At 39.0% G+C, this 53,118-nt stretch overlaps 4 protein-coding genes across 6 annotated transcripts; 3 read left to right on the top strand and 1 right to left on the bottom strand.

Annotated features, from left to right (window-relative positions):
- The first annotated feature begins 5,539 nt into the window (after nucleotides 1–5,539).
- e2f8 (E2F transcription factor 8) lies at nucleotides 5,540–13,138 on the top strand. The gene is made up of 14 exons (XM_088934739.1): nucleotides 5,540–5,560; nucleotides 6,879–6,969; nucleotides 7,215–7,481; nucleotides 7,719–7,872; nucleotides 8,284–8,604; nucleotides 8,992–9,153; nucleotides 9,274–9,411; nucleotides 9,513–9,722; nucleotides 10,274–10,355; nucleotides 10,864–11,377; nucleotides 11,664–11,948; nucleotides 12,040–12,175; nucleotides 12,288–12,670; nucleotides 12,971–13,138. The coding sequence occupies exons 2-14, from the start codon at nucleotides 6,886–6,888 to the stop codon at nucleotides 13,136–13,138; spliced, it is 2,904 nt and encodes a 967-aa protein (XP_088790865.1). The 5' UTR covers nucleotides 5,540–5,560; nucleotides 6,879–6,885.
- Nucleotides 13,139–14,386: 1,248 nt separating this feature from the next.
- On the top strand, nucleotides 14,387–20,696 carry csrp3 (cysteine and glycine rich protein 3). 2 transcript variants are annotated; one of them, XM_088934740.1, is made up of 6 exons: nucleotides 14,387–14,612; nucleotides 15,693–15,828; nucleotides 16,789–16,957; nucleotides 17,787–17,916; nucleotides 18,683–18,776; nucleotides 19,526–20,696. In XM_088934740.1, exons 2-6 carry the CDS (start codon nucleotides 15,717–15,719, stop codon nucleotides 19,597–19,599), a joined length of 579 nt encoding a protein of 192 aa, XP_088790866.1. In that variant the 5' UTR covers nucleotides 14,387–14,612; nucleotides 15,693–15,716; the 3' UTR covers nucleotides 19,600–20,696. The 2 variants fall into 2 exon arrangements, with proteins under 2 accessions (XP_088790866.1, XP_088790867.1); XM_088934741.1 differs by having other exon boundaries at nucleotides 14,511–14,612; nucleotides 15,690–15,828.
- A 2,424-nt stretch (nucleotides 20,697–23,120) lies between these two features.
- On the bottom strand, nucleotides 23,121–37,374 carry zdhhc13 (zDHHC palmitoyltransferase 13). Its single transcript, XM_088934738.1, has 17 exons — nucleotides 37,285–37,374; nucleotides 36,274–36,485; nucleotides 34,211–34,333; nucleotides 33,535–33,612; nucleotides 32,869–33,013; nucleotides 32,342–32,406; nucleotides 31,863–32,025; nucleotides 31,254–31,379; nucleotides 30,021–30,154; nucleotides 29,086–29,186; nucleotides 27,564–27,688; nucleotides 27,176–27,238; nucleotides 26,469–26,562; nucleotides 25,896–25,979; nucleotides 25,094–25,251; nucleotides 24,910–25,007; nucleotides 23,121–24,208 (listed from the first exon to the last, which is right to left on the bottom strand). Exons 1-17 carry the CDS (start codon nucleotides 37,306–37,308, stop codon nucleotides 24,070–24,072), a joined length of 1,932 nt encoding a protein of 643 aa, XP_088790864.1. The 5' UTR covers nucleotides 37,309–37,374; the 3' UTR covers nucleotides 23,121–24,069.
- Nucleotides 37,375–39,752: 2,378 nt separating this feature from the next.
- LOC148819546 (L-lactate dehydrogenase B chain-like) lies at nucleotides 39,753–46,992 on the top strand. Of its 2 annotated transcripts, none has more exons than XM_088935075.1 (8): nucleotides 39,753–39,810; nucleotides 40,795–40,964; nucleotides 41,456–41,573; nucleotides 42,387–42,560; nucleotides 43,050–43,223; nucleotides 44,702–44,819; nucleotides 45,646–45,769; nucleotides 46,368–46,992. In XM_088935075.1, exons 2-8 carry the CDS (start codon nucleotides 40,836–40,838, stop codon nucleotides 46,530–46,532), a joined length of 1,002 nt encoding a protein of 333 aa, XP_088791201.1. In that variant the 5' UTR covers nucleotides 39,753–39,810; nucleotides 40,795–40,835; the 3' UTR covers nucleotides 46,533–46,992. The 2 variants fall into 2 exon arrangements, with proteins under 2 accessions (XP_088791201.1, XP_088791202.1); XM_088935076.1 differs by having other exon boundaries at nucleotides 39,777–40,033.
- Nucleotides 46,993–53,118: the final 6,126 nt, after the last annotated feature.

The following is a 53,118-nucleotide window of genomic DNA, read 5'->3' as shown; positions in this document are numbered from 1 at the left end:
CAATACATCCAAATATTCTGCAGTCTGGGGAAACTGAGAATTTCCAATGAAGTGGAAAAAAATGTATCAATTTTCAAATTAAGTCCCCTTTTACCAAAAGAAAAGAACAAGGGTAGTCAAGAGTTACAGGCAATCAGTTCAGCTCATTAAAAAGAAAACCTGAAGGAAGTGCAATTCGACTCCACATTAAGATTTATTTTGCCAACACAAAAGCGAGCAGAGCAGCCCGTGCATGACAGTCATTAAAATGAATCTTACATATATCATTATAAATGTACTAATCTCCATGACGGCTGGAGTTCAAGTTAAAATGAGCATCATCAAACCGTGACCAATTGATGTTATCCCAGCTGCCACCAATGGGGTGGCATTAGACTTTCAGATGCTACGACCGTACCAGCATGCACCATGGTCAAAAGCTAGAACAGATGGGAAATGTGCATTTCCATAGCCATCAAACACCACATGCAGCCATCCCTGCCTACCAACCCCCCCACCCCACTCTATCCAACACATATGTATGCGATTGTTACCCATGCAATACGCTTACTCCTGCCCTGCACACAAACATAACCAGCGGTCTGACGTGTAGTTTAACCAGCACTTCAGTGCGACACAAGAATAGAAACTTGAATAAAAGAAGTTATTCCGCACAGCTTAAATGGCCCCTTACACCGCCCCCAAAGTGTGTTTTTAGCACACTCTTTTTAAACCCACCCCCCTCCTCTCCAAGAGGTTCTCGTGCTGTACGGTGCAGCTCAATTGAGCACGAAGGCTCTGTTCTCCAAAAACTAAAGAGAACTTTCTCAGCAAACTTCGCACCTTCGTACAAATACAAAACATCAAAAACTCAATGCCTGAAGGCTTTTACTAAAGAAACTTTTCAAATGACTGTGCGCACAAGGGAGACTACCTAGGCAAAAGATGACAAAGCCCACATGCACCTTCTTTTATAACAAAGCTGCAATACAGCCGAGACAAAACCTATGAAACATCTGAACGTCTTGAAGTGCTAATCTCATTAAAGTGATTCATACACAGCGGTGGGCTGCATTCAGGTACTCTGCTCCCAATGCGCAAGTATCAGTGCAGTACGAACTGCCCTCATCACCAGTTGGCAAAAGGTCCTCAGACTTTTAGAATAATACAGAAAGTGACAGAACGCACATGTTCTCCATCTAAACCCAGCAGACAAAGACACAACAGGGTCATCCGGCTTGTGTTGTGTACTAATCGAGGCCTCCATGCTTTTTTGCTCGCAAGATCTTCTTGTCTGAGCAAAAGATGCAGAGGAAGGATAAACCTCAAGAATGCTACCGATGAAAGTTATTTTTTTAAAACACATATGGATAAGGAAAGCCGTGGGTCTAAACTGCTGTTCACAAAATGCTGAAATCCTGAACTTACTCTTTTTTGATCATCCAGCCCGTGAGTCACTGGCTTTCTCCTCTGATGTTGATGCTGGGCAGACTCGGCTCCAGATTCCATTTCCTTCAGTGCCAATCCTCTCTCCTTTATCTTCCAGTCACTTTCCCAGAATATCCAACAAATCCCAAGGCAGAGGAAACAAAGTCCTTTCACGCCCACCTCTCTTCCTTCAAAAGCAACCCCCGAGACTTCCACTTGAGCACTTTCCAGAAAATCATCACCTTGTGGTCCTGGACGTTTTGCTTTTCTTCCTCCTACTTCTCAGTCATTTTCCAAACCATGGTTCTTTTATTTCAGCTTTATTCCAGAAGGGCCGGCCTGCGTGTGAACGCACAAGAGCAGAAGGTCCCCCAGTATTTGCGGCTTGTGTTTCATCATCGCTGCAGTTATGCGCACTCCGCCACACTCATCCCAAAGACGCATTTAATCCACCGCTCGATAGGATCAGCGCAACATACTGGACAAGTCACCCTTCCATTATCAATCAGCAATCCTGACAATGGCTATTTGTAAATCCCACTAGAGCACAACCCAAAGTCTTCATGCAATGGTGCCATCTGAGTAGAGAGAGGCGATCTGAGAAAGAAAACAAGAGGGATGTCAGTGAATCGCATGGAATAATGTGAAGTGAATGAAAGGACAGGTTTTAACAGTTAAACGCGAGAGTGCAACACGTTTTTAAAATGCAACATGCTCTGGTCTTGCAGCCGTTTACTTTTTAGAGTTGCCTTATAGAAAAAGCAAACCGTGAATGTTTACAAACATTTGCAACACATCAGATAACAGTTTGATATGACAACAAAAATTATATTTTTTAATTTGTTTCCACAGTTAAATGTCAGCCCGAGTCCCTAGACATTGTATTACAGTACAGTAAATAAACCAAATTTCCATAGTGAAAGGAGAAAAGAATAATATTTTATTTCAGGCAAATACACAATAGCCAGATATCCAGGCCTGTTTTCCGAGTTAAACCCAATGAACTGCATTATAGGGGGAAAAAACAATGAGTACTAGAAATTATATTTTACTTGTTTTTTTGTTCTCGTTAGTCGCTTCTTAATTAGTGCCGTTGAAGTAGCTTTATTTTAGACTTTTAGTTTAAGTACTAAAATGTACTTTTAAGTTGTCTCCAAACTCGACTTGCTGGACCAGCCGAAATCAGGCTTGTTGGGGGTTAATAAAAAATAATTGTAGACGTGAATAGGCTGTACAAGCAGAAAGTAGCGAGAGAAATCGCTTTATTTTTTTATAATAACTGTGCTTTAACAATTCCCGGAGAAATTTCGAAGACTTCGAAACATTTCCGTTTATATATACCTTAAATACATGACAATCCAACGACTGCAACTCGTTTTACGATACGGCTGCAACTTGCAATGTGCTGTTCAATCGTTTTGTTAATTCAAACAATGTTCGCGAGACGCGAAAACTACCCCAGAAATTTGTGTTCCGTGAGCCTTTTGTTTCCATGTAATCGTCCAGCTTACTGCGTACATGGCTACATTAGAGATGTCGGTTTCCTAATAAGTATTAGAAAAGCACCGTGCGACCAGTATGTTTGGGTAGTTGGGAAGAAAGACACTTCTGAGTTTCCGCGTAAAAAATTGTAACATTGTCACCTTCTGGTACAATTTATGACGAATTTCCCAGACAAGCACCTTATCTGCAGTTCCTGTGAGGACAGGCAGACTGTATTGCGCAATATATAATATAGATAATATTAGTGCATTTATTAAAAGGCGTGTTTTCCGGCGTCTGTACAGATAGTGATGGTCTGTAGTTCACTAATAATAAATTATGATACGGATCACATTTGACCAGATATAGTGCATTTAAATCGAACCGAAATCAATTTTAAGACGCCTAAATAATCAATTGTATTGCCTTGAAGCGGCTATGTCGCAGGTTTTAATTCTAATATTCCGGCAAATTGTCAATTGTGAAACGGATCTAGATTCCGCATTGCATAAAAACCCAACAAATCACATTTTTAACTAGGTCTTCAAATGTAGATACCATCTGCCACGCAAGAATGTTATAAATGTATGAGACGGAGGTAATGGGTACACCTCGAATGATGCTTTCTAGACTCTAGAGTTAACTTAAAGCACATACAGCCAATACATAGACAAAAGCTGATGGGAACCTACTTTAGTTTGATAACATTGCAATTATAGCACTTGGCAACCTCCTGCGGGAAGCTCATAAAACACAATCCCATTACAAAACTTAGTATTTAATTACATCTCCCGAGTCTCCCTGCTGTCCCTAAAGATCAGACAGTTATACTTCTCTCTGCTTAAGCACAGTCAGACGAGTACGTCTTCGATTCGCTACCCGTCTGCAGGAATAATACTGCAAGCATTTTTTATCAATCTGGATAGCAGCGCACGTGCCCTGCTACAATTAACGTGCATCTTTAAGCAGGAGGGAAAGAGACTAGTCCTACTCACCCAAAACAAAACCCCTCAGTGCCCCACTGCAAACAGGCTCCTCTCCATACACATGCTAGCTACTCTCTCCCCGTCTTACAGCCAGTGCATTATTGCACTGAAGAACCCCCTCTTTCTAATCGATCACATTACGTCATTGCTAAGCGCGCCAGTCTTCTTCCCGGTTTTTCAGCGCTATCCGTCTCCATGGAAACTTCTCTGGGAAAAAGGAATCTGTTGCCATCTAGCGTCGACGAGAGATTTAGCACAAGAGGAGCAACTTTGCAATTAACAGGGAATATTTCATTCTCTTAGATCGCGAGGAAATAGCAAAAGCCATCATGTGTAGTGCATGCGCAAAAAGCCTTAAGGCTTAAGGCTTTGAAAGACAATCCGGCTCAATATCTTAAGATTTTTTTTAAATAATGTCAGTCCTCTTCTTCCGTTTTTCTCCGAAGTGTGCTGTCAGGTCTTTCATGACAGCGTGGTTGGAGCCTACGGTCACTCTATGGGACCTTGGTTTGGAAATTCGCGTCCCGGAGGAACAGCACCTCCTACTGGTCCACCAAATCACTCACAGCAGCAACACGAATTTCCTTGAAAGTTCCCCTTTCCAGCACTGAAACAACCCAGCTCTGCTTAGCTTACAAAATGTACAACGGGATCAAGCCCCAACGATTTCTGCAATCCTCCTAAGTCAGTATCTGTTTCATGAAACCAGGCTTGGGAATCAGATATTTTCATGCACTTTAATCTTCTTCCAGTCCTCAGATACCTTTCAGAAATCACTGGGATTTATACTTTGTTCCCTACAAATTTGATTCTGTGATTATTTATACTTGAAGTTACACTCAAACAGTCACATTAAACGTTAAACGGAGACACACGTCTCAAACTAAACAATACCCCCCTGAGATTTACTGTACAGCACACTTTTTTCTCGTTTTATTCCTGTTCTAAAAGCGCCAGCACTACAAAGCTCAACTAGATTTACAGCCCTTGCATAGTAGCACGGCGCTGCATAGCCTAGTCATTGCTAACAACAGGGAAACCAAGGCGTATATTTGCATCAAGGTGGACAGTGGCGCTCCCTTGCTCGTAGGCCATACGTGACGAAGTCCTTGGCGCTGAAGCGCTCAGATAACATTAAAAAAAACGTCGCTCCGGGTTCTCACGGCTCTGATTGGCTGGAAGGAAATGTAAAGCAGGGCGGGAGGGTGAGCGCGCTGTATGAATGACGTCAGGCGGGAGTGGGGCAGGGAATTTGCGAAATGCCTCCTTTTTTACTCACTGAAATGTAAGCTAAGCGACTGATCGCTGGTTTAACTCAGGGCATGCCTTAAGTTATAAAGTTCCTCGATATTCGATGAGTTGGTATAGTGTGTTTTTTTTAAATTACATAGGATTGTTGTACAATTTTAGAAGTGCTATAGGTTTTACAGATAATTTATTACCAGTACAGTATATGTGTTTGTACTTGCCTTACCGTTTGTATTTACTACATGTTTACGAATATGAGAGCTGCTACACTTTGCCGGTTAAGTTTTTAAGACGGATCTTCAAAACGAAGAATGCAGTGAATATTTAGCCATCGATTGTATTAACTACAGACCTTTTTATGGTCAAACTCTGAGGATCTGAGTGTGTGTACATTAAGCGGGGAGCAATACAAGAGGATCTTTTTAACTTGCATCTGGGTAAGTTATTTTTATTAATTTATGCGTTTGTGTAACATGATTCATATTGAGAAATATCGTGTTAGCTGAGAATTATCAGAAAACGATCTGGAGTGTAATTTTAGCACGGGTCTGTTCACAGTTTAGAGTTTATCCCTGGTCTACTGTATCTACAGTACGTTACAAGGATTTATGCATAAGGTGAATAATATGGATTATCCCGCTCCTGTTGAATTAGCTGTTTTCGGGCTACATAAAGGATTCACTTTTCGTTTTTAGCGAACTGTTTTTACAAAAAAAAGCCCGGTTTGAAAGTTCCCTAAACTTGAGGAAGTTGGGGGAGGCAAGCCTAGTTCGCTAAATGCCGGGTTCCTAAGGGATTTCGATGTCCCTTTAACGAATATCTGGAAAACACATCAGATTTGTCTTTTTAGGCATTAAATTACTTATCTGATGCCGTGAATGTCTGATATTGAACTAGAAACCTAGAAACAAGGGCGGCAGTCGAGACCCAGGGCTGCCTACCCTAGCAGACAGTCATTGTATGAGCGGGGAAAATTTAAATAACCCGCGCGTTTCTTACAATCCAGCATTTACATAGTATAGTCGCTCCAAAACACGCTGCCTCTTGTATTTTCAAGAAATGTCCACCGTCCCATCACGATTATTAGTATTCATGACTATTTTTTTTAAATTTAGGGTTTTATACCGTGTGCCTCTAATTAGCACATTCCTTTCCTGGGGTGATCATAAACGCTTCAAGCAAAACAATCTGCGTGCCAAACGAGTTTTAGACGTCGACGTATTGCTTGTCGTTTTCTTCTGCGCTACATATATGGCCATAGACAAAGTGTAATTCGTTTGCCTTCGTGCGTGAGTTGAAACACTGTGTTTAATAAGCAAGCAGTAAAGATTTCTGGGGACGAAGGTCCCGGAGTTCCGCGCCAATAATTTAAAAATATCTGTACCTGCGCGGGACACTCTAACTTCACAGCGAGGCGGACTCCCGCTTCATTTTTATTGGTCGATGAGCAAAAGAGGCGGGCATTTGCGTTGAGGGCTGTTTCTGATACGGCAGCGCAAGTGTCAGTTAACGACGGGCTTCCTCAGAGGGTACTACGAGTTTGATGTTAACTCTTGAGTTTCTGGACTTTTGTAAGTCGGAGATTTTGCTTGGTCGGTTCTTTTTTTAAATAAGAAAATTTAAATCTTGAAATCAGCGTTGCAGCTTTTCTTGAGCTGCAGATGCATCCCTTTTAAACGCGTGTTGGTTTGGTATGTGATTTAACTGACACACATAACAGTGATTTGATTTTTTTCCCCAATTATTTTTTTAAAGGTGGAAGATGACAAGTGCTTTGCTGGAATTAAAGAACTTAAATCAGAAACCAAACCGTTTCTCTAACACACCGCATAAAGAGGATGGAAAGGTTAGTAATACGATGTACAATCCTTCACTGTAACCTGCTGATCGTCTTCATCAGGCACAAAAAATTTCCTCCAATCTGAATAAAAAGTTTGATACAGTAATTGATAATCAGTACAGATTATCTTTATATATTTGTATGTTTCTGTTTTTTAGGGAAACGTTTTAGTTTAAGCAGGATATTTGTATGTGAAACACTAAGTAATGCATATTCATTCAGTTAAACATTTAATTTTCTTTTTTTTGCAGTACGGTGTATTTGTAGAGCCTCCTGCACTGGGAATCAAAACGCCACTTAAGGCTTCTACCTCACATTCAGTATTAGCAGAGAGTCAGCAAGACATGGGGTCTCTGACGACGCCAACCAAGGGGAAAGACACTCCTGCCTGTGAGCCTTGGACCCCAACAGCAAACCTTAAAATCCTGATCAGCGCTGTTAGTCCGGAGATCAGGAACAGGGAAAAGGAGCTATGCATTGATGACACTGAAGGGGCAGGGGCTATTGATAGTTCTCAGGTAAATGTCAATTCTCCATACCTGCAGGTTTAAATCTGGTATTAGATTGCTGAAAATAACCTTGCATTACATGTATAATTCATTCATCCTGGTCCAAACAGCATTTGTATATTTTTTCCCATCCTACAAAGAATCTGGAGTTGAACAATTATTATGGTGTAACTATTAGACCTTGATTTAAGGTACTACGCAATCCTGAACTCAATTTAATTACTCATTTGTGTCTCCGTCCCCCAGGAACACTTTGGCGATGATTCTGACAAACTTCAAACAAGCCGGAAAGAGAAGAGTTTGGGGTTACTCTGCCACAAATTCCTAGCAAGATATCCCGATTATCCCAACTCTGCCCTCAACAACGATATCTGTCTTGATGAAGTAGCTGGAGAGCTTCGTAAGTTGCGATTTATGTTTCAGTAGTCCATTTTCAACCATTTTCTGTCTGGAGGTTCCATGTTTAGGAAGTGATTCTCAAAAACAACCACAAAAGATAAAGACAGAGCCAACAAGAGTTACATGACAAGTTACTGTTACTTTTAAAATATCAAAAACAATTGCAAATCAACAGATGCACCACAAGCAGAGCCAGAGCAGATCTGTTGTGTAATTTTACGAACAATTAGATGGGAAAACCTAGGAAGTCTCTGAACAGCCCCAGGCTGCTAGTTAACAACTCCTGGTTTGCACTGTGCTTGTACGTCACAGGATTCCCACAATAAGATATTTCATTCACCTTTGTGGTGCTCATCTTCAACCCGCGTCTCGCTTATACATTTTTAAAAGAACCCGCGTTGTGATCACACAGATGTGGAGCGCCGGCGCATCTACGACATCGTCAACGTGCTGGAGAGCTTGCACATGGTCAGCCGGCTGGCCAAGAACCGCTACACCTGGCACGGGCGGGGCAAGCTGGCGCAGACCCTGGGCATGCTGAAGCAGGTGGGCGAGGAGCACGGGTACTCCGCGCAGATGCAGCAGCTGAAGCAGAGGAGTCACGAGAGGGAGTTCGACTCGGACGCAGAGGAAAAGGAGAACGAGGACGCGCGGCCAGCCGGGGGGCTGGATGGCGACGTCGGGCAGAGGGAGATGTTCTTCGTGGAGCTCCCGGGGATGGAGTTCAGAGCAGGTGAGGCTCCGCGCTTCAGACACGCTCCCTTTTGTCTGGGTGCGGAAATGTGCACAGAAGGAAGAGGCTTCCAACAGCGACATCATGCAGAAATGAAGCTCACATTTAACTCTATTAAATCTTTCCCCTCAAAGCATCTGCTTATGTCTATCTGGGTGAAATGCTTTCACAAACATTTGAAAAGCTAAACGGAAAACTGAAGCCGTCAAGGTGTTAAATGCAGATTTACAACCTATGACCACGACCAAAATATTAGATGAAGAAACTGGTTTTTGCCTCAGAGTGAAGTGTCATACATATACATGGAGGAAAGTTGCAGCTCTATAAAAAAAGAGAACTACTCTAAACAACAGAAACCTCACCGCCATTTCCTTTCTGCTTTCACAGCTTCGGTCAACAGCAGGAAGGACAAGTCGCTGAGAGTTATGAGTCAGAAGTTCGTGATGCTGTTCTTGGTTTCCAAGCCCCGAGTGGTCAGTCTGGACATCGCAGCTAAAATTCTCATCGGAGAGGATCAAGTGATTGATTTGGATAAGAGCAAGTTTAAAAGTGAGCAGTATTTTATTTATCTGGACCATTTCCGTTTTATGACGCGTGCTCGGTTGCTCTACAATACTTCAATAATTCGGGGACAGCATGTGCTTATGGTTTCCAATGCATCTATTCCAGCAAAAATCCGGAGGCTGTATGACATCGCTAACGTGCTGAGTAGTCTGGAGCTGATAAAAAAGGTGCATGTTACAGAGGAGAGAGGCCGGAAGCCAGCATTCAAGTGGACAGGACCTGAGGATTTCTTAAGTGTTAAAGGTATGTTTTTAATGCTATAATTTTTGCAGTTGTTTAATATGATCATACTACTTATAGTCCTTAAGCTTCATTTTGCTTGTTTTTTTTTCCTTTTTTCACAGATGAAAAGACATCATCAGCTGCCACTTCAGCTACGTCCAGGACATTAGAATCCAGATCCTCCATCGAAAATTGCGCCAAAAATCTCTTCCCTTCGTCCAAGACAAAGCACAGTTTCACACGGCACCCATCTCTTGTCAAGCTAGCCAAGAGTATCCAGGATGACCGAAGGAAAATAAACTCTGCACCCAGCAGTCCTGTCAAGATGAAAAGTAAGTGTTAGGCAGCAACAGTTCTGTACAGCAGTACAGTGGCGCGGCACATCTTTAACACAAGTAGGGAGCTGCGTCAGCATGCGTAGGCTGCAAAGGAACAAGTAAAGGTTTATTCCATGCGGAAAAGAAACAATGTTTCAGCTGTAGAGTCAGATGGCACTTGAAGAAGTCTCCACAGCCAAAATGTTTCTTTTCTTCTCTTTTTCACCATGAAATTAACCTTTACATCTTTAACACCTACAAGTCTGAAAATAAATATTCCCCCAGATAAAGTGAACTACTGGACAGTGATACATTTCACAATGAAGCAAGATGTTATGCTACACAGTGCCTTACAGATCATCACTGGCATCTTTTCTTAAACAAGAAACAACCTCTTCCAGCAAACGGACTAGAATACTGAGCAATACATTTATAAGATGTTAGTTTTTAAATATTATGTAAGTTGTGATGGATTATGAGCAAGTATATGGAATTTAATGTCCTTTTTGCACTTTATTGTTTTTTTCATTCTTTACACTCATCTCTGTATCCTTGTTTCCCCCAAGACTCGACCGATCCTGAATGTTACCCGAGCAGAATGGCTCAGCTGGCAGCCATCTGCAAAATTCAGCTTGATGAGCAATCAAGGTAAGTTCTAACTAATGTCATTTAGTACAATATTTCTTTTCTGTAATGCGGAAATGTTTCTTATTTCCTTATTTTTTATTCCTTATTTAACTTGGTTCGGAAGAAGCATCAAGCTTTGGTTTTTAATAGCCTTAATGCATCTAATGAAAAAGTAATAGGTTTATTCCATGCTGAAAAAAAGAAGAAAGAAAACGCAACTTTTCGGCCGTGGAGCCTTCTTCAGGTGTGAGAAAGACAAGACACCTGAAGAAGGTTCCATGACCGAAACGTTGTGTTTTCTTTCTTCTTTTTTCAGCATGGAATAAACCTATTACTTGTTCCTTTGCAGCCTACGCATGCTGACGCAGCTCCCCACCGGAACTACTTAATGCATCTAGAATGCTAATACAGTGATAACGCACATACACACAAAAAAATCTTGTCACCATGGGGGAATCAAAACTTCATTTGTTCAATGCAACTCATTTTTCTACCTCATGAAATAAACTGCTATTTACTTTTGTTTTAGGAAAAGCAAGAAGAAACCCAAACAGACTGTGACACAAGCTCAAAAACAAAAAGGAAAAGCCACCAAAACATCAGGAGCTGTTGAGCTACTAGTAAATACAGAACAGCAGGATACCAACTCTCAGGCTAAGACCCTTGCGCCATCTAACAGAGCAGTACCGTATCTTCACTGTCAGTATTCTCCCCTCATCCCCGTGATACTACCTCAGAACCAGACTGCTGGACCGTGTGCTATATATGTGCACTCTTGTGCGCGGCCAGTAGCTAATCGCTCCAGCCTGGCTGTACGATCCATGAGATTTGAAGATAAAGTTGGAGAAAGTCCACCTGACGCTGGCTTGGAAATCCACTGCGACAGGACAGCTGCAGCTTCTGATCCAGAAAATGACTCCTCTGAAAAGAATCGCCAGTCGCCTTGTTCGCTGATCAGTCCCAAGAGGGACTATAAACAGGCCTGTACTGAAAAGCTTGAAAACTCTTCTCCAAAAAGAAAGAAGACCCAGACAAATTCTAGGGTATAACCATTTTCCCCTTTCTATTTTTGATTCTAAGGGTGTTTCCAGAGCTACAGATAACCTAAATATATTAGCTACGTTCACTGTTAGCAAACTATGTCATTCAGAAGAGTTAATCTGTTTATTATTTTAAAAAGTGCCTAAGCAATAGGTTTAGTCAAGCGTTAAGGAAAGACATATGTAACTCTCCTGCTTGGTCACCGATGATTCGGTGTGAATTTTCTCAGATGCGACCCGAGAATATGCTCATCCTTAAGTGAAATTATCTCCTGGTTTTTATCATCAGGGTTCGTCACCCAGTGAAGCAGAGCTATACGAACTCTACCTGGACAAGCTCAAGGCACGCAGGGGATTGGTACCCAACAGACCATCGCCTAGAGCCTTGCACTTGGATCCAGAGTTTATCAATACCCCGGAGAACAAGGGATCAGAGCAGCTTGATGAAAGTGTGGAGACATTCCTGGAAAAAGAAGAGAAGTTTTCGTGTTCCGACAGCGAAGCAGGACTTACTCCTATACGATCGGTCTCCGTGCCAGAAATCATGGTGCCTTCTGGTCATCTGCACCCTGAGGTAACCAAAGTTTTATATTTACGTTCCAAATTATATCAAATGATGGGAAAATGTGTTCTGATCATTGATTTTTGTACATCTGTTGTTCCAGGCACTAGTGCCAGCCGGCTATCTCATTCCCATATCGCAGCAGTCCCTCTTCAGCCTTCAGAGGTCGCGGTCCCCGGACGGAGAAAGCCCCAAGGCCTCAGCTTCAAACCACAAGGCTTACCAACCCCCTGTCACAGGTACCGACACGGAACGAGAAAGCTCACAAGATAACATTGGAAGTCCCATGTTTCCGAAGTGCTTGAAACCCATTTGACTACCATTCTGTCTTTACCCCCCCCCCCCCCACAGGGGCCCTACCTGTGATGTCTTCAGAACTCACCCCGACGAACTTCACATCGCACGCCACGTTTCAGCACCCCAGCCCCTCCGTCTCCCTCGGCTCCTTTCCGGTTATCAACCAGTCGAGCCCTTCCTTTGCCTCCGGGCAGCACATGAACAGCCCCAGCCCCGCAATACTGAACTTCACACTACAGAACCTCGGGCTGATTTCAGCTGGAATCCCGCAGGGTGCCAGCCCCGGCACTGTGGCCGCCCCCCTGGAGCAAGCCAGCCCCGTCCCAGGACACCTGAGCTTTCAGCCAGGGGGGATGATCTTCATCAAGCCTATGTCTCCAGTCCCGGTTCAGCCTCAGATGCCTGGACAGCATGTGACTTTGATCAGTTTACAGCAGGTGAGAACTAGGACCTCTTAAAGGAAGAGAGAAAAAAAATTTCAACCTAAAAAAAAAGGTTTTAAGCTACTATGTAGTAATATGCAGTTGTTGATGTAACACATTGTAAATTACTAAATATTTATAGCAGCAGTGAAATACAAAATAGACGTGCAAACTATGTCGAAATTCTTTTTAACCAGTTACAGAGGCAGTCAGAACTGTCTATGTAAAGCATGAATTAACATTAGAGTAAAAGTATCCATTACACACCTTGAATCCAAGCTGTTAGCTGACTGTTACTGTTTTTATTTTCTACAGCCTCTTCTGGCAACGCCCAAAGCATCCCCATGTGCTCAACAGAGTTTCTTCCACACCCCAGTCTCCACCTTGTCTCCCTTGGCTGCTGTGGTCTCGTCTAGTCACTCGTCTCACGAGAACATTTACATACCGCAGAGGAAACTTGAAGTGAGCACTGAAGAAACCTGAAGACTGTAGCAGCAGACCCTCTCTACACTGTTTTTGTTTTTCATGAGCTGCAAAACGTTATTTATAAAGCTTTGACATTGTGACTGTGTGAGTGGGGGGGGGGCGGGGGGTGTCCCTTTGCACAAAGGGGTACGCTAGTTCATATTAAAATTACTAGTAACTTTGCAATTTCTTGGTCCTGAGCACAGACGTGTTCAGGTCCTGCAACATCTGCAGTGAAAGTCATTAACAAGTTCTGTGGACTTTACAAAACAGATGGATATACCTTCTGAAGACTACAGCCTCTGCTACCAGGTGTCCTCTAATAAAAACTGCAGCTTGGAAAAACTTTTAAAATATATGGTTAACTTCATAGTAAGGTACCTGCAGGTTTTAGAGTAGTTACAAAACAGCATATGTACTCTGCTGTTTACTTCTTGCAGTTTCTACTGAACCAGACTGTTGTGCCCCATGATCACTGAAACTAACTGGTCTTGAAAACCTGCAAAAATACAAATACAGTTTACACTGTACGTCTTAAAGCAGAGACAATGTTTTAACAGTTAATCAACATTTCCACAGGATGAGAAAACATTCACACTGAAGATCTCTATCTTTAATGTTAAACACTAGCTTTTTATACAGTCAGTGCTGTAGCAGAACTGGAGCTTTAAGCAGGAAGTGACACAGCACCTCAGACCCAATGCATTAATGTACTGCATAATTTTCCAATGCCCATTTAGGATATTCAAAATATGCATGTAGGAATAAACTATGACAAATGTTTCTTATTCAGTAATACAAGTAGCCTTAATAGGACAAATCAAACCGATATATGGATGATTCATGTTTTGCATGTTATCAAAAAGATGTACAGCACAATGACATTTTGCACATTTTATATGTTAACTGTTACAGTTCTTTAATTGGTATCTATGAAATAAAGATAAAAAATGAATGTATGGGGAGATTTCCTATTAGTGTAATCAGGTGAATTATAATTTCATTAATTTATAGGAAGGATTTTCTTACATTTGTCAATGATAAAAGTTGTTAACCTGGACTGCTTTGGTTGGATTGCAGTTGACTTAATTTGATATGTACACATTTACTAAGAAAATAAAGGGGGATTCTTTTTGTCTTCAGCATACAACACCTGTATTTCTTTTCACTGATGAAAATTCTTAACTAAGGACCCTTCAATACAGCCTCCTACAAATCTGACACATGCAGCTGCCTTCATATTTACACACATGCCCATATTTATCATGAGAACAAATGGCTCCCCTAGGGACTCACCAGTTCCCAGCACAAAGCAAAGGATTTGTCAGAAGTTATTTTGGGAAGACCGCTTAATTTGGACGTCAGCTACTGATACCTCCTATAGCTGTGAATGAAAGATGTCCAGTATTTAAGGCTGCCTGGTTTGACATCAACTCAAACCCTCCGATCTAAGCAACAGAGAAGGACTACTAGACCCAGGGATCTCTATTTTGTAAGTCTTGGTATTGTTTTACAAAGACTTTTTCTCAAAGTATCACAGAATGTCATGTCAAAATATTGTATTCCGTGCTATATCATGAGTTATGTTGGCTTAACTGGTTGTAAAATACTTTTGTATTGATTTTGGCGTTAGTAAATTGTAGTGGCAAAATTCTCGTCTCGTCCAGAATATCATTAGAGTTGTGTTTTATGTAATTAAACAGTGAAACCATTATGGTAGTCCTGATGAAGTCCAGCCGAATAGAATAAAAAACCAGCATACCAGTTAATGTTTTAATAAATTCTTGCCAATATCGTTTTATCTCAGGAGTTAGTTACATCTGTTACTAAACTATTTTTTTCCCCTCAAGTCGATTTGTATATTCCGGGAAAGAAGTCTCAAACTGCATGAAAAACATCTATTTACCTTTAAAGAAACATTGGCATAAGTTCTTCAGTACGTAACTGTGGTCTTTGTACAGACCCTATTCCTGGACTCTTATCGTGGCATTCCAGACATTCAAATTGCTTAATGTCGCTTAATCAATGGAGAGGATAAGTAACTTGCGTGTAGTCTGTCAGTCACCCGATACCTTATCGCTCTTTTGGGATAAAACTTCACACACATCAAACACTCTTCTGTTCATTCTTATCACTATATTATAAATTGGTCATAACGTTTTAAATAACGGGCTAAATGGACTTTCTTCTAGTTGTGTCTTGACGTGTAAAAAAACTTGGCACTAATTAATATGTGCAACGCAATATAAAATTAATACTATATATGTATTACTAAAAGAACTTGGTATACGTTTAAAATACGTTCAATGCTCTGTGAATAAAGATTCAAAAGCAAAATGTTTTGCTTTTAAGGCCATGAAAATGTCATAACACGCTAAAACCCCTTAATTTTAGAACTTTTAGAGTAAACATGCTTGAAAGGAATCCCTTATAAAATATTTTTAAAAGTATTAATGGTCTGAAAATGCAGTTCCAATTAGGTATTAAATGATGTGAAGTTGGTAAATACTGTTGTTTCAGGATACAGGTACTGTATGTTGTGCGGTTGTGTGATTTTTCTCTTTTCCAGCAGATCGATTGAAAAAACAGATTTAAGATGCCGAACTGGGGAGGTGGAGCGAAGTGTTCAGCCTGTGAGAAGACGGTTTATCACGCAGAGGAGATACAGTGCAATGGAAGAAGTTTCCACAAAACCTGCTTTATCTGCAGTGAGTCCTCCGTTTATTCACCACTAATGGTTCACACAGACGACACTGTTCTCTGTCGCTAATTCTTGTCTTTGGGGGCATTTGGGATGGGTCTGTGCTGAGGGCGGAGGGAATGAACCCTAAACCAAACGTTTGCCCCCTTTTTCAAAAGACACGCAAATCCTGCGACACCTGTTTCAAGATGTCATTGCAGAAAACAGACGAGCATACAGTAGTTTAGAGACGCCAGTTAACCTAAAAAGTGTGTCCTTGTACTGCGGGATGCAGTCGCCGCACAAAAGCACCGCTGGGCTGCGAATTGAAACCCAGGATTTAAGAGCTTGCAGGGCAGCAGACCTATCCAGCTCTCCATCACGTGTTATGAACTGTAGCCCATAATTAAATTGCAGGTCTGACATTTGGGCTGCAATCGGTAATGTCACTGAATCCCAAATGTCCGTCTAATTAATTGCCGTTCAGGCTGTGCTCCGTCTGTTGCGGCAAATTAAAAAGTTTACCCTCCGAAAAAAAAAATGGAATTAGAAACCAGGTCATACTGGCCAATAGCGCAACTGCAACAGCGGACAATTTTGCATGCAAGGGAATTTGGAGACTGACACAATATTAACTAATATACAGTATCTGGTATCTTCACAGCGACCTTCTTTGGCTACTTAACAACGTAGCACCGAGGTGTGGAAATCACCAGGGCTCAATCTGAATGATGCTAGATCTATCTTTAGCAGGCCAGGCAAAGGTCATGTGTGACATTTATAAATAGCTTTCATTGTCAGGTTTGACGCCATTTTATTTTTGAAAGCACGATAAGTCAAGTTTTTAACTAAATTTAAATGTACCTTTTGGCTAACAAACGATACTTTTATGTACATCATACCCCGGGATGAAGCATCATGCTGACAGGCAGCGACCCCGTTTTGCAGCTCCCGTCTTCTAAGAAAGCTTTACCTTTGTTTCTTCTAGTGGTCTGCAGAAAAGGCCTTGATAGCACAACGGTAGCAGCACACGAGTCTGAGATTTACTGCAAGACCTGCTACGGGAAGAAGTATGGTCCGAAAGGTTACGGCTATGGACAAGGTGCAGGGGCACTCAGCTCAGACACCGGAGAGCACCTGGGGATTCAACCGCAAGAGTACGTAAAGGGAATTCATCCAGCAGATCAAATACCATTTTCAATTTCCTGTTTACCTACACTACAGCACTAAATAAGTGTTCCAAAGTCCAGTGCCGAATGCGCAAAAGTGTTCCTAGTACGCGAAGTGATCCGCGTATCTGGAGCTCACTTTGCAACTTCAAAGGGAATAGTCAGCTTCTGCGTCTTCAGTAGAACCCAGTTTAGTCAAATCAATCAATTGCCCTCTGCAGTGTAATACGTTTTTTCCCCCCTTAATATGAACTACACGCTTGTCCAAACGGTTAGAATTTTGCAAGGACGCCTGGTTCAACCGTGAAACGCACCTGAGAAACTGCGGGACTGAATGCGTCATGAACAGACTCTGAGCAGTGATCAGGGTCACCTGGAAATTATGCTTGAGGCAAAATCCCCCGACGCTCATATATTGAATAGGAATCACTCCATCTTAACCCAAAGTACGAAGTGATTTTAAAAACAAAACTTAAAACAACAAAACAGATATCACTCCTTGAATGCACACAACACACCTGTGTCTATGTGTTTTTAAAAAAGTACGGCTATTTGCGAACCACTGTTGAAATACCATTTCCAATAGTTCAGAATATTTTTGTGTGGGTATAGCCTCAATTACTTTTTAGCCTCTGTTCTCAAGTTTGTGAAAATGAGGTCAGTTCAAGTTTAAGGGTAGGTTAAGGGCTATGGTTGGGGGTATAAACTAATACATAAGCCTTATGCCCACAACTGCAGTTGGACAAATAACCTTTGACTTTTATAGATGCAATAAAACTTATGTACTAATGCATTTTTTCCCACCTCTTTGGATTAGATCAAAGCCTCATCGCCCGACAGCGAACTCGAACCCCAACAAGTTTGCTCAGAAATTCGGAGGCTCAGAGAGATGCCCACGCTGTTCTAAGGCTGTTTACGCTGCAGAGAAAGTCATGGGAGGAGGAAAGGTACAAATATGCACAGCTGGCTTTCAGACAAGAGAGGATGAAAACTGATGCTTTTGGAGTCACATCTGCTGAAGGAAAGCCATGCTCATACCTACAGAACCTACAGAACAGTAACAGTTTTTTTGACATTTGTAACTTTGAGAATGGCTGCATGAAGCACATACTGTCCAGCTGAATGAGAACAATAACAAGGGTCAGTTGCTCATTCTTTCATAAACAGAATCTCTGGGATAAAGCAAATTTGTTTGCTTCAGGTGTCATCGATTTGGACGTTTGTGGGAGTAAATACCAGCGAAGTGTGCTCCATTTATAGCACACAAAATAACACAAACTTTGTTGTTTGTGACTCACCCACTTCTTTTTAAGAGAAGCGAGTTTGTCCCACTGAGAAAATGTCTCTATATGTGATTGTGTCTGGTTAAAAGTTCTCATTGCAGAGGCTTGAAGTTAGAGCATCTCCAAAACCTAATACATTCAGTAAGAAGTTTCAAGCTTGGTACATACAACTGTATAAAGATAAATAAAAATGGATAGTATTCATAAAGTGGTGCATTTCCAGTCCACAGCTCACTAACGTCTGTTCACCTGTCTGCAGGAGTTAAATTATATTAATAATATATTAATTATTAGCAACTGAGCTGACTTTTATGGAAAATGAAAATTATTCACTCAGAAAAAAAGTGTGATAACAGTTGATATTGGTCATTATTGTTAAATACCACAATGAAACAAAGCCTAAATAAAATTCTCTGCTCTCTGTGTTCAGCCCTGGCATAAAACATGCTTCCGCTGTGCCCTCTGTGGGAAGAGTCTGGAATCTACGACAGTGACTGACAAAGATGGAGAGATTTACTGCAAAGGTATAGAGAAGACCCACATATTTAAATAAAAAAACACACATTAGGAATATACTAGTTAACAACATTAAATCTTTAAAATAAACAAATAAGTAATAGAATGTAGAGTATTTTTAAGGCAATTTGTAAATGCCATAATTTCTAGAATAAGTAACACTATTCTATTTATACCAAGCTTTGATCTTTTTGCCCAGTCTACAAACAATGAGCAACCCATTGAAGTATAGCTTAAGCTAAAGAACAGTTTAGTGTCAGGACAGTTAAATCTGCACAATGTCAAATCGAATTCCTTTTTCAAAAAACAAACAAAAAAAAAACCTGGATAAAAGGTTTCTAAAAATTAACAATGTATTAAAATTAATAACATTCTAAGAGCATGATTAGAGAGCCTCGTTAGAGTAAAGAAGAATGCGGATTGCCTTTCAATTCCTAGAACCAACATGAAGACTTTTAATAACCTTTTCAGTGAAGAGGCTCTAATCACAGTCCTTATCTCTACCAACCCTCTGCCAGCTGTCAACTTAAAAAAGTCTGCTGTTACTGTATGTGCTGCTTACACCACGATAATTTGACCCTAAAAAGTCTATAACAATCACTATTGTGTTCTGACCAATAGTAGACTCAACATGAAATTCATATAAATATTACAGTTTAAAATACAAGTAATGACAAGTTCTAGTCTACCCTAAAGGAAAGGTGGTTCATCATTTGTAGATCTTCCTCACATTTCCTTCTTTTTCTTTCTCCCCCAGTTTGCTACGCCAAAAACTTTGGTCCAAAGGGAATGGGTCTTGGAAATCTGGGAGCTGTCGAAGAAAAACAGTAAACCAGCAGGGATAACTTGTGAACAAAGCTAAAATCTTCTGAATTTTGTGTTAAAATACATAGTACAAAACGATGAGGCATTCATCACATGTAAGGAAAATGCTTTTTATATGACTTGACACAAATAATGTGACATGAAATTACCTCTAGATGTGTATAACCAAATGGGATAATATGCTGGAGTGCGGATTGTACTTATTTACACGTTAATAAATGTCATCTCATAACCCAATGACACTAAAAGATGTTAAAGTCAGTATTTCACTGGAGAGTGCATGTATTGTTCCTATGAGGCCACTGCACAAATAAATGCTAGCCGCACTGTAATGCCTTACAGTGGATCTATATGGATCTATAATAATAGTAATTTAAGGTAGTGAAGTATATGACCAGGCACAAATCCCTTAGGTACAGTATCACTGTTGTGCACAGAAAGGATACAGTATGTACTTAATCTGACAGAAATACTACAGGACTGCAGCATATTAATGTATCTTAATACAGAAATGCTTACAGAAATACTGGATAACAATAATGCAATTCACCATTTCTCCAGGCTGCTATTTCATTTTATATCTTCAGAACATATCAAAATTAAATATAGATAACCTAATAAAGATTGATATTATTTCTCAATATCAAGTTATACATTGTCAATTCATACAAAAAAAGAACATTAGATTTGCTGATGTATTTTTTTTGGCCTTTGATGTTTTTTTTTTAAATATATATTTTCATAATGCAAATTCAACAAGAATGGAAAAATAGACAGACCAGAAGGGAAAAAAAAGAGGAGGACATACTGTAAGACAAAATGAGACCAGAAAAAATGTACAATAAGTGTAAGCTTTATAAGGGACACTTTATGGTTAAATTCAGTATATAGTTTGCTATATTAGTTTGCTAATTACATAAATGAGAGGGATAATAATAACCACAGCTACTTTATATTTATATAGCTACTACTATATTAAAAAGTGGGATATTGTGGTGATACACGATACATGGTGTGTAAGTGTACGTGTCTCTTAGTATGCATATGTGAGTGTGCACTGTAAATTTAGATTGCCAATAAATGGAGACCATATTTCTCTGAAATGTCTAGTTTGATTTTTAATAGAGGATGTCATTTTACCCATTGGTATGTGTTCCGTAAAACAATTTAACAACTGTGTAACTATAAGTGTGTTTCTAGTTCTCCAGTTCAAAAAGATTAACTTTCTTGGCAATAGTTAAGGCGATAACTATCTTTCCGGGGGTTTGAGTCAGTGGATTAATTACTAAGAGACCTCCAAATAAACAGAAATAAAGACAGAGGAATGTTGTGGCTCATAAGGAGGGACATTCTGTCAGTGACTGCCCTGCCAGAAACCTTGTGTTGTGGGGCAGGGCTGAGTAACATGGAAGTAGTTATCTGGAGTGTCTAGTGTACAATGTGAGTACAGGGTATCTGAATTTATTAAACCCTTCTTATATTTCTTATGCTGGATAGGAGATGCTCTGTGATTCATCTTATATTGGATAAGTTATATGTTAGAATTTTTAGTCATTCAGAAGATGTTCCTACAGATTTGTGTCCAGAAGTCAGTGCCGGGAATTTCTTAGGAGCTGGCATTTTGTTGATTTCTTCTATTCACTAAGGTGGCTGTAAATTTTTAAGAATTAATTCAGGATTGAATCACTGATTTTAACTGGTGGCATTAAAGATATTGTTCTCTCCCCAATATCGTACTTCTGGACCAAGTCCTTTATTGTTACAAAACATGTTATTTTGAAAGATGCAGTCAAGATCTGCAACACTGTTTTGATTCCAGGTGCAAAAAAAAGTGTTTTTTGGTTCAGCTGAAGAGGTTATGTGAGATTGGGGTGGACTTAAAATGTGTCAATGTAGACTTTTTTAATTGTAATTTTGTTTATTTTCCACCAAGCTGTCAGGGTTCTTGAGATTACAGTGTTCTTAAAACAAATGTAGAATTTCATATAGCTTTCTTATTCAGGGATATAATACAGTGCTGCCTGTGTTTTGAATGATCATTAATCAGATTTGCAACGCCAACATAAGGAGACTGCTATAATTCAATTACACAGGACAGGGAAATTAAGAAATACATTTGTTTAAATCCCTTAATGAAACAATTATGACAGCTGTGGGAGCAAGCAGAATAATTTTTAAATTGATGCACACATGTACGAAAACAATTAATGCATAGAAGTGCGAGGTAATGTATTTTTCATAGACTGAATACACTGGCATTGTGTATAACACACTATATAAAGCAGGATTCTTATGCATTTCATCATATCCTGTTGTGCTTTAAATTAATTCCAATGCCAATGTCACCTCCTAAAGGACAAGCTGAATGTCTTCACAATATATTTTTTTAAAATTGTTCTCAAATCATCCCAGAAAACTAGGAAATCAAAAGACAATAAAACCAAATTGAGTAATTTATCAAGATAAATAAGTCTAGAAAATTACTAAAAACTAGATTTCCATTACATTTAACTTTATGGAGATGATAGTTAAACCTCGAGGATCACCTGCATTGATACAGAGGATAGTTAACATGGATTTACGAAGGATGGGGTTATTAATTTAACTGCGTAACAGCAGTAATGTATACAGACAATATACTTTATCAATATAAACTCAAGTAGAAACCGGGGAAATGCATTTAAAACCAGGAAAAAAGGAAGCACCCTTTTACACAACGGGTTGTGGGCATCTGTAGAACACCACCAAGTGATGGTGTCAAAGTGGATACACTGGCTTCCTTCAAGAAGCAGCTGAGAGAAATCTTCAGATCACTTACTGTATTAACTACTAGCAACAAAATGAGCTAAATGGACCACATGGTCTCCTCCATTTTTATTATGCATGCAGGATTAATACTGAAGTTAATAATTATTTTCTCTCCATTCTACACACTAAATCACTGTAGGTTTCAGAAGTAAAGTCTGTGGTATACCTGTACTGGCTTCTCTGTTGCCTTTATTGATGAGCACTTCCCATTTGATCCTAGTAGGAACTTTACCCCTCCCATTCCTGAATGTTCCAACAAGATTGCAATCAAGGTCCAATTCTTTATTGCAATGCAGTTAATGATTTGTAACCTTCTGATTCTTTCACTAGGTTATCCATCCATTCATTTTCTTCCAATTCAGGGTCACAGGGAAGCCAGAGCCTATCCCAGCAAGCAACAGGCACACGTCTGAATACACCTTGGACGGGATGCCAGTCCATCACAGGGCACAAACACAGACATGCACACACTCACACCAGGGCCAGTTTCCCCAGAAGCCAATTAACCTACCAGTATGTTTTGGACTGTGGGAGGAGACCAGAGCACCTGGAGGAAATCCACAATCCACAGGGAAGACATGCAAACTCCACCTAGAGAGCACCTCAGGTCCAGAATTGAACCCAGGACCCCAGCGCTATGAGGCAGCAATGTTAACCACTGTGTTACCATACCACACTCACCAGGATATAGAAAAACAAAACTTGAAAAATATGATGTATAATCCATGAAATGTTTTAATATTTCAAAATATTTGTAACTAAAAGTGTAGGTTTCAAAATAGGAGTTCATCTTGCAGATACTATTGCATTTACAAAATTAACATTTCACAGTATACTATTTAAGGCATGAAATAAGAGCACCCAAGACACAGTTATTTTTTTCTGATTGGATTAAAACTAGTACCATGTAAGAGCTCAATACAAACCTAAATGAAAAATATTATTGAGGAATGAAAAAAGTTTTAAACACATACAATTATAGAAATCTGATAGAAGCCCCCGGAATAATAAAAAGATTCTTCACAAAAACAAATTTGTTTCTTAACTGCAAAAAACTTAATTTATTAACAATGCAATAGTCTTATATATGATATAAAAGTGTTTTCTTTAGCATACAAATAACAAAACTATTTAATTAAAAAATATTCAAATTACATGCAAGTTATTCTCTATGACGATCTATAAAATGTGTATACAATGCCTGATCAATACAGATCTTTGTATAAAAATGATTCCTGGTCTTCAAACTTCTGTCAAACGTTACAAAGGGAACTTCACAGATTTTAACTAACGGGCTTTCAATATGTGACACAGTCACAGCACATAAAATGGTGTTTAGCAATTCTTTTTCAGAATATTCAGCATAAGGCCACATTTTATGTAACAATCCCTGAAAAACAACATCTCTCATCTGTCATTCACACTTACATTCCCTACTGTGGTCCACAGAAACTGTAATCCTACAGGTCACTGACTAATAGACAAATATCTTTACATCTGGGCAAAATGTTAAATTGGTTGCTTTAAGGTTAAGGCTGTTGATGCTCTGCAGAAACCTACAAAACCAGTGTTTGTGAATCCCTCCTTCAGTCGCACAATAAAAAGGTTGTGGCTTTGCACGAGAATCCATTAACTACTTTCACTCTCTGAGGATAAGACGTCGCTGTTTCACACTGTGTGAAATGGACCAGCGACTGGGTGCTCCAAACCAGTGGAGTACTGCTGAGTCCAGTCTACCACAGTGGGCTTGAACAGGCCACAGCACTTCAGCTGAAAGAAGTTCACCATGTTCTTCACACACCCTTGACTGAAGAGGAGAAAAGAGATGAAAAGAAGAAAAGTTCAACTGGAGCCGTGATGCATCTGTCACAGACATATAAGGATGTGGGACAGTTTTTACTTTTCCCCTGAATCACAGGGTTTTCCTTGGGTCGCATCCACTGACATCACAACAGATACAGGAAGACCTGATCTTTTTCAACAAAAAAACCTGCCTTTTAAGGCTCAACATCTGCTAACAACATTCTATGTCTGACCCAATAGGATAAGGTTATTTAAAGCTCTAATTTTGCATTATGTAGCTATTTACATCTTCTGTAATTAAAATTCCTAAACTACCACGCCTCAAATCAGGAAAAACATTTATGTTCTTTTGATACACTTTGTACAGTAGTACAACAGGTAGATTGACTGATTGTACTAAGTAGTACAAGAGAAAGATGATTATCACTGCCTTACATTTTCTAAATATATGTAATTTGCAGACGTCTCAATACTTTACTGTTGTATTAAGCTTAGTCATAGCAAGATGCACTATAAAGTAGTTAACATTTAAATATATACATTATGTAGTATACAAAAATGGGAAGCCTAATTATAGGAAATTATAAGAAAGTTACAGCCGATAAGGAGGCATTTGTCTTTGTGTTATAGTAATGATAAATACTAATTAAGTAGTCATCTACTGGGGCTGCTTCTGGCAATAAAAAGATAAATAAAAATTCTCACTTGTATGGGTTTTGTCTCAGTGAAAAAGACTGCTTGGCTTTCTGCTTCCGACTCAAAAGATTCATCCTCTCTGCTGAAGTCAATCCAAAGAAGGCGATCTATAGGATAGCACGTGCTTGTTCATATCAAAGCAGCACAACAGTAATTTAATGGAAAGCAATCTAACACTGCTTGTGGTACTCACTTGATAGAGCTGTGTCAACAGCAGAAGGGATGACCATGCAGTATGGAAGAAAGCTATCAAAAAAATGTATAGCACCCATGGAGAGCAGCCAGCCACCTGGGTCAAAACTCCCCACAAACCATGGACCTGATAGCTGGTGTTGCAATGAGAAGACCAATCTGTAATACAACAGATAACCATTTTTATACTCCCACTTCTACATCACAGTTCTTAGTGAACCCTGTGTCTACTGTGTTTGTATTATAACTCAACACGCCATATACTTTGGACACAGGATCTAATAGTTAAGGCATGAAATTAGAACAGCATCAATAAGGTAGCAATGCCATGCAGCAGATTGTCATGATTATCAAGATTTTTGCATCGACCATCTCTTCCAAGATGGTTGACTATGTTTTGTTTGTACATCTACAGTATAACATAACCAATAGTCAGTGCTGGGGAAAGTTATCTTTAAAACGTAAAAGCTTTGCAATTACAAGTTACTTATGCAAAGTATTACATAATTTCAGGGGGATATCTTTTATAATGAAAAGAGATACAGTGATCTATATACTGTATATATCTGTATGTACTGTATTTAGGTACTACATAAAGTAAGGTATTATTATAAAAGCAATTTCTTCCATCTTGAACAAATATGCAAAATAATCCCAACAGAGGAGGTATAAAAGCTCTTAGCTGTATCACAGTGCATGTAGCATTTAGTTTAGCACCATGTTCGCCTGAAAGTGATACTACAGCTAAGCTTTATTAGAAGGACTGTTATTAGATCTCTCCAAATAAAAACCAGACTACTTACAAACAAGTGTGCCATAAAACATCCATGTCCCAACTAGGGTCAGAAAAAATACAAACATCACAAAATATCGATGATTTCTAGCACCTGCCGAGAGAAAAATACACATAATGTTATTTCACTTATTTGATCTTTTCAGATTAGTCTGTAATAAAACAGACTGAATTAGCTATTGTTTCCTAGTCTGAAAATGTTGGTTTGGTGTTTTAAGGGAATGAGTACAGTACTTTCACAGAACAAATAAGCAAGTAGTATAATATATTTATCTCTGTAAATCTTGGTCTTAAAATATTTTTTTCTGAATGGTTTCAAAAAGGAGCCCCAGTCTCAGTTAGACTATTACAAAATACATGTTTAAAACATTTATGTAAGCTTTCTATTTTTTCCTGATTACTACTTTTCTGCATCAAGATTAATTTGAAGAAACTCATGCAAATAAATGCCAGAAAGTTAATGTTACTTTTATAGCACGGGATATATTAGCTATGAAAAATTATATTTGCCAATCAGATCTTAAATAATAGAAAAATAAAAAATAGATCTTAAATAAGATGCAAATCTAGCAAAGTGACCTACCTACGCAGCCGTTAATCCATATGGAGTGATGGTCTTGTCTTGCTACACAGGAGTCACACAAAAAACAATGTACTGAACGCAACGGTTTTCTCATCTGCACATGAAAACAAAAACCAAGAAGCTTTTCAAAATTTCACACTGAACAGTTGCTTCTGTTGTTTGTTTTATCCTTTAGGAACAGTAAAAGCAAACCAATTATAAGACTGAAAAGAGAAAAATGAAAAGAGAGTATCTGATAGGACATAATGGCAGCGAAGGTGGCAATACTTGAAATTATCCAGGAGGCCCTCTGAGTGTAAGCATTATTAAGGAGAAGAAACTGCATAAAATCCCTAATCAAACAGCAAGTGCAAAAGGCACAGTGTCTGACTACTGCTCAGACTGGGGAACACAGCAAAAATGGGACAGGTGGAGAGAGACCAGTAGGCCTTGCTCACATAAAACATTACAAACAAACATAAGACAAACCAGAGGAGCTCAAGAGGCACTTCTAGCCCATCTGATAGGAGATAACTGATCCAAGGATTGGAAAGGATACATTTTTTTTCCTTTTTAGCAAAGCTTTAGTTGTCTTAAAAACTTGCATTTTCCACAGTAAGACACACACCACTTCTTTAAACCTGAACTCCTCATTCTCAAACCAGAAAACAATGGAGTGTGTTCCAAGTGAGGGGTGGGGTGGGAGTGAGATCTTAAATTTCACTTACAAGACAGGAGGTGCAAAAGATCCGCACGTCCAGACAGCCTGCTTCTGCCAGCAATACAACATTCTACAGAAAAGACAACAGAACTCTTTTTTTTCTCCATTCAGCATTAGAATTTCATATATCTCACTATATTTCCCATCAAATTTTACTTTTATTGTCGATTGCCAGTTTCTAAGTTCATATGCATGGTTCTCTATTCTTCTACAGGTTTTATTCACACACAGAAGAAATTCTGCTTCACATAGCAGCAACATTTTTTACTTTAAAAAAAAACTATGGCATATTTGAAAACAAACAAAAAATACCAATCTGAGCTAAAAACAAAATTAACACTTACAGTAAACACGGCACCTGCCTTCGCTGTTGCAATAAAAATGACATATGGTACCTTTTTCTTGTCCTCTTCTGTAACCTTTATAAATCCTGGATCTGTCTTCCAGCTTCTGATGTAGTAGTAGAAAAGACCAGTAATGCAGACAGTAAAAGGAAGCTGGAAAATTGCCTCTGACAGATGTGAGGTTTTGCATTAAGGAAATTAAATACAAATAAGTGTAAATATAGTGTTCAGTGCCACCATCATCCATTTTCAGTGATGGAACTGCTTGCTAAAAGAATCTTATGCATTTGTCATCCATATAGTGAAGCTATTGCATATATATTAGCTGCTACTGCACGTCTCCATCATCAAATGTCCATATCACAAAACAGTATAGCCACATTTCTTAAAGAAAACCTGTTTATGAAAATGTATCATCCACAATAATCATACATTATTGAATTTAGATTAATCATGAATTTTAATGTACTGTATGTCATTATGCTATTTCATAAAACATTTTAAATTCCACATCATTAAGCCTAGTCAGATTGCTCCTTGAAAGTTTACCTAGGCATGCCACTATCATCACCAGGAAAATAATACTTCTATGCCTCAATAAATAAATGTCACATCAGCACGAAACCGCAGCTTTTGACATTTACATTGACAGCATATCACCCAGCCTTAGCCATCTTTAATTATGTGCTGTAAAGGGATTAATTTACCAAGGAAGTTAATTAAAAATAAGCGTTCACATCTCTTTATCTGCACCCTGTTCCAGTTTGGAAAATTCATTTGCCCAGATAAAAAAAAATTCATGCATGAGTGATGCTCCACTACAGAGTGAGAGCCATTTCCATAGTAATAAAAACACAAAAAAGTTTCCATCATTTTCTCACAAATAAAAATGCCGAGAGCAAGAAAGCAGAAAGACTAGCTGAATGTTGTTACCCAAGGACCCTGCTGTGGACAATATATGGTAATGAGTTTCCCTGGGTGAAATTAATTTTAATCCACTAAATTATATGGTTAAATAATGCATCACCTTTTCTTCTTTCATTAAAAATATCAGATTTCAATTATTCAGTCTTATATAGCAGAGAGGAGGCTAAATTCAAACTTAACGTGGAACAAATCTTGTACCTTTACATACAGCATGCTTTATCAATACAATGGTTTATAAAATGATTGGAGATTATAAAAGACAGAGCTGAACACAACATTTGATGTCATTAAAATAAGAAGAAACTCAGCTTTTCAAATCATCCATTTGAACTGCTGTGTTAGGAAAGGAAGTGAGCCAGTCAGAAGCAAACTTTGGCAACTAATGACACTGTGGATTAATATTAAAATGAACAGGGCAGGCTATGATTTGTTTTTCAGTAACAACACCCACGCAACCAAAAACAAATTCACAATAGTAGACAATGTGGTATTTTGTAAGCAGAAACTCAGCAGATAGCAAAGCAAGGAATATCTGCTGAAAATAAATCTATGGATTTAATATTTTTATGATTGGCAATAGAAAGTCACACTATTGTAAAGGCAGCTTCCACTGGTTTCTTGAGTGAGAAAAAGCTTGCAAGGATATCAGGCAGAAACCACATGTACCAGGTGACAGCCATCCAGAAGAACGAGGCCAAGAGGATGGCCACAGCCATCTTGCCCTGGCTTCCCTGGTCCAGGAATGGCCTGCAACCAAGCAGAGTGAGCTGGCAGTCACTTCAGAGTGCCCAGTGTTCAATTCACCTCACTGCTGACACCACCCCTAAGGACTGTGAAGTATACTTGTGCTGTAGCTGGGGTCCTCCTCAGTGTGACTCTGCAGCTCTCATTAAGCCATTACAAATCCACAAAGCCACACAAATCAATAGAGGTTTCTGTGACCCAGTAAAGTGAAAACAATTTTCCTTCCCTGCAACTAAAAACAGTAGGGCTGACAATTTCCTGAAGAAAAACAGAAGTAACTGTGATCAGCCAAGACTGGAAACAATCATCAGATTGGGGTCCTGAAGGCACTGAAGGCAGAGGCTATTTGTATTCAGTCTTGGGCTGCAAACGTAGTTGGACGTAATTGGTTACAAATCTTTGCCCAGAAAAATCTTGATTCAAGACAAATACAGTCACAGATTTAGTCTCAGAATTCGGCATAATACTGCCACCTTGTGGGAGCTTCTTAGAAACTGAACACTGCAACCATGACTACCACACTACCAGCTACCACACTGCTGCAGCCGTTGCTACACCCAGCTGAGCCACAAATACCTCTAGCACACACCTATTTCACATACATACAGTACACACATATATTATTTCCAAATACTGAAAAAGTATCCAGTAATTCCAAAAGTACCCTACTTACACCCTGCAAAGGCTGTCTACAGCTACACCTCAAACCTGAGTAGGCTGTACTTCATCAAGCCAGTCGCAGGAAGAGCACAGCCTAGCAACCTTACCTCTGCATTAGTAATTCTGAGCACCAGATGCTGAACATACTGTGTGACTTAAAAGCAGATGGCTGCTCACCGTGTAGTCAGATTGATGACGGCACACAGACAGGCGAAAAGGATTCCTTTAAGAAGCCAAGACTCTGTCTGCATGTCTGCAATGGCTCCCAGAGCCCACAGCACAAGTGTGCAAAACAGCAACATCATATGGAACTGAAAGGAGGAAAAATAAAAACTACATCAGTTGCTTTGCCCAAAAAAGTGTGACATGTTTAAAAAGGAAAAACAACAGAAGTCAACTACTTGATTTAAAAGTACATCCTAAATCCATATATACTGTATATGTGTGACCAACTCTGAAGTGTAGTTAATGCTTTATTAAAATTATGAATACAGTACAACCCATTTCAAAGACTATTTTTGGCTCTGTAATAATAACCTTTCAGATATTTGTTACAGCATCTTGATATGCCAATGTCTGAGGCAGAAAACAGAATAAATCACCCGGTTCTAGCCTGCTCTTCCCTTCATACTAGAATTATATACAGTATGTATTGCCTTGCCAATATCACTAGTGCCCGGAAGCCTTTTTGGATTCAACAATAATTACAGTTTGTACTTTTTCTGAAAAAAAGACAAAGTAAATATAAGTTTTCTTCTGCAGAATTTGATCATTGTACCAATACAAAAAGAAAAACAAATACTCTCAGAAAAGAGGTTAAATTTGAGTAACACTTTGAATGATACATTTTTGTCATACAATTATGTTTATAATTATCAAAAATGATTCTCACACTCTTATAAATTTCAAACTAGTAGGAGGGAGCATATTCATAATTGTTAATTCATTCCAAGCAATTACTTGTACATTCTGGACCTAAAGGAAGAAACCTTGAGAGGCGTATTGATTACTGTTAAGTAATGAGAAACATAAAAGATGAATTCTTCATTCTTTTCAAGCCTCACATTAACCCTGACCTAGAGCTCATTTAGTATGAAGTATAAAAAGGCTACAAGTATATTCCCTGGACTGCTGCACACTAGTAAGTATGTAAATAACTACACTACTAAATAAATGTAAAAAATAAATGACCAGTTCCTCAGTTATCAGCCACATATGACAGTAAAACAGTTTTCTCAAGGTCTAAAATATTTTATGGTGCAGATTATTAAGGTGCAGAAGACTCAAATGGCTGGAAGGATGTTTTTAAATGTGTGCAGTTATACTGCCATAATACTTTTAGTCAGGTTGAATTTTTTAGAATTTACATAAGGAATGTTTACAGAAACATACAGAACCCAAAGCACCTACCTTGTATGTCTGCAAGAAGCGGAAACACAGCGAGTTAGATTTACTCCTCTCATGCTTTACTTGGGTCAGCATGTGAATCAGTAGGGGACTGTGAACTTGATGAGCAAGATCAATAGGAGTCTCTCCCTAAAATACAGACACACAAGGAGAGAAAACCAAGCCTTTCTTAAAGCCATCATTGCTACACACAGTGTTAACATACTGCAAGCATCTGGAGCAGAATATATACAGTATTCATGACAGTAAAAACAAAAGCTTGTGATTCCCAGGAATGATCTTTGTGCAAGGTACAGCACAATGTTTTAAAGGTCTTGGTTCTTTAGAATGAGGCATTTGTATTCTAAATGAATGAATATTCTCCAGAGAAGACATTCTTCAAAAGGTCACATTCTTCCTTGGGATCAGATGGTGCTATACTGTATTTAAGCAGTCTCTTTGCATTGATTAATGCCACTGGGCCCTTATAGGGAGAGCCGAGAAAACAATATGACACTGACTGTACTGATACATATTAATACTAAACAATAAAGTACTTATCACCCTGGCCTCTCATTGCTGTTGATTTCTTATTTCTCAGTCATTCCATTCGTCCTCAGAAACTTTTCTCACCTTAGCATTCTGAATGTCCACGCTGGCCCCAGCCTCCAGCAGTATATGAGCTGCGTCCACATTGCCTGCCAGCACAGCGCAGTGCAGAGGGGTGTTTCTGTACAGCCTGTCCACGGCGTTGACTGAAGCATTGAACTTCAGCAGAAAACGGGTTGGCTCTGGACTACAAATGCAGAGGGCAAACTTTACAAAGGGTGTGGAAGATGTGTTACGTCCAATATATTTCTGGTGTCATTTTCTTTTGCAAGGTTAAGAATCTTTAAATGCAAATGCCCTTTAAATCATACGTAAATGTGACTCCCACAAGATTTCTATCTGATCACATTTGTCTGGCGACAGTGATTAAAGACTTAAGATGCATTCTTATGAAATTCTCACATTTCAACACTGAACTCACTTAATAACGACAACAACAACAACAATAGTAATAGGGTTAAAGAAAAGCTGACTAGTTACTCTTTTAGTAATGCAGTACTTACCCAATAATTTTCTGGGCAGCCAGCATTAATGGGGTTTGTCCATTTAAATCCGGCAAATCAACATCCTGTAATTAAACAAATAGAAATCATAGGTGCAGGCATGTTAGAACTGTAATGCATCAATTCTCCTTTTAAATTGAAAAGCTTAACATCACAACAGAGTTATCTTATTTATTATTTATATTACCTTTCCATACGCAAGGATTTCTACAAAGAGTAACGGTCTATTTGATTTAGTTTCAATTCCTTCAAATTAACAGGTCCTTTTAATTTGTTTTTTATATTAAACTGTCTTTTTAAAATATAGACCATTAAATAATACCAGTACTTTAATACTGTTTAACGATTTCTAAAAGATCCTTGAACTGGGGAGAACACTGTATGATTATAGGAGTTAAAACCACAGATTAGGGTGTTCTCCAGTAAGGCTCTGTGTCATTTGAAAGGCCCTTCCCATGTCTTATGTACAGTAATCTGCTTATCAGTGCCTGAGGTGCCTGCAGCTGTTCTCTATGTGAAAGACCTACCTGTCCCTTTGCAAACAGGTAGGCAATAATGGGCATATGCTGAAAGAGCACAGCCAGATGCACACTGCTGAAGCCTTCTCCATCCACAAGTGCAGGGTCAGCTCCATATCGCAAGAGCAGAACTACCATGGGCAGGTGGCCCTGCCTACGGAGGAAAGAGACACTTTTGATAAAATGGAAGATTGTACACTCCTATGCAAAGACGTAAGTCACTGAACACATTTAGTCTTAACTACTGCTGGACACAGTTCAATTATTCTGTATGGGAGTACTTACTTTATATTGTTTTTCTTACAAACACAAGGTTAATCATTTTAACCGACTTACTATGAAGAACTGTCAATACAAAATTCACTATTCTGCAAATCATTAAAACAGACACTCTGTTCCTAAGTACGAGTCTTCAGAACTGTAATGGTATCACATTATATTCACATTCCTTATGCTGCTGCTAATTGTATTTTAGACTGCTACTTTCCCCTTTGTTATTGGCACACATGCTATTGTTTTATGTTCTTGGCTCTAACAATTTGTGATGTCATTTGCTGTGCAAGGAAACAAGCCAGTAGGCATTTCATTTTACTCAGGTACATGTACTGTATGGCAAGAAACCTGAAACTTAGCATTTATACATTTATAACCAAAAATGAGATATAACAATTATACCTTATAGCCCAGTGGAGAGGCGTTGAGTTCAGATCACCTCCTAGCTGATCAATGATTGCACCTTTAGAAATGTAGTACCTTGGACAGAACAAAGGCAAGACAATACAAAACCAAACTCTAAAAATTAAAGCATTATATTTGAAGTTCTGATCTGCAAGGGGCAGAAATATTTAATAATATAGAAATCCATAAATCTCAAAACTATAAAAAATAAGTAATATTTTTGTACACAGGGTGTCATTAGTTCTTGCCAGAAACTTTACATACGTTTCCCAAAATGCACTATAGTAGAGCACATACATCTAAACTCCCTAAAATATAGATTTTTATTTCAATCCTTTTTTCTTGACATTCTGCTTTGTTTTGTCTCAGCTGTGCCAATACTAAAATCCCCCCAGCACAGTGGAGTAATTAAGATTAACAAGCCTTGTCAACAGCTGTTTTTTAGCAGAACAACTGATTAACATGACAAATGGAAACCCAAGCATAATCAACAACAGATGATTGTTTGAATGCAACAGGTAGTTCATGAAACAACAGGAAAACACAATTTGCATACAATCAATACATTTTATTTTATATACTGCCTACACATATATATATATATCTCACAATGCACAATTAATAAAATGACCATTGACCGCATGATACATTTTGCTTTGAAAACAGGCCTTACTTGACCAGCTCGGTTCGGTTGTTGATGGCTGCCCAGTGAAGCAGAGAGACGTTCTCTTTGTCAGGTTGCCGTACATCATAGCCTGCCTCTATGAGCTCTTTACACCTTTCAATTACACCGTACCTTCGAGAAGAATAAAAAACATTGGTTCACTCAAATATACAGTCTAAAGATCCCAAAGAAATTTGTATACATGTCATCTTGAACATGCTACAAAGCTATAACTCTGAAACTGTTAACCAAGGATCCTTCAAGAAACAGCTGGATGGGATCCTCAGGTTAATTATTCACAAGCATGTGAGCTAAATGACCTCCTCTTATTTGTAACCTGTTCTAATCCCAGTTGCCTAGTGATATTATTTAAGCTTTTTATATAACTGTATTATGCATCCAAGATGGTGGAGGTTTGTCTTTGGCATCACCATAAAAAACAGATAACATATATAAATAAATACATCTAAAAACAAACAACAGTCCTAGCCAGGCAACATTACATATACACATACAGACATCTCATTCTGCCCATATTACACTATCTTTACATTAATCCGATAGTTTCATATGGGAAATGGTCACTTAGATGTGTTTAATATGCTGTTTGCACAGGGAATGAAAGATTTCATGTATCCTGTACATTTGTTCTTGGCCACAGGCATTCTAAAATGCCTTCTTGAAAGTAGAAGTTGGAAATGGAGAGGGCGAGAGGGGTCTTCAACAATAAGCTGAGCTTTCTTTTAAACTGCAATATAATACAGCTCTTTCAGCTGTGTCTGTGGTTGAAATTCTACTCACAATTCTTTTACTAGCAATATTAACAGTTCTGGCTGATTTCCCCTTACTCATAACACTCAGGCTACCATACCACAATCTGTGATACCTAAAGTAAGGATGTTTTCTACTAACATTTCATTAACCTTTTCTATAATGTTTTGACTCACCCCAAACACTTTCAACTTCCTGATCAAAAATATACACTGACTAGCCTTTGGAAAAATGCAATTGGTATTCTCTGCCAAGTTTAAATGTTCATCAATTACTGTTGCTAGGTATTTGACAATAAGAACACTAGGGTCTGCCTATTGTAATCTGGAACACCGTGTTTGAAGCACCACCATTTTTCATCTTCGAGTTCAGACACTGATTTAGAGGTGCTCTTCCTAGAGAATTTAGAGAATGAAACAAAATGTATCCTGTGCACAATCACCTCTGATAACTCTCTATCTACGTACATCTAAGTCCCAAAGCACGTCTATGAATGACAGGCCTCACACACAAAAGCTACACAACTTTTGTTGAACCTTCCCCAACAGCACAAACAGGGAAGCATTATTAAAAAGCCATGGTGGTTAGAGGATTATTTTTTCTTTTTTACTTTTAAAAAAACCTTTAACATGTCAAGTACCTGCAAGGACCTTTCTGTCTGGTTTGCTAAAGGTTTATACTTTCCAAGAGGTCCCAATCCTTAAAGATGGCCCTCAGGAACCTCAGAGCCTTGATTACACACGCAGGGTATATTTCCATGTGGTCTACTGGTAGTAGGCTTCTTTGCACAAGGAAAAAAAGCCATCTTGTCAGATTACCTAAGAGGCCACTCTTTTAACACATATGGTACAGTATATAGCCCTCCCATGACTAAGCGACCTTGATAATGCTGTTTAATATTACGTTACTGCAGACTCTGGGAACACAGCAAAGTTTCTAAACCACACCTAGAAAATGTTGTTCTCCATTAACATTTGTTAAACATACCGAGAGGTTCCAAAGGGGGAAGCTTCTTGTTAAGGAGCTACAGTACATACAGTTTTACAGTTTCTTCGCTGTCAAAATCTACTTCTCTCAAATTCAAAAACATTTAAATTCGCTAATTTTCCTGGTTGCGTGCTGCATGCTCTGTAATAGGGCCCACGGACCAGAGAACGGATTCAGCATCAAGCTAAACGTCTCTCAAGACTGAAACCAATGCTTGTGTACCAGATGCAATGAGAAGTTCCTGCGCAACCTCTGCGATGGAAAAGTGACAAAGGTCAAGTGCCTTTTAATCAACGACTTAAAATTACACTTACTGTGTTGCTTTAACGATGTCGTAATTATTAGAGTCCTCCATAAACGAACGCCTTTTTGGTTGCTGTGTTGGGTCCATTGTTGCTTCACTCATGTGTCCAAACTGTCCATGAAAGTCTGGCATGAACCCATGCGTGTGTCCACTGTACCCGTGCCCATGCCCATGTCCATGGCTGTGCCCGTGAGCCTGATCAAAGTGGCCGTGACTCTGGCACTGCAATACAAAAGAAACAGAACTTTCAGCGTGGGTACCATTTTTGGAGTAGTTTTTATGTTTAGAACTTTTATTTTTAAAGAAAAAGATATCTGTTTTGAGTGTGTAAAATGTACCATCTAAAATTACTTACATTAGTAAATCCTAGCAATTCTGTATCTTACAGCGTATGGATAATCGTTTTAACGAAAAATATTTGGATTTAATCCCAACCGCAGAAGTACTTAATAATGATGAAATTCTTGGTTATTAACAGAATTGCATGAGATCAGCTACGAACCAAACCTAATGCATTTTGCTTTACCACCGCTTAATGTCTAATACGAATACTAATTTAAGATATTTCATTTTAACAACAAATATTATTTATTTTGATCGTATCTGCGAAACCCCCAAAAAGATGTTTTCCTGGTTGCACCGTGAGGTTAGTACCACGTGACGCAGAAATGTCAACCGATTAAAAACCAGACAAGACCGCCCATGTGGCACTGGACGCCTTCGACCCAGTGCCTGAAGATATCGAGATTGAATTAACCGGCAGTGCTTCGCTACTGTTAAGGATCACAACGCAATCAACCACATTTCTGAAACGCGTAAACACGAAAACGTTAACGTTAAACGTTAAGGCGCACAACACAGGCCACTACTGATTTAGTACGCGAAATTAAAATATGTTAAGTGACGTTTTGATTTTGCAAAACGTCTGGCTCGTTATTTATCCCGTGAGGAATCAGTAAAGTAAAATGAAACTAATCTGGGTCAGAGATCGTTCACAAATTGACACCACAGGTGAATTTACTGGCATTTCTTCTTCCCAATCCATGATTCCAGGATAGTTTCTCTCAGTCACACAGCAGCGCTTCCTTTATCGCTGTAGCGTCCCCTCCCTTAGACTTGAACTTCCTGGATACTGTCCACCGGGGGAATGCCCTGATTGGCGGAGTCGAGCACAAACTCCCGCCCACCCGCTTTCGCTTTCCTCCAGTCTCGTTTGTTCCGAAAGGGGGAGCATGAGCAGTCGCAGCCTGGGACCGCGGTACGAGCAGGGGATGAAGAAAATGTTTGTGAAGTATGGGAAAAAAACAATCCAACTACAGTACAGATTCATTTCGGAATAAAGCATGTATTTCAACTGCTTCTAGGTTTAAAACCTGTGTATTGCACACTGTTAGCGGGATGGTATTATCATTGCATATAATAATAATATGGTCCTACGTGCAAACGGACCACAGATACTGTACCTCCAATAATGGGAGAATAAGGAATCAGTTGGCTCTTACTTGCGGAGAAACATTTAACAGCATATCGCGTATCACTGCAAACTATACATTATCCAGCTTGTACAACATAGAAAACAAGGACATTTTGAGCCTGACATGAGCTGCACGAATTAGCCATTCTTTTTGCTTTGGTTACATGTTTCCAAATAGGAGTATTTTCTGCTATCATATACTGTACCTAAAGAGAAGTCTCCCAATCAGACTAGAGCAGCTGAGTCCCTGGCTTCTTGCAAGAAACGGTTGGATGAGACCTTCGGATCAATTAGCTACCAACTATGAAACGAATGGCCGAATGGCCTCTCATTTTGTCATTTTAAAAAACACAAGTGTTAATTTTTTGAGGACGTCATGGAAGAACATACGAAACGCTTAGAAAGCATTGAACCCTCCCACTCGCTTAGAAAAAAAGAGGTTACAATGAAATTGAACGATATTACAATAAAGGTTTAAATTATTTCAGAAAGAAACATACCAGCCCGCTCTCATGACCACCTAAATAACCTCACCACAGGTTTCAAATGTTTTAAACATATACTGTACTGTACTGTACAGGTGTGCGCCTCATTCTGGATGTGTACAAGGTCAGAAAGGTATCAGCTCCTTCTACCTAAAATTAGTCTTCACACAGACATCTTCCCAATATCTGAAACTGAGGAGAGTGAAGTTTTTTTTTATCTACCTGCCTGAGTGACTTCAGCGTGGCAGGATTCAAGTAAAATCTCTTGTGACCGAGAGTGATTCACGTACAGAGAAATCGTGGACAAGGCTGAGGAGGAAATTTACCCAGGTTAAAACGGAGCTTATCACTTCTAGTGTTCATGCCAGCATGAAAAGAACTAGAAGAGAAATCCATAATACTGGAAACCATTTGAAGGAAGCTCCAGGTTTGATTTGTACTGAATATAAAGAGGCCAATACTCCTCTTCTGACTTGATTGCAGCAGTACTTTTAATCAGTTTCATTGGATAGGAGTTGTGAACATAAGGAAGAATAATACAGTCTCAAAAATGTTTCATAACAGAATAGGGGGTCATTTTATTTTTATCTACTGTGCATGATGTGGTGCACAGAAGGTTAATCTTTTTGATAAGAATGAGAAATGTATTTTATGAGAATATGAATATGAGAAAATGAGAATATTATTTGTCAAACTGTACACATTTTTTTAGCATTCCTTCCGCAGTTAAAGTGACATTATTTTTCTGGTTAATCGATTCAAGTTGGTTGTTAAGAGTTTGCTATGCAGAGCTTCCCTAAACTTGAAAGGATTCTGATTCCAGCGTGACTATCAGATTGATGGTTTCTGACATTTAAAAAAACGTTGTTTATTATAACAATAAATTGTGCTCAATTGAATCATTTATTTTAAATGTTCTGAGTTTACGTTTGCATGAATGTATTTCTTGCGTGTATGCGTGGGACTAACCGCACCTCAAATGCAGTTCCCTTAAATATGAACGCTACAACTTCAAATTCAAATTAATCTCAGCTTCTCCCCTCACGGTGGAGCTCAAGTATTTCTTTGTGTTACTAATGCAAACGTGTTTTTGTGATCTGTCTGCACACGGGCGCGTAGGAGGGAAATATTCTAGACAGATGGATGGTGAATTGTGCCTAACCATAAACGTTTCACGGTAGATGAGCATGTCCATTGTAGTCTGCATTTGTGCAGAATCAGCTTTCCCCCGTCTGGTATACAAACCAATGAATGGAAAAGTAATCCCTATTTTTTGCAATCTGTCAACATCTTAAACTCATTCATGTTAGGCGATCGAACATGTAAAAGATAAACCCGTTGGAAGCTAAAGTGTGTTGGAAGCTAAACCATTAATCATAACAAATTTAAAAGACTGTAGTCTGATAACAGTATTCACGTAAGCACACTGTGGTTTACGTTTATCTGTGCATGAACTCTGGGGACTAAATGTCAGGTCATCTGTGTGCTGGGGGCGTGGTGTACAGTACAATCAGCTGAAAGAAACCTGTAAAAGCAGAATTTCATTTAAAGAGAGAAGAGCGACGGAGCTCGCAAGACAGGGTCTACAGTAAGTGCAGATTTTATCAGTTTTCCTTTTGCTTACAAATAAAGCAATTTGATACCCCTTTGTTTTCATCCAAAACATTTAACTCTGCGCAATTTGGAAGGAATTTGAATCAGAACAGCTCTTAGGCTGCCTACTGCTGTTTTAAAAGATTACTTTGGTAGGTGAGGCAAGTGTTACCTAATAGCAAGTTATTTATTGGATTATCCAATGTTTATAATAAAAGGTAATTCGTGAGTTTTTACTTGATTATGATTGTAATTTGTTTAATGTGTTATTTTTTAAACAAACACTTTTACTTTTAAACATTATTAAAACATTTGTTTAAAAATACCAGTTTCTGAAAAACTGGAAAAAAAACTGAAAATGATACACGTCTTGTTATCAAATTGTGAAACAATGGGTCTCTGTAAATGTAAATGGGCTCTTGTAAAAGGCCCCTGTAAAATTATTTTGTAAGAATATCAAGAAACTGATTTTTAGCACTACTGCAGCATTACTGAGAGACATACTGTATTGTACAGTCAATATATTGGGAACATAATATAATTTTTAGTTTGCAGTTCTACTTATTGGGATTATTATTTGTATCATTATAATGTCAAATAATTTCATTCAGGATTCCCACATTAACATGTTGGCTAGGGTACTTGGTGTCTCCAAATTATTTCTCTGTGACTGTTTTTCTTGCACTACACAAACATCAAGCCCAGCGTTTCAAAGATAGTCTGGGATTAATATTTTTAAAAATACAAGATGAAATGACTAAACTCTTTCTCTTGAGCCCTTTTTACTGCTTCAATATATGAATATTCTTCATGTCCAATTAAATAGTGTCAGATTTTTCACAAAAGTGGAATAGTAAAAACTCCTTCCATATGACATGCAGTGAATGTTCTGCAAAATGGGGAAACATGGAATGTTATTTAAGAAAAAAAGTATTATTTAAGAAATTGTCTTAATTATTTCCTTTGTTTCCATGTTCAGGATAATAAGTCATAAGGATAAGTCAGACTTTGTGAAAGACCATGGCCACAGTGAGAGACAGGCTTCTGCAGGAGGTCAACCCTGGACACACTTCTGAATCTTCAGCAAAAGTTACTCTTGTGGGAGTAGGACAAGTTGGCATGGCCTGTGCTATAAGCATTCTTCAATCAGTAAGTAGAAGCGTGATCTGAAATGACATACTCACAGACATACTTATAGCCTGAAAGGTTTCTGTTGAAATATATTTAATATGTTCATATTTCTAATATTTTACTATCATATTATGCCCCAGCCAAAATGGCTAAAGACAGATTTGAATTATAAAATGAGCCACTATAAAATGATTCATTTACATTAACTGTAAATTAATTGTGCTTGTGACTTGTTGCCCTGTCAGGAAGTTACAAAAATGGTGGTAGAAGGTTGCATAACATCCAATAAGTGCAAGGTTTGGTATAGTTAGAAGGAATATCATTTGTGTTATATTGAATACAGGCATAAAACTAATCAGATACTGCTTGTTAAGCATTCATTGTGTTTTTAATGGTTCTTGGAGTATAAACAGTCTTTATACATGCTTAACCACTGTGCATTAAAAGTGACGATAGTTCACTACTGAAAGTAATGCATTTTTTTTCTAAATGTTTTTCCCATGTTGTAGAATATAGCAGATAATGTAACCTTGATTGATGTGATGGAAGACAAACTGAAAGGTGAAGTGATGGATTTGCAACATGGCAGCCTCTTTTTGAAGACCTCCAAGATTGTAGCTGCTAAAGGTACGACAGAACAGTCTTAAGAAATATACATACATATAGTATTAGATCAGCTACAAAGAAACAAGTAATAGGTTTATTCCATGCGGAAAAAAAGAAGAAAGAAAACACAACGTTTTGGCCGTGGATCCTTCTTCAGGTGTAGATCAGCTATGTGCATATATATGTGCAGAATGGCTGGATCTATCACAATTTGACTTCCTTTTAAAATATTTTGCTGCTCATGTTATTTTTAAAGTCTTCAGAAGAATGATGTGAGTAAAATGAAGCCCTTAAGCTAGCACAGCAAGTCCCCTGTTTGTCTCACTGTCTCCCTTCTGGTAGCAGGATAAAATAAGGATGTTCTGATGTGCTGGAAGAACAGGAAAGGTTGATCTTGCTCACAGAGGTCCCTTGACACACACCAGGTCAATTACAGCAAGGGCTGAGAGCAAGAGAGATCAGAGGTGTGCAGTGGAAAACCTGTCCCCAGTGTCCTGCCGAGCACAGAGCACAACAACAGATGTTAAGTGTGGAGGCAGATTTTGCAACAGGGAAAGCTGATGCTTGGAGGAACCTGCTATTACAGCACAATCCGTCAGGTGTTTCATGTTTCTCCAATTCACCTTTTCTTCTGCTTCTAATAAGAGGGCTCCTTCTCTTGAACAATTTAGGGTGAAATAAGATCCCAAGTTTCAGCTTTGGTTTGCAGAGGTCACATGCAGTAAAAAACGGAATAAGAAATCAGCTGTGAACACAATTAGCATTAGAAAGATCGCAGGTATCCCGTCTCTGGTCATCAGCTATCTATTGTGAGATGTCCCCTTTGTCTTGCAGACTACTCAGAAACAGCTAATTCAAAGCTGTGCATCATCACTGCTGGTGTTCGGCAGAAGGAAGGCGAAAGCAGGCTGAACCTGGTTCAGAGAAATGTTGATGTCTTCAAGCACATCGTCCCTAGCCTGGCTAAGTACAGCCCGGATGCCATTATTCTTGTTGTTTCCAATCCAGGTGATTCAAGCTTTGGTCTTGCCTATGACATGTAACCAAATGTATAATCGCTTAAATCTGAACTCTAAAATATCCTTAACATTCTTTCTGAAAATGCATTTGAAATCATGTCATCAACACTGTCAGGTCAATTAAAAACTTTTTTAAGGCAGCGTGATCTCTATATTTAAGGTGACACTGTGCGTGTACTTTTTGTCATTATTCAGAACTGGACATTAGTCCTTTCCTGTAATGTAGTGATGGCAAGGTAACCAAGCAACAACACTGGTTTCTAATTATGTTGTTAACTTATTAACTTCACACTGAGTGTCTTACTGATATTTGTCAACACAAGACCAATTAGGATGCTGCAGGATAGAACAGGATGTCATTATTAGCTATAAAACACTGACAGGAATATTTGAAGTCTGTTTTTAAACCAGGAGTGCTCTGCTGCTGTTGCTCTCTGTGGCTGACTGCAGAGTTTTTGTGCACTGTTTGCCCTCGCAGTGGACATCCTTACCTATGTGGCTTGGAAGCTAAGCGGGTTCCCCAGCCACCGGGTCATTGGCAGCGGCACCAATCTGGACTCGGCCCGGTTCCGCTATCTTATGGGAGAGAAGCTGAGGATTAACCCTAGCAGTGTCCATGGATACATTGTGGGGGAACATGGAGACTCTAGCGGTAGGTGAGACCCAGCTGCAGCCCCTGGCCTGGGTTTCTGAAGTATGAGCACCATGCACACACTTGAATAAAAATCAGCTATTAAGACCTAAAGCTCCCTCCTCTCAAGCCTTTCCTCAAGCATGCTTTTCTCAAACATGAGATTTTTTTTTTTAGAATATCACCCAGGCATTGAACTATTCCATTGCATGACTTTGTTACCACCTAAATCTTAATAAATGTAGCCAAATATATCCCTTTAATTATTTTAGAGATGACAGTTTAAAAATCGTCCGTGGAGTGGACTTTTAATACTGATAATAGCAGTAATAAGTACATCTTAAATTTATGATGCACATCGTTTCTGAAATTACACAAAAAAGTGGAGTGGCAAAACCTTAGAGGCTAACTATTCAGAATGCACTCCTACAAAAATAGTTATAGACCAATGGAGCAGCAATGCATCTTCTTAACAGCTAGAAACAATGCACACAGATTAAAGCCTGCCTAAAAACAAGCAGCTTCAGAGTGGCTGCCCTTGCTCGTGACTTGCTGAGATCCCCAAAGACCAGTTCCTTTGGTTAAATACAGATGGGGCGTATCCAAGCTTGCTGCATAACAGCAGCACAAACCAAAATATATTAAGTTTCCCAGTGGGAAATGAAATGAAAAAAAAAATCTCTTCAGCTGTAAGCTATTGTAAACTATTGTTCAGATGCAATTGCACTATTGCTGAAACCTTAAAATACATGAAGTTGCTTTATCCTCACACTGCAATTATGTTTTATAAGCAGCAGTAAATCAACTGTTTGAGAATTGTTTTTATGGACATACAGTACTGAAACACCCAGGGTGGTGAACCTTACAACAAAGTTCACTTTTGAATTCAACAGTTAAACTACCAGAACTACCACTACCAGAATTTGTTTTGTTTATTTAGAAAGCAGTTAACTGTCACATTATGAAAAAATTAGTATGTATTTGGAAGGCAGGATTTTACATATATTGAGTTATCCGCCAACATACAGTAGCAAGGTCATGCAAAGAGATATCATACAAAATGTTTAGAGAAACCAAAGTTTTGAACAAAACACAACCTGAGTGTGTGATTTGAAAGATCAAAGTCTGTGTTTCAGTTGTAAGAGGAAATGTTTGCTTAAGAAAATCTCATTATGAAATGACCCTGTTGTTTGTGGAGCCAGCTTTTAATGTGACTGCCCACCTGGCTAAGCATGGGGACTGACAATTCATTCCTGAGTCTGCATTAGTTTCAGAATGAGCGTTTTTGAATTCCCACCCACAACCCCTCTAAAAAAAGACATGTGATATGCCTAGTAGTAAACACCAGCTGCTGTGATCTTCTCCTGAACTTCCCGACATGGAGTTAAAATACTTGTTACTGGACTGAAACAAGCCAGTAACTTAAAAGCACACACTTCACTTGCGCTCATAGTTACAGAGTGCAGGGAGTGTGTGGTTAAAACTCTTTTTGTCTTCAGTTCCTGTCTGGAGTGGGACCAATGTGGCTGGCATTAGTCTCCAGTCTCTGAATCCCCAGCTGGAATCAGACCAGGACCCTGAGGGATGGAAGGAAATACATAAGAAAGTGGTTGACAGGTACCGTTAATGTTAAGATTTGACCAAACTTAAGACTTGCTTTTCACCACTCGTTTCACTCCATATACAGTATATCGAGGTGGAAGACACCTGGTTATTAGCAAACAGTTTACAAAAGCTGGTTTAGAATTACTTTTTATTCAGACCACCAAAAGACAGTCCAGCACCCATTTGTGCTATTGACATTGTAAACTGCTTTGAACGAAATGCTTATGTTGGTCTTTTTTTAATTTTGCTCTTAAAAATGCACCACATGACCTTTGTCCCCAATTGGGTAAATTTATCTTAAGTAATAAAAACTATCAGTTTCAGTGAGTCATAGTTTCCCTAAGATCTTGAGACATCTGTGTGGAAGAAATACTTAGTATTGGAAGGAACAGTTAGATTTCTCAACACAATTCACTCTCCAAAATATGAATAGTACAGTGTTACAACAATATGTTTAATACTGATTATAGCAGTAATAAGTACAGCTTACATTTATCATGCACATCATTTCTGAAATTACACAAAAAAATGGAGTGGCGAAACCTTAGAGGCTTACTATTCAGAATGCACACCTTAAAAATTATTTTAAACTGAAAAATGCTTAATTGCGGATCTTGTCAAGATTGAGCACTCATTATGTTTTGATATTCAGCAGTAAGAACAGAGCAGGGTAACTGCTGTATAATTTTAAACTTCCCAAAGCATTCTTTCTGATTTAATTCTACAATGCAAAAGCCATGCAGAAGTGTTTAATTAAACAAACCCGCTTCTATGTGAAGCTCTCAGCTCTTTGGATGTACTGTAATACTCTTTTCGGAAATGTGTTTTCTGTTTGCAGTGCGTATGAGGTGATTAAACTGAAAGGATACACCTCCTGGGCTATTGGCCTGAGTGTGGCCAGCCTTGCAAACTCAATCCTGAAAAACCTCAAAACTGTGAACCCCATCTCAACACTTGTCAAGGTAGGGCCCCTTTAAGGTATCCTACAAAACACCTCAGACTCCTGCACAGCTGCCTTTAAGGCTCTGGTCCTCTCATTCATGAGACTACCGTTAGCTGAAAAGATCCAATGCAGTCATAGGAGTGAAACAGGCTAGGGTACCCTTCATTTACTAGGGTGAAAGGTTTGGATGGATGTAGAATCATTTTCTGGACTTTGCTGTACACTTACAGATCCTTGTTAATGCTTCATGGTGTGCCCCTTTAAAATGCTTTGGTTCATTCAAAGGAATTGAAATGACATTTAACATTGACTTTCTCCAGAATGGACAAGGGGTCTTTCCAGATTGTCAAGGATACTCCTCAGAGCACAAGTATAAAATTCAATCCAAGTCCAGTAGTATGTAAAATTACTCTCCTACTCTATATATGCATCTACTATTAATCTGTTGGCAAGCAGGTATGCTTTTTATATTTTATAATTAATAATAGCATTATTTTGTAATTGCTATAGATTTTATGTTTAAATCAAAGGGTCCTTACCAAGAGGGATTTCTTGAGAAGGGGGGTGGAGACAGATCCTGGCTATTGCTGAAACAAAGCACCTCTCCTTTTCCAAAGGGCATGCACGGGATTAAGGAAGAGGTGTTCCTGAGTGTGCCCTGTGTCCTGGGCTCCTCTGGGGTGTGTGGGGTTTTGAAACAGCCCCTGAAAGAGATGGAGACCAAGCAGCTGCAGCACAGTGCGGAGACCCTCTGGAACGTCCAGAAAGACCTCAAGCTCTGAGACCCGAAGATGAAGCCCAGGATACCAGAGCAAAAGCAAATCGTTAAAGCTTCAAGCTTTCCTGGGCTGCAAGTTAGTTTTGAAACCCTTTGTTGAAACGAGCGCTGGTTCTGTTAGACGCTGTGCTTGCGCATGCTGTGGCAATGACTGCTGTGAACGTTATTCAGGATGTGGTAAAGGGGCTGTTTAAGGAAATGTTCAAATTTATGACTCAACCCCACATTGGTAATTTTAAAATATGTCTCAATCCTGGTAGATTATGGTGAAAAGATAAACTGAAATATATATTATTTTGGGGAGCTTTGAACTTGTTTCAGGAAATGACGCATAAAGAGTTGGCTTTCACCACAGCTTCTCTAGTTTGTTGGCTTATGGGCATCATTGCAAAGTCTGGAGAGCTCTTTGTCTGAATGGAATTCATGAGCACTCTTTGACAGCAAATATTAAATACCTGATTCAACATGGTTTGGCTGCTTTTTTTCCTTGAATTAGTATTTTCATTCATTTCTTGTTTTTACAGAAAAAAAACCTCTGGAATTAATTTCAGCTTATTTACATAAAAAACATCAGATCTTAGTAAAACTGGCACAAGACCTAAAACTGTCGATGGTCTTCAGGACCTTTAACAACCTAAACCCTAAGAATCCTTCCTATCCAAAAACTGTGAAATGTTTTCCCACACCTCTCTTCATTTTCTAAATCATGTTGAAAATCTAGATCTATGCAGGATGAAAAATATAGCATTTAATTCATTTTTTTAAAATAAAACGTACAACTCTGAAAGGTAAAATTCTAAGAAGGATTTCTTAAGTAGACGAGATTTCAATCCCTAGTTTTACTGTATGAAATTGAACAGATATAACTTTAACTGCACCACTAGGTGGCAGCATTTCCTAACAGTTCCACAGTCCTGCCTGTGTCCAAACAGTATTCCCAAAGCAAATATTGAGGCTGTGGGTACTTATTAAAAATACAGAAATCAGTTTTGAATTGGTTTATTATTCCAAAGTGAAAAATATATCATAATATTACTCTTATTTATGTAGAGTTTAATATGTAATGTATTCCTGCTGCCCTTGACCCACAAAAAAGTGTTTCTGATTGCCTGCAGAGGTAAAGACAATAGACTCATGGACTCATAGAGTTAGCTGGGAACAAGGAAAAAGAGAGCAAGAATGGTAACATATATCGTGGAGGAGGAAACAATACGAGAGTGTGACTTTCTTTTCTTATAGTTAGAAGAGCTGTAATTTATATTTCCATTAACGCTGCAAACCCTGCCCTCTTTGGGACAGAATACTGCACTTCACTCGGTTTTGTATTTTTAAGCAGTGAATTTCTCAGTGCAGTAGGTGGCAGTACTAGTTTTCAAGTGCTGCAAACTCTGTCCAAAAACCAGTGGTTCATTAATGTAAGTCATTTTTATCAACACTGCTCTTTTCCATCTGCAAATGCCTCTCGTTGCTAGAGATACTGGCAAGCATTTAAATAAGCCGTGCTGGCTGAAGTTCCTTTTAACCCCTTTCCATCTGTGATGATGTATAAACAAAGGTGCTGAGCCAGTGTTCCTCTATAAACACCAAAGTTTCACAGAGCAGTTCGGTTTCATCTTCCCTGTTGGCACAAGAGAGGTTCCAGATCTAGAGAGATCCAGAAACCCACAGTAAAGGGCAGAATCCCAAGTGTGTTCCAGTACTTCCAAAAAGGGTCCTAATGACGGTGATGCCCCTCTCTTCTGTGGGAGTGTTTGGGTCTCCTTGGGCATTGGAAGCCTTTGTCTGACTGTACCTTCTGTAAGCCCCTCTCTTGAGCACTACTGTTTGTTCCCCGCCTATGGCAGGGATTCTCGAGTACAGTAAGCAGGTTGGAAAAGGCAGATGTATAAACAGAAGCGGACTTGAATGCCAGAAAGGCAAGAAACAAGTAAACACTGGCCAAAATGGATGTAACAGGCTGCTTGCTTGAGTCAGAATCCACAGGGGATGATGGGCCTTACTGCTCCTGAAGCAGACTTGAACAATGACCTTTAAGCATTCTACGAGTTGCACGAAAGTGAAATGCATTCTAAATTATTTATATCATTTCTAGGGCAAAGGGCTACTACCAAAATGCATTCCAGTTTTTGCTTAAGTCTCTCGAACTCCATTTAGCCTTTATATTGTCTTCCAAAACACCTGAAGAATCTGTTTGTTGTTTCAGTTACTTTATCTCAAAAGTTCTAAAGTTTGTTTGGAAAGAATTTCCTTCCATGATATTTCAGTTTATTACCCCAAATCTTTCCAGTTGGGTTTTTACCTCTCTCTGTACAATATATATATATATGAAAATAAAAGTCTGATGTCCTCCAATTTAAAAAATACAAATAATATATTTATGATTAATAAATAATAAATAGTACTATATTGTCTAGTTAGTACAGAGAACACTCAGCCAACGGTAATTTTAAATCTAGTTGTAGGACATTATCAAGTTTAGTCACAAGAAAGTACAGTAAATTATTTATGAACTCCAGTGCTCACAGCAAACAAGCAAGAACTAGAAAAGCTGAAACATTTTTGAAGACCAAGCAAGTACCTACTGTACATACTTGAACAGTGTGAGTGAACTGCAAATAAACTAAGCAGAAACTAGAATCTGACCTAGACTGGACTTAAATGGCCAAACAGTTTTTGAAGTAAAGTAGCTAGTGTTACAGGGTATGTTTCACCAAGCAGTTGATGACCTAGTGAAAAAATGATCATGGAAGCCCTACTGGTGTGGTCCAAGCCAGAAGCAGCTCTGGTTGGTCATGAAATCTACCAAGTTTCAATTGTATTGGTTCAGTGTTTCCCAGGACAAAGGTCGTTTGAGAAGTGAGAGCAAAATGGCGGTCAGGTGGCCATCTTGGTATGTGCATGAATGACAGTGTCTCAGATGTTATTGATATGCTTACAAGAATGATAAAATGGTCTCATGTTTGGAGCAAACTGGGCTGTTTTTCAACAGCAGAAGTGAGTGTTATGAGTCACATATTGACAATGAAGAAAAAGAAATGGCAGTCAAGTGGCCATCTTGAGACTGGATTATGTATACAGTATATTTCACATATTTATCTTGTTAAAACTAGAATTACACTTTTAGTCTTGAGTTAATTGGCCATTAAATTTAATGACTGATCTGTCTCTGTACATTTGCCTAGCACGAATTTGCTTGGGTGCCTGGTCTTCAAACACTAGCATTTTCAAATGTGGGAAGGAAAAAAAAACCCTTACAATCACAATAAACTTCCACTACTTGGAGACCTAAAGAAAAAAAACAGCAAAGTAATGAAGTCATTTTATCAAGGCAGCAATAAAAGACATTTTATAGCCTTTTGTTTATTACCCCTTTAAAACCGATTTGAATCAAGTCTCCAAAAGAAATTCCCAAACCTCTATGGCCAATTTAATCCCATTATTTCTTAATTAGAACTTCCAAGGGTTAAAACTATTTTGCAACACTCATGCTTTCTTCTCTCCGAAAACCTCTGTGCCCAGTGCAGTTACGATCTTATCTGCTTTGTTATATAAAAGTTCCTGCACTGCTGCAGAAACCACCCATGACTACAGCCTGAACACAGGGAGACCCTAGCGCTGGTGTTGGCTGGGAGGAGTACTTGAGCATGACCCTTTTCTGCCCCCTTCCTCTCCTGTCACATGCGTGTGCTCTTAGCAAGGCTGCTGGTGCGTGACCATGGTGCTGCGGGTTCACTCTGCTGGAGGCTGCCAGCGGCCTACCTTACTGCCAGGATTTCGCACGGTCGAAATATGGACGTTCCAAAAAGACCACAAGACCCAGGCCACAATGGAGAATCCATCCAAATGCCTAGATATTTTACAAGGGGAATTGGGCGACCTTCACAATTAACTGGGGGCAGCCGGATGCTAGCCCTTGGACGCCACAGTAACGAGCAAGAAGACAGACCTTCCGGCAACACAGAGCTGAGATTCAAACCACCTGGATTGGTGGGGAATCCTCCTTCTGCAGCAGAGGTTTGTGAAGCCAGAGCAAACAGGCAAGTTTATTTAGTGGCTTCCTTGCTCAGTGAGCTACTGGGGAAGGTTCGTCACAAGACCAGCCAACTGATAAGAAACTGAATCAATAAATTCAATGTCAGAGTCAGCCCCTGTTTGCTTAATGCTTCAAGTCTCTCTTAAAGTGTCAGGATAACATCCATGGATAGGTGGGAGTCAGGGGGAGATATTTGGTCCTATGTAGGTAATATTACCTCCAGAAAGTAAAATTGCATTAAAGAATAACAAATGAAATCATCACAGAAGATCAGCTTAGTTGAATGAGTTCAACTTTGTACAGATATAAATGGGTTTTATGTGTATAGAGAGAATTAAAGGCCAAAGTTTAACAGAATTTTAAAAAATATATTTCCTGAGATTTATTTTAAGTCTGTCTGTGCTTTCCAGACACTTCTGGAACAACCATTTTTTTCCAGGCAGGATATCATTCCAAAACTGGGTGTGCTAGCAGTTACTAAAATTGTCCTTTGCCAAAGCTCATATAATAATATGAAGTTCTCCAAGTAGATTTATTGCCTGGTGAGCAGCAGCTACTGATTTTACAGACCTTTCAAGTGGCACCCAGATTTCTCAGCACTCTTCCTCAGATATTTTCAAGAACCTGCCACACCACAGCTTGAGAGCCATTTCAAAGGCCAAAGGAAAGACGTGGACATAGAAGTGTCCTATTTTACCAGCGTGATCCCTGGCACCTCCCCCACCAAATACATTTTGGTAAATGCTCTTGGAACTGATTCTTTTGCTAAAAGACTCAAAATCAAGTATTTTGGCCTTCTCTTCCTGTGCTTCCTTTACTTCACAGATGCTATAGGCACTGATTGATTATTTGGATTAATTATGCAGCAGCTGTCCAGGCAAGCAAAGTGTATCCAGGGATGCCATAGAAAAAAATTCCAAAAGCTGCCTCTTTCCTGCTCTGGGGTAGTTTGTGATATGTCTGGCAAACATGAGTGTAACTAAGACAGTAGAATTAATAATAATACATAAATCTGCATAAAAATAAATAATGAAAACCTGTGTAAGACGTCTGCCAGGGATGAGAACATCCAAGGTGGTGAAAGATATACTGACAGAGAGACTAGAAATTACACTCCTAACACTGGTATTCTATTTTCATACAAAAGGCAGTACAGACCACATTTTGTAGAGATAATCCTACAACATTTTGATTGAAAAGGCTGTGCTGTCCAATGGTTAAAAAATACCAGTTTTAGCAGATCAAACTTGATACCTTAATAAATACAAAAAAAGAGATTTATAAAACCTGATGGAGCCTGTGACTGGGTTATGTTCAAATTAGACCTCTAGCTGTCCTGTATACTTTACCAATGGTTAGTGTGCTAAAAGTGAACTTTTGGATACTCTTTGAAAACAGATTACTTTTTGAGCCTTGCTTCCAGGATTTTTGGCATTTTTGTAATAATTTTAATATATTTTTAAAACATGAGATTATATTTTCTAATATTAGACTCCTATTATACCTCCCCCACCCCCCCACACTCTCTGCTTCAGCCCAGGTAGTCATTTAACAGCAGTATGATAGCTTGGAAACCAGAGAACTGAAATGATCGATGAGATTTCTAATCAGTTAGAACTCTGTCTGGGACCACTTCCAGGACTTATAGGATCATAAACTAATACATTAAAAAAAAACATCGTTTACAGGGTTGCCCTGGGTGACTGAAGCAAGGGTTCATCTTCTTGTCAGCCTTTTTCTATCTGATAAGATTTCACAGTGCGTGTCACAGTACTTTGTCCTTATCCTCGGAAGCAGGGCTTTTAGAAGCTGCGCAGGCAGACAGCCATGGAAAGGTGAGGGATAATAACATTGACCAAAGCTGCCTTTCTAAACACCATTGCCAGCCCTGACCTGGAAGCTTGAAGTTCGCCCAGGCAGACACTGGAATACAGAACCGGAGAATGGGTTGGGCTTGTGACTGGAAAGTGAAGATTGATGTCAGGACTCGCTGCCGCTGGATTCAACTTGGTTCAACTAACTACTAAGACTCTAAGCAGCAAAACAGGCCAGAGAGCCTCTTTTCATTTGTAACACGTCTTGTGTTCTGCAGGTGGGACAGAGACTAGTCTGCCAGGACTCTGTTACCTCTCATCGAGAGCAGTGGCTCTGGGGATTACCCAGACACCTGCTGGCATTGCAGTGATGGCAGTGAGAGATGTGATGCTCCTCCAGTTGGTGAGAGCTCTCCTGTCAGTCAGTCACTGTGGGGTTCGCTGCACGTCAAAGGACAAATAGCACAAGGTGTGGGTGGATCAGAGGAGTCACAGGGTACATCGCTTCTATGAGTGCTACAGTAACATAGGCTATTCCTGATTGCATGGGTACAATGCAAATGAAAAGTACAACAAATGTATGTATTAAAAGTGACCTACTGTAATTTAATTGATGTATGATTTGCATCAAAGCATCTTTAGTCTTCATTTGGAAAAATATCAATTTTGTTTCTCAGCTATTATGTGTGAAATCCATTGGTATCACTTTGAACACTTAATTTTTTGTCTCGCTATCACCTGAA

Source organism: Atractosteus spatula, chromosome 16, assembly GCF_055471065.1.
Source record: "Atractosteus spatula isolate fAtrSpa1 chromosome 16, fAtrSpa1.hap1, whole genome shotgun sequence".
Classification (NCBI taxonomy): domain Eukaryota; kingdom Metazoa; phylum Chordata; class Actinopteri; order Semionotiformes; family Lepisosteidae; genus Atractosteus; species Atractosteus spatula.
Note: the sequence above shows the minus strand (reverse complement) of the source record. Positions and strands in the feature narration are given on the sequence as shown.

Excerpts from the sequence above, each read along its gene's own strand:
- LOC148819546 (XM_088935075.1), top strand. The coding sequence starts at position 40,836 with ATGGCCACAGTGAGAGACAGGCTTCTGCAGGAGGTCAACCCTGGACAC. Across the intron at positions 42,561-43,049 it reads TCTTGTTGTTTCCAATCCAG|TGGACATCCTTACCTATGTG; the intron begins GTGATTCAAGCT and ends TTGCCCTCGCAG. Across the intron at positions 44,820-45,645 it reads CATAAGAAAGTGGTTGACAG|TGCGTATGAGGTGATTAAAC; the intron begins GTACCGTTAATG and ends TTCTGTTTGCAG.
- e2f8 (XM_088934739.1), top strand. The coding sequence starts at position 6,886 with ATGACAAGTGCTTTGCTGGAATTAAAGAACTTAAATCAGAAACCAAAC. Across the intron at positions 9,154-9,273 it reads GGATAAGAGCAAGTTTAAAA|CAAAAATCCGGAGGCTGTAT; the intron begins GTGAGCAGTATT and ends CATCTATTCCAG. Across the intron at positions 12,671-12,970 it reads CTTTGATCAGTTTACAGCAG|CCTCTTCTGGCAACGCCCAA; the intron begins GTGAGAACTAGG and ends TATTTTCTACAG.
- csrp3 (XM_088934740.1), top strand. The coding sequence starts at position 15,717 with ATGCCGAACTGGGGAGGTGGAGCGAAGTGTTCAGCCTGTGAGAAGACG. Across the intron at positions 15,829-16,788 it reads CAAAACCTGCTTTATCTGCA|TGGTCTGCAGAAAAGGCCTT; the intron begins GTGAGTCCTCCG and ends TGTTTCTTCTAG. Across the intron at positions 18,777-19,525 it reads TGGAGAGATTTACTGCAAAG|TTTGCTACGCCAAAAACTTT; the intron begins GTATAGAGAAGA and ends TTTCTCCCCCAG.
- zdhhc13 (XM_088934738.1), bottom strand. The coding sequence starts at position 37,308 with ATGGATTGGGAAGAAGAAATGCCA. Across the intron at positions 32,407-32,868 it reads ACCTGTTTGCAAAGGGACAG|GATGTTGATTTGCCGGATTT; the intron begins GTAGGTCTTTCA and ends GTTTAATTACAG. Across the intron at positions 26,563-27,175 it reads TCTTTTGCACCTCCTGTCTT|ATGAGAAAACCGTTGCGTTC; the intron begins GTAAGTGAAATT and ends TTTCATGTGCAG.